Source organism: Parasteatoda tepidariorum, chromosome 1 (genome assembly GCF_982258835.1).
Source record: "Parasteatoda tepidariorum strain Cologne lab strain chromosome 1, Ptep-v5.0, whole genome shotgun sequence".
In the NCBI taxonomy this organism is placed as follows: domain Eukaryota; kingdom Metazoa; phylum Arthropoda; class Arachnida; order Araneae; family Theridiidae; genus Parasteatoda; species Parasteatoda tepidariorum.
Window position 1 is genome coordinate 24424146 of NC_141755.1, and position 72089 is coordinate 24496234.

The 72089-nt window shown below is 28.7% G+C and overlaps 2 protein-coding genes across 4 annotated transcripts; one reads left to right on the top strand and one right to left on the bottom strand.

Moving 5' to 3' along the window:
- The first annotated feature begins 239 nt into the window (after window positions 1-239).
- On the top strand, window positions 240-39303 carry LOC107437881 (arylsulfatase B). Of its 3 annotated transcripts, none has more exons than XM_087160342.1 (11): window positions 240-438; window positions 10348-10464; window positions 13430-13589; window positions 16573-16685; window positions 17872-17982; window positions 20102-20230; window positions 28645-28771; window positions 28910-29203; window positions 31279-31547; window positions 34681-34920; window positions 37263-39303. In XM_087160342.1, the coding sequence occupies exons 2-11, from the start codon at window positions 10357-10359 to the stop codon at window positions 37386-37388; spliced, it is 1677 nt and encodes a 558-aa protein (XP_087016468.1). In that variant the 5' UTR covers window positions 240-438; window positions 10348-10356; the 3' UTR covers window positions 37389-39303. The 3 variants fall into 3 exon arrangements, with proteins under 3 accessions (XP_087016468.1, XP_087016469.1, XP_087016467.1); XM_087160343.1 differs by lacking the exon at window positions 240-438 and adding an exon at window positions 2402-2661; XM_087160341.1 differs by lacking the exon at window positions 240-438 and adding an exon at window positions 7110-7327.
- Window positions 39304-40907: 1604 nt separating this feature from the next.
- LOC107437883 (uncharacterized) lies at window positions 40908-52697 on the bottom strand. Its single transcript, XM_016050016.4, has 3 exons — window positions 52557-52697; window positions 44443-45419; window positions 40908-41619 (listed from the first exon to the last, which is right to left on the bottom strand). Exons 1-3 carry the CDS (start codon window positions 52560-52562, stop codon window positions 41301-41303), a joined length of 1302 nt encoding a protein of 433 aa, XP_015905502.3. The 5' UTR covers window positions 52563-52697; the 3' UTR covers window positions 40908-41300.
- Window positions 52698-72089: the final 19392 nt, after the last annotated feature.

The following is a 72089-nucleotide window of genomic DNA, read 5'->3' on the forward strand; positions in this document are numbered from 1 at the left end:
TTCTGAAAGCACTAAAATGTTGCTATTTAGCTGCATGGCTACCCTTGAAATTGATAAATTCTTTCGAGAAATGCGAAGGGGTATAAATATGTTATAAAATGAAAAGCTGCACGTGATATTAACATCAGATAAGAGAGTGACACAGTGAATTTTACATTTGCAACTAAAAAACATATCTTTTGATAAAAAAATGTTTATCTAGATCTCTATTTTTAACTGCTAATTTCACGAGATATCTAGGAGAAAAAAAAACGACTTTAAAATAGAAAGATTTTTGTTTTAATTATTGTAGAATATATTTTATTAACGAGTAAAAATAATTGAAAATTAGATGTAATTATCAGCATTAAATTTTTTTTTAAATAAATTAATTTTCAAAAAAGTTGTAGTATAAATTTCTAAATAACTATTGTAAATTGGAGGAACAAGGATACAGCAGTAAGTAATTATTTTGTTTTAAAAAATTTCAATATCTCGAAGAATATTCGTGTTTAAATGACACGTAGTTTTTTTTCTAATATGTTTTAATTAGAAGAAAGGAAAATGAAATTTTGCAGCGAGACGCACCTTTGCATGTTAAAACGTGTTTCACTTCAATCAATAAATATTTTCGTCTAAATATTTTGTTTGATTAATCTTGCTATAGTTGGTTTCCTATTTATAAGATTAGGCAAAATAATGCCAAATCTAAATGTGAATGTTTTTAAAAAAGTTATATGCATTTATGTATATAAATAAATAAAAAGATACTAATAAGCATACCACTAAAAGTCTTAATGTAAAAAAGTCTTAACGGCAAAAAAATATTAAATCCCTCAGCTGCTATGATTCTTTCGTTTCTATTCAAAATTTAGTCTCAAAATTTCCGTTTTAGACAAAAATTTTCCGTTTATTTACTAACGTTTAATTTTTTGAATGAATTATTTAATTTAAAGATCCGTAACCTATCAGGTATTGCATATTAGAATAACCCTTATTCGAAATTATTTTTGAGATAATAGAAAATTTCGATGAGTTATATGAAAACTAGAAAAGCCCATAAGAACGTTTCGAGAGAAGTAGGTAAGTAATTTTTAAAAATTTTTTTTTTAGTTCATTAGAAAATTTATAAACTCACTTCCTAAACTTAAGCACGGAACGGTAAAATTCGAAAAAACAAACAAACAAGTACTACTTAAATTGATAATAAATGCTGCAGGAAAGAAGCAAATATGTTTGTTCGTGAATATCGCTTGCACCATATTTACGTCATTCGTAAAATTTTGCTTAAAATAAAATTAAAAAAAAAATAAAAATAAAAAAACGTCATCAGTAGGGTACGTCATTTTTCCTCATTTTCACACTGAGTGTGCAGAGCATGATCATGCTTGTTACGAGGTGGTCAACTACCTCAGAGTTTATTAAGGTGGTCAACTACCTCAGAGTATCTCCATTTCCCATTTAGAGTAGTTTCTAATTCTATGAGAGTGGCTGGTGGGTGGAAACGAGTACACACAGCTCGGCCGAGGGCATCGCAAACATTTTCAATTCGATTAAGATCCGGTGAGTAAGCCAGTCACTCCATACTCGCAATTTCCTCACTTTTCGACGATCGCAGCTCTATCAAGACATGCGTTGACGTTCCTTAAAACAAAAGTAGAACCAACTGCTGGGCAGCGTGCAGTTTCAGAATGGAGACTGAGACTTCATTCCGATATCGCACAGTCGGCGCGGAACCCCGTCTGCCGCTATGCATGTTGGTGCGATATCCTATTGAATTTTCCGCCCAGACCATGATGCTTTCATTGCAGAGTTGTGATCTGATGTTCAGTGATGTTCTACAACCTATTCCGTGTGCCTTGTTCCCTCCAGACCCTTACACGCTTGTCATCGGGCTGTAGGCCATATATAGACTCATCTTCTGAGTTACATCCTGTATCCCTTGAGTTACGTGGACTCCGAACCTGCTTTAATGACTAAAAAAATTGAGAGAGGACTTTAAAGAGGATTATTAAAAACACTTATTAGTTTCATAAAAGCAACCAAGCTGACTTTCATTACCACCTTCTTTAATTGCGATTCGTTAGATTCCAATGTATTCTTTTGGTTTTTACCTAGCTTAAAAAATTTCTTTCAATTCCTGAAGGGACAATTGTTTTGGCTTTATTTTTGAGAGAGAAAAATATTTATCAAGGACTACGATTATAAATATAAAACATAAGAGTGAAACAAGAGGATACAATTTCACGTCAAAAAGAAAGACTATGGTACAAGTTTGATGCTTCGTTAAACAATACAAGCCTTTTCAAATTAAGTAAGTAATATTGTTATAATTTATTTTACGCTTTTTTACTTGCTCGACACTATAAACATCTTGATTTTGAAGATGGAAGATTAAGCAATCTGTTTTTTCTTTGATAAGGCCAATGTTCTTTGGAGCGAAAAAAAAAAGTGATTTTCAGCTTGTGGTCAGTGGTGATCAAAATAGGATTTGCAACTCTTGAATGATTCTTCTAATAGCTTTTCTGGGTAAACAAGAAAAAAGATTTAAGGTGTTGCCTTCTACTTTGTGTAATCATTCAAATTATTTTTGGCGGGATTGTTTGCGTCCACTTGGGGCATTTACGCCACGTATCATTTGATGTTTAGATGTTATGTTTTATTGATGTCAACTTTTCATGAGTAAGTATATCATATTTTTGAACCTAAATGTAATAACCTTGAATGATATTTCCTCTCCATTTAAATGGAAGATATGATAAAAAGTGTTCCACATTTAATGTTTCATCATTGTATTTGAGTAAAATTATAAAAATTATTAAATATTCCCTGTTTTTAAATTAAGTAACTAGATAATATTAAAAATTTAAATATACGCATTGGCGTTTGATGTTGATAAAATATTATTGATAGATTAACTTCTAAATGACAGGAATTATTTCGAAGATAAAGAAAAATACTAAAAATGAAATGAATAAATAAAAAGAATAAATAAAGAATAAATAAAAAAATAAATAAAAAAATTATGACAAAAGATAAAAGTTTTAGATAAAAGACAATAGCTTGTGAAAGAAAATAGCAAATTTATTAGTGTTTTTATTTTAATTATTTTACTATTATTTTATCTTCTTTATGTAATATAAATATATTATAGTTTGAATATGTCTTAAATTTTGTTTATCATTAATTTCAGTAGAAATTTTAATATTTGTTTTAAATTTTGTTTTATGTCGTAGATCAAATTCAATTGAAAGTACATTCTCAATGATAATAAAAACATTGTAGATAAAAATTAAAGATTTCATAAAGAGCAGAATTAATGAAACAAATGGTTTATTTCAAAATTTTTTAATAAATTAACAATTCATCAACAAGAACAGTTCATATTTTAAATTTAAAGAAACTTTATGGAAAGTTAAAATTTTCTACATATTCAAAGATGAAGCTCCCAAGAAAATTTCTAAATTACAAAAGCATTGAGAGAGAATTAATCGAATATTATATATATAACTTATTCCAATAAGTGTATTTTTCATATTTGAAAATGTACATGTGATATTCTATTACACCATGTAAGGAAGGAACTGCTTTTTTAAAAAAAAAACTTTATTATCACAGAAATATAATGTTTTTAAATTTGTGTCAAGATATGGATGTTGAGTTTAGAAGGGGGTTAAAATCTGATTTACACTTGATCATCAGAGAATATTGAATTTAATTCAACAGATTATTGAAAAAATTCTATAATTTCTGTTACAATGAGATTATTAAATAATTATAGATTAAAATTTGTTTGCTTAGACAGTGATAACATTGCAATCAGTAACAGTAAAAATCTTATGTTAAAAAAAAAGTACTTGCTGAGCCATTTGCAGAATTAAGGGGAAAATCTAGTTTTTGCTAATTTTCCCCAATTATAATGTTTATGATGAGAATGTTTTAAAATGTTTACTTTACAGCTATCACTGGTTTTTTACCTGATTAAAATAATGTTCAAAAAAGGATTACTTTAAAGATACACATAGAAATATTTTATTAAAAATAAAATAAAATAAGACTAGGGAGTTGCACTTCTTAATCGTTCAATCTTGCTAAAAGTTTTTAAAATTTATGAAAATGTATTGGCGATTGCGAAAAAGTATTGGTGCAAAAGTAATTTTCGCTTATGAATTATTTTTACAATAAGTATTAAATGTGCTTGGCAATTCTTTATTAAGTTCTATGCATTTAAAGTCCACAAGTCGTGTGTTCATGATGGGGGAATTGTTTTTGGACGTGTTTACCGTTCAATGAATGTAGAACTCCTATTAAATATCTTTATTTATATTATTTATATTCTTAATTTTATTTTTATTATGCAAAATGAAATATTGCACAATAGGGTAACTTTATATTGTCGGGTGTGGCAAAAAAACGTGGCCGAACAATTTTTTTTATTACTTAATTAAACATTATTGAAAATAAACAAATTAAAAAACATGCAAATAATAATAAGAGTATGTTTTTACTAATATATAAATTTAATTGATTTAAGAGCAGCCGCGGCGATGCAGAGACGCAAACGCTCATTGAAATTTTCAGCAATTTACCTCAGATTTTTTAACCTTTAATCTATTCCATCAGCACCGAAGCAATTGTTTTCGAGAATCCAAACTTTAGTGTAGGCCTTAGACTACAAAATGTATCATATACTGTAATCCATAATATTGAGATCTGGTGAGTAGGGTGGCCATTCTTCAGATGTCATCATCTCCGGAAAATGGGTCTTTTGTGTCTTTTTGGATTTTTGAGATGCTCCTGTTGAAACGTACAGTTTACATCAATGAAGCATTTTTCTGGTTATGGAGGTAAAACAGCTTCTAGAATGTTCCAATGGCAATCTTTTTTTTATCTATTTTTACACCCTCAATTACAAAAAACCAGAGGTATTTTACTGCTTGCACAAATTCCGCCCCAGACTATGACTGACTTTGGATTTTGGCGATGTTCAACAATTGTTGACGTGTTTGGAGCGTCTTTAGACCAGATCCGATTGTTCTGTGAGTTATGAGCTGGTTGGGCGGTAAAGAGCATCTCATTAGGGAAAAGAAATCTATTCCAGGCTGACTTGCGGCCAATGGCTGAAAATTTCCATAATCGTTTATGCCTCTGCATCGCTGCAAAAACACGGCCATTTGAAACCAATTATTAGGTTGTTAAGAAAGTTCTGCAACACCCTTGCAGAAAGATCTCGTTTATAGCAATAACGAATCAAACCCGGAAATGAAGTTTTACCCAAAGTCATTTAGAGCTTATTTATGAATTCTTAAACTAAGAATACCAAAAAAAAAAAAAAAAAAAAAAAAAAAAAAAAGAAAAACAAACAGCAACACAACATGAAAATGCATAAAAGTTGAAATTTTCGCAAGTTCTGCAGAATTGTTTTAACAGCATAATAAATTTATTTATTCGTAGAAGTCTATTTTTTTTGTTATATTTTTTAATTTATTTATTTTTAATAATATTAAATTTTTTTTAATTAAAAATTGTTTATCAGGGTTTTATTACCACACCTTGTGAAGGTTTACCACTCTCAGTTTTAAGACATTGATTTTAAATAATTAATCAAAAGCGAAAGCGTAATTTACGGGCTGACTTGTATTTTTTTAGTCATAATAGCTTTACGGTCATAAATTTATTTTTACAGTCAGACTTTTTAACAATCATTGATTGTAATCTAGAGAGGAAATTTCTTAGAGTGTAATATGCACTCCTCTAATGTAGCAAAAAGAGATGTTGAAAGGAATTAAAAATAATCTATAACCAATGTGAAAAGTTATATGAACTTAACATTGAGAAAAAAAGAAGCATTTAATTAGCTGTAGCTCGAGCTTGGATGCGGTTAGAAAGAATTTCTTTTGTTAAGTTTGTAAGTTCGTCATTGATGTGCATTCAAACGATGGGTAGTCAAATACGAGTGAATACTTAGTTATTTTTATACATTTTTTTGCCATAAAATTGTGTATAAATACACTGGTGGACAAACTTAAGAGATGGAAGACATTTTCCCAAATTTCTCAAAGAATACTTAATATAAATAAATGAAATTTGGTATGTATATAGCTTATTCCATGATAATAAAGTATGCAAAACAAAAATGATTATGGAAAATGATTCAAGATTATAAAAACTAGTGTAAGTATTTTTGTACTAGAGCCTAATATATTTCAGTACTATTTCATAATAGGACATCATTTCTAGACTTTATAGATTTGTTAAAATTTTTATTTTTTTGAGCTTGTATTACGGTGCTTTTGAGTTTTGCAAATTTGGCCAATAATATTATATTAACATCGATCACGTATACATTAGATATAATAATCAACATCATAATGATTTTTGTGGTTCAACCGTAATTTTTTTAAAAAACTATTGCATTTTAGAAAAATTTAACCAGAAAATAATTGTATTCATATTCGTAAAAAAGTACGGAGAAAATTATAATTTTTGTTAAATTCTCTCTTGTGGAACTACCCATGTAAATAAATCACACTTAAGCAAAATAATGATTTTTATGTTAATGACAGGCAAAAATACCTGAATTTTTTTTGTATAGTAATTGAATTATCATATGTGACTTTCTTGTCCAATGAGAAAGCGCTAAACGGTAATATGACAATTATCTTTCTTTATGATATATCGATGGATTTATTCACACCCTTGTGTTATTTTTTTTAACATTGAAACTTACTATACCTTATCTATATATTATGGAATGATTGCTTTATTACATACATTTTTTATAAAGATAAATATATTTATAAAAAAATAAAAATGCGTGCATCATCGTTTGAAATTATTAGTCTTAGATCTTAACGATACTTTATCTGTAAAAGAAACTCTTGTATCCATTTACTAATTTATTTCGTTTGAATAAATTTGAATGTTTAAAAGATTTGCGAAAAAGTATGTACATGCTTCTTTCTCTTTGTGACAATTTAGTTCCTATTTCGAAATTGTTCTAAATGGTTATGATTAAATCTTTAAAAAATGATGATATGTGACAGTGCAAAATTTGCTTATTCTGAAATATTTCGAAACAGTTCTTTTCTATATTCCGTTTTAAACAAGAGATGACTTAAAATCTGTCCTTTTTTAAAAACATCTTTTCAAGAGATGAAGTTCGCATGAAAACGGTAAAATTTAAAAAGCTTAATTAACAATTTTGAATGTTTTTGCTTATTAAGTAAATTCCTTTTTAATTTTCAAAACAAATTAATTTTATTTACTAAATAAAATTTTATTTATTCCACAAAAAATCATCTCTTGTTTAAAACAAATATTTTGAAAATTGCTCCTTTTTTAAAAGGTAAGGAAAGTTGAATTTTACTTTTATCAATTATCTGTATTACAATCTGTAACAAATATATATATATATTTGTGTCTGCATGTATAAATTACTGCATTTCTGAAAGTTTTAATGAAAGTCTTAAAATATTTTAACAATTTTGAAATCTAAAATTTTTCAAAGAAGTCGTAAAAAATAAAAGTGTTTTTTTCATGCACAAAAATAAAATGCAGGTCCATACTAACTTTTTCAAATGATACATTTTTCAGAGGAATTGCAAAAAAGAAAATACTCTTTTAAATGAGAATGCAATGCAGGTGCATGATCAAAGTTTACAAATAACATTAGATAATTTACAGATTTAGATATTTAACATCGTTTGTTCTTCAGTATTATTAAACTTTTTCTTACTTTAAAAACTTCATATGGTGAGGCGTTTTCGGAAAGTTACGATACTTCACCGATCGCAGCAAAAGATAAGTTTTTGAGAGTCCGTTGGCAGCATGGACTGCAATCGTGGACGTTTCGTTTTACCTTGAGGACATTCGTTATTTTTATGGTGAGCCTTGTTTGAGCAGGACGTCTTTATAATGTCTGCTCCTATTCAGACTTCTGCCAGTTGAAAAATGCTTCCCATAATGCGTTTTCGTTATGCAAAAGTTTATGTTTTGTATGGTTGCTAAGAGTCATGAAAAAGGTATACAAAAAGCATACAATTCAGAACAAACGCGGGTGCTGCTGGCAAGCGGAGTTTTCTTGTTCCATGACAAACGCTCCTCTTTACACAGCGCTTCAAACCAAATCACTACTCAGAAGTTTTAAATGTAAAATTTTAGATTAACCGCCATATAGCACATCTTGTGGGGCGAAAATTTCGCGACTACAATGACGTATGGTTCCGACAACAGGTGGCAAAGTCTTATGAATTTGGAATACAAAAGCTTGTACCCAGACTTAAAAAATGCTTTGACAATGGCATCAACTATATTAAACAGGAAGTACCAGTAAGTAATTTGTAATTTACATTTAATAAAATAAAACTCTTTCAAGTGAGTGTACAGTATTGTATCTTTACTTTTCGAAAACGCCTCAAACGCTGTACGGTGCGGTGGACGAGAAAGGCACGAAACATTTACAGGGAATGGTTTCCGATGATACGCACTCCAAATAGGAAAACATTCCACAGTTTGCATCGGTGACTCAGTGAAACGGGATCCCAAGCCGAGTCCAAGCAAGACGCAGGCCATGACAGGAATGTCATGATGCCGCAAAAGTAGAGGGCATTCCACGTAGGTTGGATGATCAATCGGGATGTAGCATGCGAGCAGTTGCGTGAGCTGTCAACGTGACCCTAAAGAATGTTTGGTGTCTTTATCTACCAAATATTATTTTTCACACGATAGGGTGCATGAGGAAGGAATGAACCTTTTCGTATGCAAAAGGCACAAGCGTTGTCAATGGCGGATTATCAGCTACATGTTGGTTTCGCACCATGGTTCCTTCAGCAAAATGCAGCCCAGCCAGATTTTGGCACACATGTTATGATGTGTTTACCAACGTTTTTAATACCTACAACTCACACGTGCGAGCATCTACTAATATACATGCCACGCATCCTCTGTCGCTTCAGCAGCGGTTCTCCGTAAACATTTGGGTAGAGATTCTTCATGACCATTTGATTGGCCCATACCTTCTGCCACATCGTCTAGGTGGCGAATCGTATCACACATTCATACGAGAGGAGTTGCCGGAGCTGTTACCGCCGATTCATTAGGTCGTGATGTATTAGGTCGATGATTAGATTTCAGCACGATGGATTGCCAGCACACTTAAACTTGATTGAGCAGAACCCTTTCGATGCAACGTTCCCAGGGCGATGTATTGGTCAAAGTGGTCCCACATCTTAGCCATCAAGATCTTTTGATCTCTCGTGTTAGGATTTATTCCTGTGGGGTCACATGAAAAGCCTTATCTTTGACTGTCCCATTGAGAGCGATATGGATTTAGTGAACCGGTTCACCATTGTTGCCAGCGATATTAGAAAAATTCTTGGCATTTTTTGCTAATTTACGTCACTCCCTACACCGCAGGTGTGCAGAGTGCATTGCAGCTGGTGGAAGATACATACATACATACATGCATGCATGCATACATACATACATACATACATACATACATACATACATACATACATACATACATACATACATACATACATACATACATACATACATACATACATACATACATACATACATACATACATACATACATACATACATACATACATACATAAGTACATACGTACATACATACATAAAAATCTGACGAACGGCTGCTGAGGAGGATGGGATTAAAAGCATCATAATAAGTAAGATTACTGAATTAAACTTGAAGATCTTTTTAATAGTTGTTTTTCAATTAGTCAGAATTTCCTTTACTAATCAAATAGGTTTTCATTATTTTAATTTCGGTAGGAAATTCGTCAGATTTTGGTCATCATTTTTTCCCTTTATTTAAACATCAACGTATTTTCAGTACGTTCTTTTTACTTCATTTGTGACTTGGATTCAAGGAGGAATTAAAACATAAAAATCAGTTTGGTAGCGGAATTGAATTCGGTATTTTTTACAGCCTCTTTCTACTTCTCAAAGTTTTCACCAGCAATCAAACAAATTTTAACCTTTATAATCTTGCTAATGATTCATCAGATCCTTATAACGGTTTTTTCCCCTCAACATTTTCTAAACATAGTGTCTTTCGCATATACCTTTCATTTCATTTTGCACAAGGATTCCAAAAGTATATTTTAAAAGAGAGTATTTTGGGGCACTTTATGTAAGTATTTAGCATGTAATTGTTTGGAATAAGGAATAAAATTTATTGCCGCAAAAAAACTTTACACGCAATGCAATACATGCATAATAACTGTATTTCCAGATCCGAATGTTAATATAAGTATAGTATATGAAAGTAAATATTTAAAAATTGTTGTTTTTGTTGTAACAATTAAGTATAAATTTCATATTGTAATTTCTTAGAGTTCCAAAATGATGAAAATTTTGGGAAGATTGGCTTTGATACTAATTGTGTCATGTCATGCCAAGGCTAAAGATTCCAAACAGCCACATATTGTGTTCATGATTGTAGATGACCTGGTAAGTGAAGTATTAAAAATTCAAATTAAATGATTTCCTTAAACATGTGATCCATTTTTCCAAATCTCTTTCTTTGTCACATACTTGTTTTTGCTATCAAACACTACTTATATAGGACTAAAACTGATGGGAAACACATGAATATGTATAAAAACTTTTTAAGACACAATATGTAGAAAAATACTATACTTTTTGATGAGGATATATGAGTCTCTCTTTATTAGGTAGTTATCTGATGAAGGTAAGATTATTCTTGTCGAAATGCGCAGTTTTATTTTTCTTTAAAATGTGTTTTACGAATTTTTACACATTTTAGTTTGCAGTATAATATCGAAGTCCCATTTTTTTGAATCTTTTGTGTGTTTTAAGTCGTAATTAAAATACGAGTTTTATGTTTGCGTAGAAGTAGAGGAGCATGCTGGCAAAAGGATAGGCTGGCATAACTCGCATATTTTCTAACACAGTAACAAGGGAGGGTTAGTGTAACCAATACTGTCAGATCATTTGAGGTGCTTCACTAACTACTGAAGTGTTAGTGTGGTCTCGGCAACTGAAAAAGAGAATATGTACACCGAAGAGCCATTACATTATGACCACCCTCCATCTATAACAATGGGCTCGCCCAGGTTTTCATGGTTTCTCGCCCAGAAACAATGTTTTCATGGGGCACATTAGGATCCATAATCCTCATGAAACAATCCCTGACGTCTGTAAGCTACTTGAACATAGTTGCAGACTAGGTGGTTCACCCATTCATGACAATAGTTTTTCCTGCTGGGGAAGGTGTTTACCAACAGGATAATGCACCACGTGATAAGGGTCGAATCGTCGAGAAACATTCCAGTGACTTTCAAGTCATGTCTTGGCCCCCAAATTCACCTGACCTTAATACAATAGAGCATTTTTGGTCCTACTTGAAAAACCAAATTCGTGCTGCCACGCTCCCTCACAATGTGAGGGAATTGCAGGACCAGTTGGTGAGTGCTTGGTACCAGATACCTCAGACTACCTATCAGCACCTTGTGGAATCAATGCCACGGCGGGTGCTAGCAGTTTTGAGGGCTAAATGTGGTCCTACATGCTATTAGCAGCGTAGTCATAATGTAATGGCTCTTCGGTGTATATATTATCATCTAAAATCTAAAGATTTCTTTAGCTGTGATGGCTCAGGGATAGAATACTTGCCTTCCAATGAGATGGTTCGAATCCCAGCAATGGCTGGTCGATACGAATTCCGCTTTCTGCTTGCACCGACCACAGCGCTGACGTAAATTATTCACAGTAGTAGTCGGATCATGGGTTAAAGTCCCCTTGCCGTCAGGATAACTTTGGGAGATTTTCATGAGTTTCTTCTCCATGTAACGCAAATGCGGGTTAGTTCCATCAAAAAAGTCCTCCACGAAGCCAAATAAATTATAGGACTACGGAGTTGAACATTAGTAGTGGTAAACCCAAAAAAATTGGGTTGGCTGCTCAACGACGGTTATAAAATTAAAATTAGAGATTTAGTTGCTCTTAACATTTTAAGGCGATTTCAATAGTTTAAATGTTCCTGATATGAATTTAGGAATTATTATTAGACAATGAGGTGGTCATCTTGGTGAAACAGCTCCTCTCCTGCAAGTTGGTATGGGGCAGGGGATAATTTTTATCAAACTTTTAAAAGTCGATTTTAGATGTTAATTCCAATTTTTTTGTAAGGATTTTATTAACTTTTTCTTAAAAGTACTATTTGACCATTAAGGTACCATTTGAGGCTTTTTATTTGATGTCATGATAGAAAATCTATCATTGAACATCTGTCCTCATAGAAATTTATTATTTGTCCTATTTCAGGAGGACATGGGGAAAAGAGTTGTTAGTTGGTCCCGTTTTAGGTGGAGTGTCTTTTAGATCGCTATAGTTTACTCATAAACTCGCACTACTTTTTTTTTAATTAAAAAAAAACGTCACTAAGTTGACGATTAAAGAAAAATAACCCTTTATATTCAATAAAGCTATTTCTAATAATCATAATTTTCCGGACAAGTGTACTCCATGTAATGGCCTTTAATCTTAAAATACGTCAGATATTTTTTCGTAGAAACAATTTTTACATGCAAAAAACATCAAACAGTTTTGTAAATCTATATACATTTAAAAATTCAATACAAAATTTTTACGTTTAAAGCTATTATAACTTCTAAACTATTAGTCATATCGTTTCGAATTGGGAGTCATTCGATTCGGAAGGAAGGAAATACATTGGCAAGAATACCATATTTTACCAATTTGTTACTTCATTATCCTCTCTCACTCGAAGCTCAAAAGTGTGCAACTTTTTATCACTTACTACGATGAGGGTATTTAGTGGTTGGAACTTAACTTTTTTTGGATCTCAGGTTTAAACCTTATTATTACTGTATTTGTGACCCTTGTAACGCATCAAGCTATATTAATAAACAGTTCTTTGTTTTATTAAAAAAAACATTTATTTCACATGACAACAAATACAGTAACGACATTAAATTACCCGTTGCGGGTTAATAATAATCTTTCAATAAAATGTAGAAAATCCCGTAATGGGTAAGGATAAACTTACAAATTCCAAAAACCAAAAAATACTCCAAAATATCAACAACTCTCTGTTGTTCTAATTTTATCGTCTGCTTTTATTTTTTAAATTTATCTCTTTATGCGTTTATTTTATTTTATTTATGCTCTTGCTGGCCCGTTATTTTTTAATATTTTTTGACTTTATACCCTGTATGACCCTGATATTGCGTTAAACATTTCTTTCTTCAGCAGCATAACCTGTATTTTAATGTCTTTAAATTTATCAGACCACCAGTGTAAATATTTTTCTTATGATTCTCGAAGAAAAGATTTTTGTGTTATTTTTTTTTGTTAATTTGGCGTTACAATTATGATGGTACATTTTTTTTACTCATAAAATCGTCTCAGCATATTTGATGTATATTTTTAGGGGTTTAGTGATGTTAGTTTTCATGGATCCAAACAAATACCGACACCCAACATTGATGCTATAGCGAGAGATGGGATTATATTGAACAAGTATTACGTCCAATCAACATGTTCTCCATCTCGTGGATCTTTAATGACAGGAAAATATCCCCTACGAATTGGTAAGGAGGCTTTTTATGAGTTTTAAGAATTAGAGGAATGATCTCCACTCCATTTTCTTGCATTTCCCATTTGTCTTCCATTCCATTTGTATTTCCATTTGTATTCTACCAACAATGCATGAAATGCATGTCAGCATTCTATAGAATTACTAGCCATTTTATGCAATAACCACTGCTCTTTGAACAAGATATCTAAAAATAGTGATAGTGAAGATGTTATGATTTACGATTACTATTTCTTTAAAAAAAATTTGGAAAAATTATAATCAAAACCTCTGGGGGTATTGGATTGGAGATCGATCGCTCTCTGATTCAGGCCAAAATTACGATCTGTGGATGAATGAATGGATGTATGAATGGGTCCGCCCTATAAACGGGTGCGACGCATGGTGTGGCAGAAGTCGAATTCTTGGCCTTAGATGGCGCCACTGAAAAACAAGAAACGCATACTCTGCCTTAAATTTGCTCGGTTTCACCAAGCAGACTTGCCCGTGTGGCAAGTGACATTAGAACCAACCAACCAACGAAAAATTATGAAAGGTTCATAAAATATGAAAAAAATTATGAAAGAAAAATTACAATAAAACAATGAAAACTGATATTATAAAATTTTTATTCAAATAAAAGAGAGTTGTTTAAAAGACTTAAATTTTTATTTCTCACAGATACTGAAATATTTTAACAATAAAAGGCAATCATCCAGCTATTTATATTATTTTTTTTGGCAGTTATATTTACCCAGTAAGTACAGAAAATTAAGTCTTTTAGCAAGTGGTACGATTTAAGGAACCAGTTGTCTAATTTGTAACACCTGCTTCCTAAACAGTACCATCCTCAATTGTTTATGATTAAGTGAATAACTGTACCATTGGTACACCCAAGCACTCGTTTAATAGCATAATAAGAAAATTGATATTAAATTTTTTAACCATTACAATTATAGTAACAGCATTATAAGCTTACAAAATGCTACTGATACATGGCGTTACATGTTAAAATGTTCAAGGGTGACTTTTATATCTGCTGCTTTTTTAGACTTCATTTTTTGGGGTATATAATCAACTTTCCTTATGTTTTAGAAATGGGGAATCGACTCGCTTGAAGCCTTTAATTGAGAAGTTAATTAATGATTGATGCATCAGAATAGCTAAATGATGTTAAACATTGTTCTCAATTGTTGCAGCCTTATTATAAGCTTCCGTTACAAAAAATGAGAAATTTATAAATGGGTGAAAGTTAATTCAGAAATTTTTTACAGCCGCATTTCAATTGGCAGGAAATTTGTTTATCCTAAATCGAACTGGTACTATTTATCAATGCACACGATGTACGATTTTGCAAGTTCATAACGTTTTAAACAAAGTGTTATTCTAAGTCTTAGACAAGAGTTAACTACCAAAGAAACAAGTAGAGCCTGAATAAGTCATTTAAGAATTAAACGATGCATTAATTAATCTGTACATTAATTTAGTTCTGCTACATCTTTATTTTGGATGCTCAAAAATAGCATTAAAAATTTGTAAAGCTGATAAACTTAAATGAAAACGTAACGCAAGAACACGGCGACTTGATTCTTACGAATGGATCTCCATATGAAAAAAAAACTAATTTACCCTCTAAAGCAACGTTTCTTCATAAAATTTGAGGTGGTATGATTTACGCAATTTTTCTCTACATAAAAAAAAAATACTTTTTTCATTATTAAAGAAAACCAAATAAAATATAAACATTGCTCGTTATATCAAGAAATTTCTATCAATAAATTGAAATAAATCACAATCATACTATTTAAAACTATGAAATTATCATATTTCATAATTAGCCGATTTGTCATTAGATAATCTATATAATGCCTAGGTAATGTGATTAACGTGTAATAATTTCATACGTTGTCGGCTAATTTAAAATGGCTAGGTATTTTATACAATTCTATTTTATGGGAGTTGCTAGCTCAATGATAAAATTAATAAAACAAAGCACAAATAATTAAATGGATTTTTTTAGTCTGTTTGAGTTTAAAAATTTCAACTGTATATGTCTAGAAATCCACGTTTTTCTAAATGAAAATGTTTTTAGTTAAATAAGATCAGGTCCGAAAGCATTAAAAACTGTTGCGATTGTATTATTATAAGAAAAAAAATCTCTTCCGTATACTGTATGAACCTATAGCACCATTCGGCTTGACCTATTGACACACCGTGTTATTTATAAATATGAGCTCAAGATTGTGATGATTAAAAACAAATAAACACTCTCGCTTATACTTACAGTGAACAAAGTTTAAGATTTTTCAATAGCAAAATCTACTTTTCTCATAGGGAATGTAGTTTCAACCTGAATTGAAACGATGCTAGACAGGGATAAAGAGAGATAGATATCCAGCATGCAATTTACTTTCTTCCTGTTCTTGTCAAAAAGCGTTCTGCAGAGCTGAATTGCAAATTCGTCGGAAACATCTTAAGTACTTTTCTCTTCGACGGTGCTTAGCAGACTTATTTTTAAGTAAAAATGTAATTTTAACTCCCTTTTATTTTTTTTTACTGCGAGGATCACGTTAAAAAACAGATGCAGTTAAAATTTTTTTACTACAACTGTAACCGTGACAGCTTCACCGTTAAAAATCATCATAAACTCAAGCGCATACCTTTAAATATCACGATATAAAATTTCACTTGAATTAATTACGCGGGCAAGCCACCAGGGTTTCAAGTGTAAGGAAATGTATTTTCAGAGCGAGTATGAAAACCACGAGAAAAAAGAAAAATTCTCAAACCAGGATGTCCTAAATCACTGTAGGATTCAACTGGTGTGTAAAAACTTTGATGTTGAATATATATACATATATATTATTATTCAATTCAGCTTTGAGCGACTTGTGAAGAATTTTTATTCGATTCAGATAAAATCCATATCTACACATTAAAATTAGTACTTAGTAAATAATTTCAAAATGTTACAAACTAATATAGATCGTTTTAAATAGGATTTCAGGATGATGTTATTACTGTAGCTTCTCCTTGGGGTTTGCCATTAAAAGAAAAAATTCTACCTCAGTATTTGAAGTCTTTGAATTATGCGACACATGCAGTGGGCAAAGTAAGTACATTTATTTAATTTACGCAGGGTAATCGAAAAATGATGTCGGAATTACAAATTGAATTAATTAATGCGCACAAATTTGTTATTAAAATATTCAGAGAAGTTTCAAGTTAACCAGTTCATACGCTTCGTGCACCATTAATCGTTAGATAGATATTAGGACGATAATCCCCCTTCCTCGATGTTCTGTAGAGCATCTTCGTATAAAATATAGTCTCGTTTGTGGCTACGATCTATTTATTTATTTAGTGACTGTTATTAATGATTATTACACTGTCTATAATGATCTTAAGAAAATTCTTGCGATGTGCGTTTCGATGCATACATTATTAATTTCTCGATAGATATCAACACGATAATCTATCTTCCTCAATCTTTCGAGGAGCATCTCTGGAATACAATTTTTTTTGAGGCTATGATTCGATTTATGTGGCTGATATCAATAATTGTTCACATCTTAGGAGCACTCTGCTATCGTGACTTCAAATTGGTGTATCACTAGTTATCAATAGATAGAAAGACGATAAGCCATATCCTTCAATGTCTTGTGAAGTGTATCTAAATATTAGTTTCTTTTGAAGTATGAGTTGATTATTTTTTTATGTGGCTGATTTTCTTAGCTGAGCTATTTTTTAGAAGGCTGAACTAATTGGCTAATTTTTAAAGTATTTAACTGTCCACAATGATTTTAAGAATATTCTTTCATTATACGTTTTGATTTGCGCAGAATTAGTCGCTCGATATTCAAATCTATTTACCTTCCATGTCTTGGGAAGCATCTTTGGAGAATTGCTGCTCTTTGATTTGATTATTTTAAGTGGCTGTTATCAATAATTGTTTCTTTGTCTACAATGGTCTTAAAACCACTCTTTGCGTTGATATGCATCCCCAGAAAAATATCAGAAAGATTATATCGGTGGTTCGAGGAGACTAAGCAATCGGACATATGGTCCATTTGAGTTGAGGAACATCTTGGTTAATGTTTATTGCATAGGAAAAATTGCTGGACAGAAAAAAAAAACATTTTTTCACTAAATTTCAACGCAAGAATTATTTCCATAAATATAAAATTTTGTTTTTAATGAGAATACAAAATACTTGATATTTTTTCGATAACTCTGTATAGCAAAATTTTGCTTTACAATTTTCTTCTTAAAATAATATGAATTTTTTCTTCTTTTAGTGGCACTTGGGATTTTTCAAGGAAGAGTATCTTCCTTTGAAGCGAGGTTTTGATTCCTTTTTTGGTTACTATTCTGGTGTAGAAGATTACTTCACACATTTGGCTAAAGAAGTAAGAAATTTTGTACATAGATTATCAAAATTCAGCTTGTAGAGGATTTTTACAATGTGTTTCCTGTAACTCCTTATGTTTATACTTTAATATATAGAATAATATATTAGTATTTATGTATGTAAAATAGTGTCAAGGTCAAAATAATTCTTATATTAATATTAAATGCAACATTATTAAAGCATAATTATTTTTAACAAATTGAAAAAGATAAAAAACAGTTCCATTTTTGTATTACCTGAGACAAGAAATGTAGGGTGAATTTTTATACGGCCTTATGTGCCTTATGAAAATATTTCATGTGCCTTATGAAAATATTTTGCATCACTTTTCACTTTTTCGTTTAGCGAAAAGGGAATCATTCTATACATTTCAAACAATGTTTTCTCAAAAATTTATTTTGTGTAAATATTTTACAAATTTTTATTTTGGGTCTCAATGTTCAAGGTTTGCTGGTAAGTTTCTAATTTTGTGTCTCTAACTATGTTTGCTGGTAAGTGGTAGTGATATAAAATTAGTTTATAAAATTTAGGAAACAATATATGTTTTCATTATCATCAAATAACCGATCGAGTCATAATGTTATGAAAATCAGGCGAAGTTTTTAACAAACATTTAATGTGACTAAAAAACCGGGGAATATCTCAAGTTAAAGTTAGTTTAAAGAAAAATTGAAAAACGACAAGAAGCGTGAACGATTATCGTGAAGGAAACTAAAGACCACCACATACATTAGTCACTGACGATAATGTCTAGGCAATCCAACAGGAGAGTCAAATGCGGTCTCCGTCGCCTGTCAGGAAAATTGCACTTGAGGGTGGACTACGAAAATTCTCGATGCATGAAATCACGAAAAAGATTTTATACCCAGTTGTATCCATTTCCAATTCAGTGTTCCCAACCTCTCAATATTTTCACCGCACATCAAAGAACGAATTGCCTTAAAACATTAATGGTAGCCACATTGATGTGGGATCCATTTGGTTTTCCGAAGAAGCCCATTTTTTACATGGTCGGCTTTGTGAATAAAAAATTGTCATTTTGGGAAACAGAAAATCCCCACATGTCTGTCCAATCATCATTACATTCACCAAAAGTCACGGTATGGGCCGGGACCATTGGATTTTTTCTATACCGTACAGTAACCGTAGAACTATATTGATGAGGCCAAGCACAATGCTTTGGTTGATTCAAATGGTCCATCGTGGGTTATGCTAGATGGTGCTAGACCCCATCGAGCTGCTGCTAAATTTGATTTCTTGTAGGAACATTTTAATGATCGTGTCATTGTTCGAAATTTAACGAACGATACAGAAAAAAGCATGGTGCCGACCGGACTGTTTAGGAGTCTGGGAATTGGTCTTGCATCGGAAAGGTGCTGGGTTCAAATCCCGGGCAAGGCATGGCTGTTATTTCATTCTCTGTACTATCTGTCCATACTGTGGGACCAACGTTGGCCCACCTAATATTGCGCTCCTGAACGAGTGGTCGACAAATCTGCCCTGTAAAATGTCTGAATTAACGAAATATTAACACTGGTGAACATTGGAAATAAAAAAAGCATGGACTGGCCTTTCTATTCACCGTATTTAAATTCTTGTGATTTCTTTGTTTAGGCGCAATTGAAGGAGGAGTGTACCAATGGAAGATCCAAACCATTGTGGACATTTGTAATTAAGTTTTTGATGCGTATTTTTTGTGACTACGACATATTATTGCTGCAAAGGGTGGATGGATTGAAAGTATTGTTACTTAGCTTTTTAGCCGCCAGCGTAATCTAGTGCCGAAATTTCAAACCATTTTTATCACTATGTATTTTCAAAAATTTATTGTTTTTCTAATAATAATGCAATAAGTGGCTCATTTTTATCTCAAACCGTGTTTTTTTTTATTTAAAATAAGCCATTCATTTAATGGACACCCTGTTTGTATATGTGTGCATATACTTATTGATTGACATTTCTTTATAGCTTTAGTGTTGCTTAACATAATTTTTTTAATGCAAATTAACATCTTTAAACAATTATAAATTATGAATAGCAACTAATCTAACATTTCTATAATTAGTATAAATGAAAGAAAGTTAATAAGTAAGTTCATTCCTTTTTTATCATTTTAGTCCAACAATTTTACTGGTCTGGATCTTCATGACGGTGATGAAAATGCCTGGGGTTATGAAGGCGAATATGGAACGGAATTATTTACAAGAAAAGCCAAAGAAGTTATCACGGAGCATAATACAACAAAGGTTTGAGTTCCTTTAATAATTTTTTACGTGATCGCTGATATTGTATAACTTTAATTTTTACTTAAATTTTTTTTAGCATTATTGCTTGCTACATAGTACGGTTATCTCTATTAACATCTTTCCATGAATCGTATATAGTATGAATTGCACTCACTGTAAAAAGGTTTCTCAAAATGTTCCAAATAGTTCCGAAATGAGAAATAGACGAATTTGAAAACCCCATTCATACAAAATTCAATATGAGCCAAATGTATTAAAACTTTAAAAGCTGTAATTGTGATTTTCAATTTTGATAAAAATAACATAATATATGACTTAATGTATACTATTTACCTTAACATTAAACTATTTTAACGAAAAAAACCTTGGCACCTTCCATTTAAATTCTGTTATACTACGTTTGTTAAAAGGGACATCCAAAAATTTATTTCATTTTATCCCAAATCCCATATAACTCATTAATTAACTTCAGAATTTTTTTTAGTTTAATTTTATTTTTAAAATACTATACCCTAATCAACACTACTACAATCCATGCTTTCTATGCGTTTCATTTTCTAATTTAAATTGATTCATTTTGTAAAGTAATAAATTTTTTTAAACATATTTTTGACAATTTAGGTTTTTATTATTTTACTAAATTCATTAATTTCTGAACAGTTATTCAAAATCTCGGTTTTTTAATAAATGTAAATTGTGTCCTTCCAAAACTATTTAAATGGTTTAATTCACAATATCAATAAAATTTATATTAATTAAAATTTCTTTTTTAATTACAAATATTAGGTGATAGAAATTGTTGTTTTTTTCGGAGGAATGCCCATTCAATAAAACTTACCATTAGGACAAATGTGATCCGCATTCAATTCATGGTATGCAAAATAGTAAAAAAACTAAAACCATGTGGCTTACACCACTGTGCTACATTTACCATGTTATATGGCTGTAGTTACCAAAATAGCTTAAAAGTAACACTGGATGACGAAACTTTTCGTTTGGGAATGAAACTGAAGTTATTGGGTTATTAGTTTAGTAAGTCCACTTTTTAAAAATTGTCCCTGTTAGTTTTTTTACAAGAAAAATTTGTGAACGCTCCTCCCTCGGCATTCACTGTTTTATTAATATTATTATTTTCTTTTTAAAAAAAATTACCTTTTTTTTTAAAAGAGTGAATAAGCTTACCTTTTGACTGAGATACCTTGGTTCAATCCATGTGGCACGTTAGACTATGTAATACATATTCAGAAACAATATTAAAAAATGTATGTTATTCAATTCAGCAATTGCATTATTTTCTTTAGTATTTTAAATGAAAAATGTGTTTTTTTTTAAGGATAAATAGATTTATAAATTAAGTGAAGTGTTGTAAAACATGAAATTTAATGATTCTTACTACACACAATTATTTATTGAATCATTATAGATGAATTATTATAGATGAATTTTTTTAACATCTATCATTACTGACTTTTCAAAATGAAATATGGTTATTTTTTTCAATAACTCATAAGAAATTAAATTTATTAAAGGATAGATCAAGCTATAGCTGGGTTAAATATAGTGTGATACTTCCAAACTGGTTTAAGGAAAAATAAAAACTGTTTTATTTTCACTATCAACATTTGAATATAAGAAATTTTTATAATTGCATCACTCAAAATTATTCACTATAGAATATTAAAGCATTTAAAACAAGCAGAAACAATCTTAATATGTTATGTGTATAAAAAATTTTCTTCATACTCATGATTTCTTGAAAAAAAATTTATGTTAGATAAAATTTAATAATTCTCTTAATATTTAAAGACACAGAATTTTTTTTTTTTTAATCTTTAGGAGTGAATTAGATATCTTATTTCAAAAAGATCTTTTTTTTCCACTTACTTTAAATTTTTCCGTTAAACAAAAGGTGACTAATAATATTTATTGTAAATAAGACTACCTATTATTTCCTGAATCTTTTCCCTCATTTCAGGTTAGTGTAACTTAAATTTTGTAGAAAAGAATATTTGAAAGATTTTCTTCTTCCGAAAATTATAAATAACTTTAAGCAATTAAAATTGCACATAATTTTATAATTCATTAAAATAACTAGATCAAGGCTTTTAATAAGTCCTTTGAATTATTTCAATCGTCCAACTTGTTCCATTTTATTTGGACCAAGATATCCCATTATAAAAGAGTTATTGATTTGCTTTACTATAAAAAATAAAAACAATTTTGACTATACTATATCTTACTAAAAAATATTTCATTCTCATTTTCGCTTTAAATTAAATTTTCAGGAATGACTTTTCGGGAATCACGAGGGAGAAACATTATGACAATGCAGAAGTCATTTTGTATATCGCAAATCAAAAATGCTGTAACTATATTATCACAATTTATTCATAATGATTCGAAAGATCAAAAGGCATTGTAGTGACGTTGCAATGAGAGGGCGCGTTTTTAAAAAGTCATTGGTAAATGTTTCAGTAAATGATACCTTGAACTTATACCTTGAAACTTATACCTTGTAAGCATAAATTTTTTAATATTTAAAACATATCTGCGTCTGTAAGCACAAGTAATTGTTCAAAATTTGCATATTTTTGCAAGTGACTTTAGAGAGTAAAATCCGACGGTGTTTTATAAGCACTAATTTTTCTTAAAATTTATTAGCATATTTTTATTTTTATTTTTATTCTGAATAGTAATGTTTATTTATGTTACAGTAAGTTACTTAGTATACTTCACAAAAATAAGTGTAGCAACAATTGAAATAATTAAAAAAAATTCTATTCATTACAACTTAAAATGAGTTCTAGTTGGTGCGAAAGGCTTTAAAAATACAATTTTAAAATTGGGCATGCTACGATTATTCCGTATTCGGATAATGGAATAAATTGAAATTCCGTAAAGGACGTTCAGTATCCAGAAACAAATAAATAATTGAATAAACAAATAAATAAGTAAAAATAAATAAAATTAAATAAATAAATAAATCTACAAAAAATGAGCAATAACTTTGCATATTAGGTCACTTTCTTACTTTTATACTTTTCACGTACTAGTTCTCAATCTTAATGGTTCGAAGGGGTGGCTCAAATGCGTTAATTAGTTAGTGCAGACGATATTTTAAGTTAACGAAACTAGCCACAAAAACGTACTCTCTCTGAGCAAACATAACTTTTTATTGATGGATTTACATTCCTTACCCTTAAAGTATGGAGAGTAGCTGCAATCTGGGAAATAATGACCAGATAGTTTGGTTTGGTTGATAGTTTTAAGCAAATTGAAAATTATTAACACACTGTAATAAAATTTGTTTTTCCTAAGGAAATTGCGCGCAAAAAATATTTTTTATCAATTATTTATTATTTTAATTAATAACCAGCTAAAGACTTGTTCTTAGTACAGGGTGAAAAAAGAGAATTAATAAATCGGTACTGAACAACATTATAAAATCGTGAACAAAACTAAAAAGACAAATGCCGACGCAAATAATAAAGCTAAAACAACACCAATTTTTTTATATTATTTATTATTATTTTCTGTCCCTCCGGGTGGATCGAATTTTAAGTATCTGTCTATTTTGAAATTTAATTTCTCAGGAAATATTCGACCGATTTTGCTGAAGTATATTTCGCCACATAAAATTACGTTCTTTAAAATGATGCAAAAGATTGTATATTTTACAATTCGAAACTTTCTTCACCATTCTTTAATAAAATAATAAAAATAATCAATATTTACTAAAAATTGTTTTTTTTTTTTGCATGGAATTATATCTTTTGATAAAAAATTTTAAAATTGTGTGTATTTTTCAATACACTTAAAAAGCTCTCGAGATATAACGAAGTACGCGAAAAGTAAAATTAGCATTAAGTGGTCTAAATTTTGGAGCACTCTCCTGACCAAACTATAGGGACCATATTTCCCAGATTGCGGCAACTCCTTATATTTCGGGGATCAGAAATCTAAATTCGTCAATAAACGGTATGTTTATTCAGAAAAATCATGTTTTTGTGTCTGCTTTCGTAACTTAAATAGCGTCTGCACTTAATAATTAGATATAACCTCTTCGAGTCATTAAGATTGAGTGCTAGAACGTGAATATTCGATAATTTTAGATTTAAAATTGCAAACGGTTTTCATCTCATATTTTCTAAAGAAATATAGAAAAGAAATGTTATGATTCATATCTGGCAGCACCTGATCGTCTTCCTCTTATTTCTTTTAATTTAATTCATCTATTTTTCTTGTTGCTACTGTGGCGTAACTACCACTACAAATATTAAATACCAAATCACTAGTATATAAGACTTGTTAATTCGATTCTATCTTGAGGTACCTTTTGCTGATAGATGAAGGTTGACACAGTCGATTTATAATTCCCTTCATTGGTGACATGCGGACGTGACATGAACTCGCTAACATGATGGTTAATCCTCACTAAACAGTTGATTTGCTTAATATAAACTGCTCAAAGAAAAAAAAAAGATCTGGTGAAGTAAATAAAGTCTCCCGGTTAATAAACAATATTGAAGAAGAAAAAAAAAAGAGCGAAATGCTATAAAAAAAAGATAAATAATGAGAAAAATGCTATAAAAAATAAAGAAAAAATATAATGAGCGGAAATGATGTAAATATATAAACAGCATGAATCAACTAGTGATATTCGCTCATCGAATTCTATCACAGATAAAATTCTGGAAGGGGAGTCATGTGGCGTATCTACCACTACAAATATTAAATACCAAATCACTAGTATATAAGACATGTTAAATCGATTCTATCTTGAGGCACCTTTTGATAGATGAAGGTTGACATAGTCGATTTATAATTCTCTTCATTGGTGACCTACGGACGTGATGGTTAATCCTCACTAAACAGTTGATTTGCTTAATATAAACTGCTCAAAGAAAAAAAAAAAGATTCGGTGAAGTAAATAAAGTCTCCCGGTTAATAAACAATATTGAAGAAGAAAAAAAATGAGCTAAATGCTATAAAAAAAAGAAAAATAATGAGCAAAATGCTATAAAAAAATGAAGAAAAAATATAATGTGCGAAAATGATATAAACAGCATGAATCAACTAGTGGTAATCGCTCATCGAATTCTATCACAGATAAAATTCTGGAAGGGGAGTAATGTGGCGTAACTACCACTATAAATATTAAATACCAAACTACTAGTATATAAGACATGTTAATTCGATTCTATCTTGAGGTACCTTTTGATATAAGAAGGTTGACATAGTCGATTTATAATTCTCTTCATTGGTGACCTACGGACTTGATATGAACTCGCTAACATGATGGTTAATCCTCACTAAACAGTTGATTTGCTTAATATAAACTGCTCAAGGAAAAAAAAAGATCTTGTGAAGTAAATAAAGTCTCCCGGTCAATAGACAATATTGAAAAAGAAAAAAAAATGAGCAAAATGCTATAAACAAAAAAAAAAAAAAATAATGAGCAAAATGCTATAAAAAATGAATAAAAGATTTAATGAGCAAAAATGATCTAAATATATAAGCAGTATGAATCAACTAGTGGTAATCTCTCATCGAATTCTATCACAGATAAAATTCTGGCAGGGGAGTAATGTGGTGTAACTACCACTATAAATATTAAATACCAAATCACTAGTATATAAGACATGTTAACTCCATTCTACCTAGAGGTACCAATTGATGGATGAAGGTTGACATAGTCGATAATTAAATCCCTTCTCTACTTTTGACGTTAAGTACGAGACAATAAAATAATCATTTCGAGAGAGATAAATTTCTGACGGTAGATCAGCCAAACTAGCTTATTTTTTACTTTAACAGTTTATTTTCTACTTAAATAGTTTATTTTTTATTTTTAACACTTGATAATTTTCGTACGAAATAAGGAAGATTTTTATTTCATGGAGTTCCTGGTACTTTTCCCCTTACTTTTCAAGACACCTTCTTAATTTCAAGTTCCAAAAAAAAAAGAAGACAGAAATCGTATGATTCACATGGAAGAATGAGAAATTTCTTTGAGATAATCAGTTGCGGATGAGTAATTCTGACGACAAGTAATGCTTCATCTCATTTTTAAACTGAACAGTGTGGCAAGCGTTAGTAGCAACCAGCCGTGAATGTGTTAAGGGCGGTCAAGTGCATTTATGTGATTAATGTTTATTATGTCATATCAATTAGATGTAGTACTAACTATCCCGTAAACTAGCTAACTGAATATATTTAAATGGCCGTTATTTTGATATTAATGAATTTATATATTAATGAATCTATATGTTACCGGCAAAGTTTGAAATCCGGCATTCTATAGAATGCATAGGCATTGCGTGTAATGCCTAAAATTAACCGGCAAAGTATGAAATGATTTATAGTTCACACATTTCCTAGGCATTCTATAGAATGCCAAATGAGAAACCGGCAAAGTATAAAATACATTTCTGATTCGTCAAAACGTCATTCCAAAATGTCAAATTCAGAATGTCGGTCAAGCCTGCCATGTTGCAACAAGTAGGTCAATTTCTTATTTTTCATATGAAAATTTTGTTTCCCTTAACAAGAAAGGAATAAATTATGTTTTGTACAACTTTCATTTCTCTTTACGCATTTTGAATAAATTTTTTTAATGGCACTCTCATTATTTTTTCAGAATGACATTTTAATTTTCAAAATGCATATAACAACCTCATCAGGACGCTTTTTTAAACTTTGCCTAAATGGCATTTGTCATTCTATAGAATGCCTAGGTATTATATATAATACGTAGGGAAAGTATGTAAGACTTCTCATATTTCATACTTTGCCTAAAAACATCCGGCATTATATACAATGCCTAGGCATTCTATAGAATGCCGGCGTTTCATACTTTGCCGGTAACATATACATTAAAAAAAGGAGTTTAGGCGAAAATTTAGAAGAGAGTTTGGAAAAGAAATTAGAAAGGAGTTTAGGAAAGTTTATTAGAATGGTGTTTAAAAATATATGTGTTAACATATAAGGAAGTTAGGAAAATAATTGAAAAGAAAGTTTCGAAGAGAATACAGAAAAGAGTTTGGAAGAGATGTTAGAACGGAGTTTAAAAATGTATGCATTAAAAATAAACTGAATGTTAGAATATCTGTATTAAAAATAACAAATAGAGCTAAAAAAATAAAAATATTTGTATTAGAAATTAAATATTAGAAATTTAAAATATTTCATTATAAGAAAGTTTAAAAATGAATGTGTCAAAAATTTAATTCTCAGTCATAGAGTCTGGAAAAAACATTAAAAGGGAGACAAAATATGAAATCTTTATATATATTGATCTCACACGGTAACAAAATTTCCTTATTATTTCACGTCGATAACAGACACTTAAAATATGGAACGAGTTAGCACTCATAAGCACGAAAGCTTCATCGCACTTGTTTGTTATTATTTCTGAAAGAAAATCTTTTTACCACAGGGACAACAAGGAGCTGAAATAAACTAACCTATAATTAGGACAGCTGGGGTGAATAAAAAATTTATAGTTTACAGTTTATATCAACAAAAAAATTGTTCTACGTTTTTGTTTCAATTATACTTATCAATTTTCACAGGTTCACTGACAATTAAGAGCTATATTTTAGTTTTAATGATGCTTAATAATTACCATGAGTATGAGATGCGTTTTGTTAATAAAGACAAGCCAGAAATTTTTCTTTTTATTTTCTTATTCTTTTCTTTAGCCTTTAATCATTTTGAGAGTTTATGTTAAAATAGAGGTGTTATGAGTTTATGTACAAAAAAAAACAAAAAAAAAAAAAAACGCTCATGACTAAAAACTTTTTTACCTATTTTTAATTTCGTAAACATAAAATCGTAATGTGTAGAATGGAACGTTTATGAATCAAGGGTGTTATAGGATGTATGTCTTCCATAATTTTTTCTAACTTAATTTTAAAATAGAGTATCAGCATACAAAGCTATATTAAAACACACAAGTCTCCATTGCGCGAGTGAAGTGAACTGGAATTGCGAAGTAATCCGAAAGGAATTTAAAGAGCGTTTTCGGGGGTACGAGAGCTAAGCGAGCAGGGAGTGAGCCTGCTAGTAGAAATTGAAACAGATTTTAAGCGTAGAATTATGGGTAAGAAGAAAGGAGTTCTCATAAATGAACATCTAATAAGAGGATATAGAAGTAGTACAAAGGTTAAAAATAATGGGAAACACTAGCGTAGTAGATATTTAATAAGAATTTCTTATTTATCTTACTAACTGTTTTAGAAAAAACAATAATTGTATATTTGGTTTAATGAATACTTATATTTGCTTACATTATGCGAAGTTTGCTATGTTAAAAAAATAGGAATAATTATAATATTTTGATAAAGTATACAGTAAAGGGATTATGCTTTGGAATAAAAAATATACCTGATTTCTATTATTTTTATTTACAGCCTTTGTTCCTCTACTTTGGACAGCAAGCTCCTCATAGCGGGAATTTCGATAATGCATTACAAGTTCCAGATAAATACGTCAAACCTCTTGTAGGCATTAAAGATGAAAGGAGGAGAAAATTTGCAGGTAATAAATTACATATAACTTCTGGACATTGTTTATAATTAACTTTAACAAGTATCTGCGTCAAACAATAAAATAAAATGACAATAAAAACAATTCTTTAACTGCATATCAAAGGTGCTTAATTGAGTATAATTTCAGGTATGGTACAGGCTATGGATCAGTCAGTTGGTGAAATATTCGAAGCTTTAGAGAAAACATCTATGTTGGATAATACCATATTCATATTTACCACCGATAATGGTGGTGCTGTGGATGGTACAGATGGATGCTTGGGCTCAAACTATCCCCTCAGAGGAAGTAAATACAATCTCTGGGAAGGTGGAGTCAGAGGTGTAGCATTCGTATGGAGTCCTGTCTTGCGTCATAGGAGTAGGATTTCTAATGAATTGATGCATATAAGCGACTGGCTACCCACTTTGTTGTCAGCAGCAGGTATGCAAAAAGTATTGAGGTGTTTGATAAGCTAACTCTTCAATCTTAATGGATGGTGTTGTCTTCGTTTTTACAACGATAATTTTATGAAGAAAAAAAAATTTAGTAAATATTTATTGTTTTGTATTATTTTATTTAATAATAGTCGATAGATGCTTTAAAATAATGGTAATAAATACACCTCTTACAAATTTTTTCGACTATTATTAAATAAAATAATACAAAATAATAAATGATAACTAAAATTTATTTTTTTGCATGGAATTATCTTTGGAAAAGTTAATTTTAGTAAATGTGTGTAAAACTTTTTCCATTCACTTAAAAAGCTCTCGAGAAATGGCGGAATACGCAAAAAATGAAATTAACATTAAGGGTCCAAACTTTGGATTGCTTTCCTAAGCAAACTATGGGGACCATATTTCCGAGATTGCGGCTAACACCTTTATTTTTGGGGTTAGCTTCTGAGTCGGTTGAAAAAAAGGTATAATTATTCAGAGAAAGTACATTTTTGTGTCTAATTTCGTAACTTGAAAATATTGTTTGCCTTTAATAATTTGACTATTTGAGGTAACCCCTTCGAACCATTAAGTTTGAGTCCTAGAACATGAAGGTTCGACCATTAGATCAAAAGTTATCCAGGATGGTCCTTTTTTTTCTTCTTTTTTTCCCTTTTACATGGAAGTGCCTTTTCTTCATAATTCCTGAAAATGGAAGTGGAGAAAAAAGGGCATCATTAAACGATCTAAGTTGGTTGACCTGTGCTCAAAATTATTTCGCTTTATCTCCTTGCTGCTTGAAGAAAAATAAACAAAATTGCAATTTTTTTTTACGATAATGAAAAACTTTAGTTCGAGCTGGAGCTAGTTAGAGAGATTTAGTTAGAGCGGAACAAGAGAGGACATTTGCGTAGCCTCAGAGGCATGCAATCTACATGCAACAGAATAAGAAAAGAGTTCCAAAACAATTTTTCTAAACGCAGCCCCTTTTATTTGCAAATTGCAGGAAAACATTTCCTCAATTTTATTTCATTCGATTTACTTTAAAACTTAACAGGGTGTCAATTATTTTCGTAGTTTTCAATGATAGTATTGAGTATTTATTTAAAATTATAAATTTTTTAAAAATCAAAATGGCGATATACAGAATGAAAAAGATCGTAGGAATTAACACTTTTTCTCAATTATTCAGAAACTATAATCACAATCAAAGCCATTCTGCATATAAATGTGCTCTATTAGTAGCAAAGGCTCTGTAAAAATTTTAACCGATTCTATGAAAAATATTGTGGCATAGAAAGAATAGAATTGACGCTGGCAAGTAGATCAGATTTAATAACAAACATCCAGAATACAAAGAATAAGGTAACTGCTGTTTCCACTTAAAACGCATAAACTTATAGACAGTGATATGAAGAAACGGAAATGACGTAAGGGAATGTTTATTGCTTTATTGGAATAACATGCATTTGCAGGCTTGTGTACTCAATTTATGCTTATAAAACTTTTAAGGGTATGTTTTTAGAATAACTTATATCTTAAGCAACTTATATATACGAGATTTACATATTTCTGAAGTCTTGTTAGAAATCGGAAGGGCTTGGAGGCTTGAACTTAGGACCTCCGACTTGCCAAGTGAGTGCTTTTAGCCGCTAGACCATATCAACACATTTCGTGTCAATATATGGAGTTTTAGGGATGCATTGTTTTCAAAAAAACTCAGTTTAAATTTTTCAAAATCTTATTTAACTATGCAATTTACAATCCAATTGCAACAGCGGAGATTTTCAGTTTTTATAAAATGTAAGACAGCAAGTTGGTCTGGAAGACCATAACCCCAGAAGCCGGACACATTTCAAGGGGGTGCAACAACTGAATATGTCTCCGGGTGCTGTAAACCCTCTGCACCCCTGGTTTTATTGTTTTAAAAAATTTAATTTTACCTTATTTGTTGATTGGATTGGAGCCTGGAACTATTCAGATAGTAAAAAATATAGTTTAATACTATACAAAAAGTTCTACATATAAACTAATGATGTATTTTAAGGATATGTGTCATATGAATACATTGTTTGACAGGTGGTCCAGAAGCCGCAAAGGTTTTGAAAAACGTAGATGGCGTGGATCAGTGGCCATCTCTTGTTCACAAGGTGCCATCACCGAGAAAAGAAGTTCTACTTAACTTGGATAGTGAATCAAGGGTTGTGGGAATTCGAAGGAAAAACTATAAACTTGTAAAAGGAAGCTATTATGATGGAGTTTTTGATGGCTGGTATGACAAAGATGGAAAGTCGATAAAAGGTTCGCCTCCTCGTACTCCAGTTGGAATTCATACAACTTATAAAAGAGTAAGTAAAAGATCTATCTTAACTTCAAAGTTTAGAAATAGTGCAAAACTGAAAACTTTAGTTGGCAGTTTTTAAAAGGAGGGAGCGATAATGTCTTACACATCTTACGACCTTAAAAAACGTTCCTTAGCTGCCTTGACTATAAAAGAATGAGGCAATTATTTTTGTATTTAATTTAATTTTTAATTTTGTATAATTTTGTATTTTTTAATTTAATTCAATTGATGTTTCGATAATGGGATGAACATTCTTTTTACTCCATTTTTTTCTGATTCTTTCCTGAAAAAAAGTTTTCTTATTTTTTTATTCGAACAAAGCGCTACTACATATTAAGAATAGATATTAAGCATTAATACCTGCCTTAGAATGGTAACTTCATAAAGAGCGGTATTGCGCCGTTGAAATTATTCATTACAATACCACAACTATTTTTAAATAATACTATATATTTTCTCAGGTTATCTTCATTCCTTTAAATGCTTTCGTTGATTTTATTATTATAATAGAAGTAAAGATGCCTAAGCGATTATTAAGAACATTTCTAACTTATTAAAATATTAATGGTTCAGTTTTTTAATAATCTTGGGATATATTTAAAGCTAAATAAAACTATTTCCCAGATTTTTCAACCTGATAAATAATATTTTATATTTTAAAAAGCAAATATCTCATTTCATAAATTGGTTTTGTCTATATATAACCAGAATTTAAGAGAAAGCTTAGCAAGAGGATTCACTCATTACATAGAGAGCATAACCAAATGACCAGAAACAACATTGCTTTTCTGATAATCCATTCTAGTTTATTGAGATAGCCTTACACGTGACTGTTCATTAATTGACCTTGTTTAGTCTTACGTTATTTGCTGCTATTTTGAATTTTAGTGATGCTTATGATATGTTGTTGTCGGATATTAAGACAGAAGGGGTACGATTGTTCTTGTTTCCAGTGGCGACATCTATGGCCTAGAATTCGAAGCCCATAAGTCACACCAGTTTATAGGGCGGACCCATTCATTCATCGTAATTTTGACTTGAAATTGAGAATGATCAATGTCAAAGTCAGTACCCCCAGAGGTTTTGATTTGTTATGTGAACATGGTGGACTTATAGACTCGACAGATTTAACGTGCACCAATCACCATTTATTACACGGTGAGTCTTCGGCCGGCTGGATTCGAACTCCCGTTTTCAGAAACGCGAATCCAGCTCCCTGCCGACCAGGCCATACCGACCACGATGCTTATGATATATACAATAGGTATTCAATATTTATACAAAGAAATTTTCTATTTTAAAATATTATCACTATCTTTCCAATTTAAAAATATTACTCGTACCACTATCGTATTTTTTTTCCAGTGGCATTTAGGAAATCAAATTATTTTAAACAAAAATGAAATATTTTGAAAACTACCTGCGTAGCAATTGCTACCTAATTCAGACTATTCGCTGTTTCATTTGTAAAAAATAATAATTAGTTTTAAAAATATTCCATAACACAGGAAAATACTTTAAAATATATTTGAGAAAGAATTTAAAGATATAGTAATCAATTTAAAGTACTTTCTTAATCTGTTTTCTTATTTAAATTATAGCACAGTTTCGCAATGAAAAAACAAGTATGACCAAAACTACCAGAACTTAATTACCAGAAAATGGTAAAATTCTCTAGCTCAATGGAAATACTGAAAAGCTCCGTAATTTTTACCGCAGCGCCTTGGTTACATGATTTTATAATATGATGATTTTATAATCAGTGAAAAAATTTGGTAAATAAAGTAAAATTTGGTACTAGACCGTGGTATGAAAACCATTTATTTGGTTAAATGTACTTTTCAGTTGCGTATTTTTTATTAAAGTGGATTACGAATTATAATTTTGAAAGCCTGAATTTCCTTTGAACCGTTAATATAGTACAGGAAGACAAAATTATAAATTTACTCTCAAAAATTTAATGTGAATTAAAGTGTTATTTAATAGTTGTTCAAGTTGAAAGTTTAAATTTGTGTCATAGTTCTGAACTGGTTTGAGAACTGTCCTATTAGCAACATTATTGAATAAAATATTTTCAACGCAACACATAAATAGTGTTTGATTAAAAAAAACTCAATGTTATGCAAAAAATTTTAGTGAAAAAAATCAGAAATCAGAAAGTACCGCAAAATCAGAAAGTATCGGTAAATCTGAGTAAATGTAAAGAAATCAAGCATTTAAGTATATGTTTCATATTAATTGAAATGATTTATTTTAAAGTATAAAAATAAACAAAAGTGTAAAAGATGCGTTGAATTTGAAATGAGAATAAAAAAAACACCATTGAAAATATTTTAAGAATACGCTAAGCTTAATTTAATAGTTGATTTTGAAAAAGCAAGAGATAAATACTTAACCGTAGAAAAACTTGCATTTTTATCAAAACACAAACTATCCATATTTACTGCCTACATAAAAATGTAGTATAATGAACTGAATTTTTTTTTTAAAAAGTGTTTTTTTTTTTTAAATATTAAAAATGCGTTTTTTAGAATCTTTAATTATAAACTTTATATTTGTTCAAAATATTTTACTATTAAGAAGATGTATCGGAAAATTTCATTAGAACAAATTTGTACAAATGTAACTTTTTCCGGAACAAAAAGGAATTTGATGCCATTAAACATTATGTAACATAAATTTAAATAAAGATATGGTGAATTAAAAAATTGAAGCTATATCATTTAAATTTTAATGAATTTAAAAGTACTAAAAGATAAACTTTAGTCACGCTACTGTGCATTTTTGAGTGAACATAATATTTTTTTAGTTAAATGTTTGATTGTGATAATTTATTCATATATATTAGTTAAATAAATATGCATTAAACGTTTCATATGAATAATTAAAAAATTTTTTTTTTAAATTGAAATTAAACGACTTTGAAAATATGAAATAAAATTTCATGAGTTACGTAACATGCTTTCGTATTGTAGAAGTATTAAAAAATGTATTTACCATTACTGAACTTTATTGTGTAACTTTTTAGGTCGTTAGGTCCTTTTTTAAATGTTTTACAGTGATGGAAAGTAAATTTTCCTCTTTTCAAGTTTTTTTTTATTTTGAAAAATATTTCTATGGCATTTTCTTTTTGGCAGACATATTTAAAGTTTCTGAAACGGTCTAAAGCTGCGAGAATTCTGTGGCGAAAATATGCCAAGGATCCTCGATTGGCTATTTCATGTAATGTGCCCGGATGTTTGACCTTCCCAAGGGCCATATGTGAAGGTGTGCCACCCTCTGAAGACAAAAGATGCAATGCTAACAAAGAACCCTGCCTCTTTGATATAGAAGCTGACCCGTGTGAATACTACAACCTCGCAGAACAATATCCAGAGGTAAGATGTTTATATCATTGTACAATTCAATAGTTTAACCTGCGCTAATCTTTTTAAGATCCTAGAGATCTTAAGATCTTAGATTTAAGATTTAGTCTTTTAAGATCCTGACACATTTTTAGATTGTAGTGTTGATGACTAAGCATAAATGAACACGTGATCTCACATAAGTGGCATTATAGGCATTTAAATTATGATGCTATTGATATTCCGTAATGACCGTCCTTATGGACGGTCATTACGGAATATCTATAGCATCATAATTTCGTTATATATTTCGTCGGTGAAATTTTATATTTGGACGCAGCTCGAAGTGAGTGTTTACGAAAATGGTCCCAACTCCTAATACATGGGTATGAAAATGGACATAACTCGAGATACGTGCTTACGAAAATGGACACAACTCGAAATGCGTGTTTACAAAAATGGATATAATTTTCATGCCATTTTTCCATCTTCTTTTTTTTCCAATCTTTTTTTAATGAATGAACTAATCAATCTTAGTAAATTCGCAATGTGATATCGTTAATTTGCATAAATCACTAGGTGCATTTTGTAAATTAGTTTTTTTTCGAAAAGATTTTAAAAGTCAACAGTTGTTTTTACAAGTCACGGTGCTATAGATTTAATACAGTGATAGTAAATTTATGTTGAAGGAATTTGGATTTTCAAAACTCTTTTGCTCAGAGTTTTGAAGACGAAGAAATCGACAGAAAAGTTACACCTGAAATATATTAAGCCTGCCCCAGCCCTAAAGTCCGGGACTTTGCCCAGTAATGATTATACTCTGTGTTTAAATAAGCATGGAAAAGTAAGCACGTTATTCTTCACCTGGTTGTTAAATTTGGTTTGAAAACTGAAAAGGTACTGTATTTTTTGTGTTCATCGTCGTATACACGTATTTCGATTTGTGTCCATTTTCCTAAACACGCATTTCGAGCTGTGTCCATTTTCCTAAACACGCATTTCGAGCTGCGTCCAGATTTACAAACTCACCGATATTTTTTGAGTTATTTTAGAAACTGAAGTTTTAAAGTATATACATTAGAAGCTAAATAATATTTAAGAGAGGAACGAACAAAGCAAATGCGATCGAAATGTGAATAATTACTACCTAGGAAGCAAAGATGGTCAACATTAAATCGTTAGATTGCTGGAAGAAACAGAGAGAAGCTGTTAGAAAATATCGTATAGACTAGAAAGTATTTATAAACAGAACGTCGTTAGGATTTTTTAAAATGATTGATAAACAGGTTCATGACTTATTAAGCTCAGAATTAAACTTGAGAACTCTGATTAAAATATTTCTTAATTGCTTTAGTCACTTTATTTGACGAATATTCTTTCTTTAACTTGAAAGAAATAAGAATTTTTTCAATTATTATTTCTCATTTATTATTTTAAATTTTTTTTTGCATTTTGCTTATGATGCAATGCTACACTGAGAAAGAAGTATCGCCCAAACTACCAGAACATGATAAAATTTACCGTGTTTTTGGCCCCATGGGAATACTAAAATTTTAACCGAAGCACTTTGGTAATTAATGAGTCTGGTAAAATTAACAATAAGATATGGTTTAATAAAATGTAAGAAGCCGTGGGGGCTCTTGGGATAGAGCGTTCGCCTTTCAATGAGGTGAACCGGGTTCGAATCCCAACGATAACTGGTTGGAATTTAACACTAAGGTTCTACTAAGGTCATAGAAATTTTGAATGTTATTTTGTAGTAATTTTGAACGAATTTGTTTCAATTACAATGGTTTGAAAACAAATTATTTTTATGAAATATTTGGTTTAATTACTGAATATTTTAATTAAAAGCATTATATTTTCTTCAAATGATTTTTTCTTCAAAATTGAAAAAAAGTGTATAATTAATAAAAAAAATGAAATAATAAAAGTTAAGTTTTCATTTACATTTTCTGCAATTATAATAAAACAAATAAGTTAGCCGACAAGTTGAACTGTGATATAATGCTGATAATTCCTTAATGTACTTAATTACTCTATATTATGGTTAATCCTGAGCGAAATCACATTTCAATTTAATATCAAGGTTTTATTAAGGTTGCAGTAATTTTAAATGATATTATGGCTCAAGGTACCGATATAATGGTTAAATTGCTAACCAACTTTTCTGTAAGAGTAGAGAGAAACTTCTTTTATAAAAAAAGTATTCTATATTTATGAAAAAAAAACTAATATTTTCTGATATGTTACATTTTTATCAATTCATCAATGGTATAGGTGTTTAGCAAAATTTTCCTTCTTAACGTATTTTAATCTTTAAGTATGAAACATTCTTTTTCTTAATTTAGCCTGTTGTTTGTTTTAATTTTCAGATGGTGAAGGAACTTGAAGCAGCCATAAACAAATATAAGGCAGTTGAAATAAAACCAGTACAAGAACCAATGGACCCAGCCTCAAATCCTCAACTCCATGGAAATGCATGGGTACCATGGAAATAATTTTAAATTGATTAAATCTACTGCCAGAAAAAGACTAAAAGAAACTGATGTTATGAAACAGTCACTGTCGTGTACTTATATTAAATATTTAAAATCGATTATGTTTAAACTACTCTTTTGTTACTGGTACAAAAATGCAAGATTCTGATCATATTTGAGTTATACATTGGGCCAAATGTTAAATGTTACAGGACTAAAATAATACTCAGAAATTCCGAGTAAAGTTTTACGATTATGTTGCAGCGCAGTTTCTGTAAAAATGGTAACATAAGGATTTGAAACTCTGTTCGCTAAAATTTCCTTATTGATTTAATATTAACACTTTGCACTATTAAAGTTTTGGTGATAAATTTTCAAAATTCATATTCTCTGAATATATTTGGAATATTTAAGTACTGAATGAATAATGAATAAAATGACATTTTATTTCACAGTTTGCGTTAGAATATAAATGAAATTTTAGTAATGTCAGCAAGCTATTTTTTTATAATTAGTGCGTTTTTTTACTTTAGCAATATTGTGAACTCAAATTCCATATACTTATAGCTTATTCGTTTTTTGCAATATCTAACGAAACTACGTTAAAAATTTCTTTTAATTTTAGTAAAACTATTGATTCAGAATTTATTTTCATACAGTTTGCCTTAATGAAAGGTTATTACCATATTGTCAAGATTTTCTTAAATTATCCACGAAGTAATTTGGAAATTCCTTCATACTCGTGGATTTAGTTAAAATAAAAAGATAATGACCTGCTCAGAAAATCTTTTAATTTTGCGTATAATGTTACAAATACGTTTTATTTTGCTTTTTAAAGACCAGTTAGTTACTCCAGAAATCGATCTATAAGTAAAAAATTCGATAAATGTTTTTTTAATGAGAATAAGTTAAAATAACTTTTTTATGAAAAGATACACATAAAATAATTCATTTAGGGACAAAAGAGCTAAATACATAATTTTCAACGAAAAAAAAAACATATTTCGAAAACCTTCATGAATCAGACAAGTTATAAGATATTTTTTCAATTATGTTCATAAAACAAATAAATGGAATCGAAGTTGTTATTGTGGTGAACAAGCGGAGAGCTGTGTTATTTTTATTGAAAATTTTAATTTTAATTTTAATTTTGGGGTTACCACAAATTGAAAATGTTAAAGACACTCATCCGAAATTAATTTTGTTACTAAATTTATAGAAAAATGTTTTTAAAATGCAATAAATTTCTTCATAAAATTTTAGCCCATGTCTGTTTTAAAAGACAACATTAAAAAAAATCGATCAAGTCACCTTAAAAGCATTTAAAGGAAGAAGTTATCTTAAAAGAATTTAAATGGAGAAAATATTGCATGATTTTCTTTTTTTGTTATTATTATTATTTTAAGATAATGAATAAAGAATCAAAGCAGTTCTGGGATCAATTTCTGGAAAAATATTCGACACAAACTCGTTCAATTTTTGAGTTCTCAGTATGAAAGGGAAGGGATGTTCTATAGCTGTGATAGAAAAATATAATTTGACTCTAAAAATAAAATTAAGATTCTTTTTTAGAAAAGAAAGAAATTTGCATTCGAAGAACATTTTGAATTTCATTTAGTTGAAAATAAAAAGAATTATTTTCCTTCTATTTACATTGATTTGTACTTTTAATTAGTAAATTGAAAAAAAAAAGCATATAACTCTTAAGAGAGGATGGTTTAAAGTTTTTAAAAGTGAAACTATTTTGCGTTCGCAGTTTGATTAATTTTCAATATCAATATAGGTTTGTAAGCTTTAAGCAAGTATTTTTTCTCACATTATTACAATCATTTATTACAGTTCAAGTTATTAACTAAAAAAGAATACAAAAAAGTAAAAAAAAAAAACTTTCAAGCTCAACAAGAGTGAAAATAGAGTAAAAATGCTTTGATAGAACTCTAGACTCTTGCCAGACTCATAACTTTAGAACCAGAGTCAGGCCACGATGGCAGTCATTATTTACAGTTGTAATAAATTACATATAATTACTACTATGTTTTCAAGTACTTGCATTTGCAATTACAAGTAATTACGATCAGAAGTAATCACGTTCCCTGATTGCATGAGGTCATAATTACTTATAATCTCTACTAGAACTACTGTAATCATAATTTCTGATTACGGTTGGTCATGTTTACTTATAATCTTAACTAGTTATGATTACAAGTTATCAAGATCTAAAGATTACATATAATCATCAATACTGGTGATCAAAATACGTGATTATGGCAATCAGGATTAAATGTAATCGTAGATTATGAATAACTAAAATTATGATTACTTGTAATTATGATTATTTGGAAATCACGAATAGAGTTGCGCCTTTTGGGTGCATCCAAACCAATGGTAAAAAAGTGATCATGATTATATTTTTTCCTTAAGCTTGGCTGCACCCAATTTACAGCAAAGTTCATTTGCATCTTATTTTGTCTTTACTTCAAAAAGCTTATATGTATAAAAATAAAGCATGTGTATAAAAGCATATATTTTTATACATGAAAAAGTAAGTAGCTATAAAGTAGCTTTCCATTCGCATTTTTTTACATTGGGAATTACAGAATGTTTTCACCATAAATTCTTATAAAAAATAGAAAATGTAAAAAAAGATTTTTACCCAGCTTGATTGTATATAGAAGACGTTTAATTTAAAGAAAGTCATAAGCAATTCTGTCTTTTTAATTGTAATTAATTTTATTTGGTGATGATTTATTTAGTGATGATTATGAATGATTTATAAATGATTATATTTGTTAAATTATTGAGTGTTTAACTTAAACTTAATTTAAATGTACATAATATGTTTAAATTTATTTAACTTAAAAATATATTTGTATTTAGTACTTTTATGATTAGCATCTGTTTCTATACAGGTATTTAAAATTTGTACTGATAAAATAAAATAAATGTATTTAAATTAAGTGCAGTATTCGTTTATTTCAAAAGTTTTTTTTTTCATTTTAAAGTAGAATTATAAGCATAGGAAATAGCATGAGATTCAGCTTGATCCCATACTTTAATCTGAGGCTCAACATGATTATTGCATTGAATGTTTAAATATGAAAAAAGGTCAAGTTGGGTCAGCATTCCCTTGTTTGTTTTCTGCCATTCATTGCACGTTTAAGAATTTGAGATAATTCTATTTGCAATTAAAACTTACAATAAAATTATTTGAATGAAAAAAATTTCACTGTAATGATAATTTTATTGCGTTTTTCATTTTGATAGTATTATATGTTTAGAGATGAAAACCTCGGAGTTATCAAGGTGATTTTAAAAAATCTTTAAAATATATCGTTTTAATTTCTTTTTTTAAAAAATTGTATGAAATTAAGTTCAAAAATTAATTTCTGTTTTGCTGTCATTTTACATAGAGTCTCAGCTGATATTTCTTATTATCTTTATCAAAATTGCCTTTGTGTTCTGAATGTGTAAAAAAAAATTTGTTTTTGCGAATTTAATTGATGCCAAAAATTTGTCAGTAACTAAGTTGTACAAATAATATAAATAAAATAAATTTATTCACATAATTTAACACAAAATATTTTTTTCTATATAAGGAACACTTATACAATGAAACATTTTTAAGTTACACCCAAAGTTTATCTTTACACGAAATCATCAGATTTAAGTGAACAAAACCATTTGGCAATTGCATTCGTTTATAGGACAGCATTACTTCCGCTTTTTGTTTGAAAGGATAGCTGGCCTTGAAACAGAAACTCATTTTCGACAAAAATGGAAAAATCATGAGGTTCCTCGCCAAGATTTTTTTGTACTTTTACGGAAATCTAAGCGATAAACTTGCTTAAGCTATTTACACAAGGCACAAGAAAATCGAGTCTATTGTTCAGTCCGCGTCTGTCATAATCTCTTTTAAAGAGCTCTTTTGTAAATTTACTTTCCATAAGCATGTTGATGTGGGACGTATTTTTGTTCATAATCTTGGTATCCTTGACCACTGTTATGGTGCCCTGTTTTGTACAATGAATTTTTATTGTCGTGATAGCCATGACCACCATGTTGCCCGTGTTTTTTGAAGTACATGTAAGATTGGGCTCCATGATCTCCGGCGTCTTTGTATCCTTCTTGTGCGTGTTGAGCTTTGTAGGATGAGTGGGCGCCTTTGGTGGCTCCTATGTCATGTGATGCTCTCACTCTGTCGTAAGCATAAGCTTTTTCGTAATGGTAACCACGGTCTCGTTCGTAATGTGCCCTGCGAAGGAAAAAGTTAAAAAGAAGAGTACAATGGTGTGAAAAGATTGAAGTGAAATATGTAAAGCTTCTTAGAAGCATAGAACTTCATTAATGTTACTGTGGAGATTAGTTTTGTAGAAAACAATTTTGTATCAAAAATTAATTTGAATATCGAACTTTAAATTAAAATAAGCGAAATTATTTAACTTTATAAAACACTTGAAAAGTGTCGATTTTGTTATTATTTTTGTTGCTATTGTACATCAAAAATTAATTTTTTAATTTTAAATAAATTACAGGTTTGCTGGTGGAACAGAAAAGTCATACATTTAAATTTCAATTTCTCGAAAGAGAAATCGACTGATTTTGCTCATATTTTACATTTTGCCATGTGAAATTACATTCTTTAAAGTGATGTTAAAAATTGTATGCATTACAATTCAATTTTTTTTACTATTATTAAATAAAATAATAAATACTTCTAAAAGTCATTTTTACACAGAATTACCTTTATATAAACAAATTTTATAATTGCGTGAAAAGAACAATTCTATTCGTTTAAAACTTTTTCGAGATATGGCGAAATGCGCAAAAGAGGAAATTAATATTAACAACTTTCAAAATATTTCAAATTATTTAGCCGCCGTTCACCTGACCAAAATATTGGAACCATATTTCAAAGATTGTGGCTGCCCCTATATTTTGGGGGTCCGAAATCAGAATCTATTGTAACAAAATTATGCTTATTCAGTGAAAGTGCGTTTTTCTGTTTAATTTCGTAACTTAAAATACCGTTTACACTAATTAATTATTATATTTGAGGTCACCCCGTCGAATCATTAAGATTGAGACCTAGAATGCGAAGATCCGATCATTATATCGAAAGTGATTCAGGATGGTGCACACTGAACATTACTTTTGCTTAAAACTGTAGGCGGTTACTAGTAATGCGTGTAAGTACTTTTGCGGATTAAAACATTATTTAAATCAATTTAAAGCATAAGGTATAGCTAATGAGCACTCTAGAAGTAAGAAGCATATAAATCAAAAAATTAAATTACTAACTAATATTGATTAAGTGAATTAGATTTCTCTTATCAAGTATACTTTTGTTTTTATAACAAAATTATTTCATATTTGAATCAAAATTTTATGCTTTTTCGTATTTTCGATAAAATGGAAATTTTTATTTGCCTCAAAAACTAATGAAGGTGGTAAAAGTTGACATATTTTGAACCATAAAAAGTAGACACCCATTCTTTAGACTTACTACACTAGAAATCTTGAGAATGCGAAACATGTCTACTTTTGCCATCTCCATAAGTTTCTGAAGCAAATGGATCTTTTATAAAGTATATTTTTCCGCTTCAGTTTTTGAGGATTGTTCATTTAATTTTTGAGTAATTATCACTTACAAATTGTTGATCATAAATTATCGAATATAAAATATTTATATAAATAATCATTACGAAAAAAAGAGATATATACGAAAATATTATTTGAAACACTAATTTGGAAGAAGGAAAAGTGTAAAAAAAAAAGACTCCAAATTATTAATATGCATTTTTATGACATTTCTATACCTTTTTTTAATTTAACTTACTGTGAATAAAGATGAAAAAAAAGCGTTGTGTAAATTAGAAGTGATTTAAACATATTTTTTGTACACAATCTACATAATTTAAAACAGACCTGTGGTTTAAATAACTTTGCTTGCAATTTAAATAATGTTTAACATAAATTGTTGATTTATCTAATTTTAATTTTACGAAAACTGAAATAACAGCTTTTTCCTTATTTATAGTTTAAATGATGCAACGAGTATCTGGATTTGACGAATTGTTTAATAAATCAGTTGAGATCAGAATATTTTAAGTTCATACTGTAACAGCTTAAAACAGAAGTTGTAAAGCAATTTAAAATTTGGAAATCGTTTAGATTAAAATTTCTACGTACGTCTTATGTTACGAAGAAAATAACACAAACACGGAGCATTTTGGTATATATAAGTTTTCAGTAAAACATACATGTTAAAAATGCAAAAAAAAAAAAAAAAAAAAAAAAACCGTTTGAGTCGGTAAAGAGTTTTTAAAAATTGCTTATAAGAAATCAAATATGTTTTTTAGCCAGAAGAACCTAAATATTTGGTCATATGAGGATTTGATTCTGTTTTCACTTAAAGTTGTATATCATCCCATAGTATGCATAGCTTAAACTAAAACATAAGAAAATCCCTATTGAATATGCTTTGTTCTCCAAATAGTAATGAGATAGATGACGATTTAAAACTATTAAATTTCAGAAGTTTTCTTAATTTTAGTTTTCTTCCAAATTCGTGAAAGAAGCAAACTGATTTGATATAAGAGTTGGTTTAAGGAACTGTGTTTACGTAATTCAATGAATTTTGATGAATAACTTGTTAATTAAAAATTCATGTCTAATGGTTAAGATGTGCTATAGGGTTAAATTTCCTTTAAGTAAATAAATTAATTGAGAAGAATCGGATCTTCTATCAGAGAGATTGTCAAAATGACAGACATTACTATATTTCCCCCATCAAATACTGATTTAATTTTCAAGAACTCTAGTTTTGTTTTATTCCTGTTGTTATATACAATTCAATTATGAAATTGTATCTTTTAAATATTTATTTATTTTTAAATCGAACTGCATGAACCTAGAAGATTAAATTTTAAACCATACCAAATAGGGATTTTACAAATGAAAAAAAATAAGAATGAAAGAAACCGAATCAGTATTTTTAGTTTAAAGTAATAACAAAGTTTTCTTATTTAATATAAGCTACGATAAAATATTCAAAAGTTATTGCAAGAGAACTCACTTGTCATGGTGATGATCATGTTCGTCATGATGTCCACCAGCCGAAGAATGTGCTTTGTGACCAGAAATATCATGCTTTCCACTTTCTTTATGTCCAGCATGCTTATGTACCTGGTTGTCATCGTAGTAACCATGACCAGTAGAGTGGTGACTTTTATCATCCAACTTGTGATGACTATCGTAATGACTGCCATAATCCTTAACAGCTACTGGGTAATGAGCTGCGTGTGGTGCAGGTTTAGCAACCACGTGTTCATGGGGAACGGCATACTGTGGTTCTTCTTCTAACACGTAAGTGTGCTTATGAACAGGAGCAGCCTTATAATGTTGTTTAGGTTCTTCCTCTAAGACATAAGTATGTTTAGGCACATTTTTATAATGCAATTTAGGCTCTTCCTCTAAAACGTATGTGTGCTTCGGAATAGATTTGTAATGAGTTTTAGGTTCTTCTTCTAAAACGTAAGTGTGTTTTGGTATAGGTGCAGCTTTGTAATGTGGTTTTGGCTCTTCATAAATGACATACTGATTGTTATCTTTAGGGTCGACAACAGCATAATGGGAGTGGCTTAAAGGACTTGCTATTACGTGTTGAGGTGCATTTCCGACTTGAACTGGATTTATTTCTTTTGGAGCATATGCAGCTACATTTTCGCGATAGACGTTGTCTTTTGGGCGACGATCACGCTTAGGAGCCAAGGCGTAGTAGAGAGGATTTTTGCCTTCTTCAGCGACTGGAAGATACCCACCAACTCGCTTAGCATGCTTCCTGCTTAGTGTACCTGGAATTTCTCCTGCTTCATATTCGTGGCCACCATGCTCGCCAAACTTGCGTCCTTCGTGATCTTGAATTATATCGTAGATTTTTCTTCTCGATGATTCTGCTTCGAGATCTTCTTCTCTGTCTATTTGTACAAGTGACGATCCTCTTCTAACAGCTATTGTGCTAGAAATCGTGACTGACAAAATAAAGAGGAGAATCTGAAAATAAAATAATGGTTGATGACATTTTAGAATGCAGTTCTTGCCTAATATATTTTGATTAGGAAGCAATTATTGAATTAATCAATTCATAACTAAAAATTAAATGATTATAATTTATTGTTATTAGTTTTATTATACAATACTTATAATAATTAACAATAATTATTTTTTAAAATACTTATTTGATTAGCAGCAAATTACTATTATTAGGATGTATTTAAGCATTGTTGTTAACTTTGGCAAAATCAGTTTTAAGAAACTGACCGAAATATGCGCTTTAAATCTTTTATAACAAACCTAATTATGGATTTACGACTTACTTAACTGATAAAAAAAATGGAGTGTAACTTAAAAACATTTTACACAGAATTAGAATATGTTTAAAATAATTAAATTTAAAAAATAGAGAAAATCTCTAGGAAAAGTTAACGAAGTTGTTGCCTCTTAATGCTATAAAAAAGGCTATAATATATCCTTCGAGCAGAGAAGAAAAAAATTCTGGTATAATTACATTACGATATGACAACGACTTTCTGGTAAAAAAAAAAGAAAACAAAAAAACAATAGCATAATTCGGGTTAATAAAACCGAAATATACCACATTTAAACCTTTCGTTTGGTAATTTTTCCATTTATACGAAAACAGTTTACCGGAAATTCCGGTTTTTAAAATTAAAGTTCGTATTAGCTCACATTTATTAAAAAGTAAAATTGAACAGCAAACTTTAAATTATTGTTGTGCCATGCTTTAAGGTACCATGATAAAATTTCAAAATTTTACCACATTTACCAAATTTTAACGCATATTGTAAAACACTGTTTTACTGGTAATTTTACCGAAATTATTACCAAAACAATTCGGTAGAAATTTCCAAGCTTTTTTGTTGTTCCCATTGAGCAAGAAACACAAGAAATTCAACAAAATTTGATAGTTTTGACCATACTTTTTGATTAGTGCAGATATTAAAAGTATATTTGTAAAAGTATAAATGGCTTAGAAACTTTACGTATAGTTTTTTTCATATCAAAATCTTTATGCATTACATTTTCTTAGTAAATAATACTTAAAAAAATTATAACTTAACAATTTTAAGAATTATTAGAGTTTCTGCAATTTTTCTTTTGTTTTCGAACAGTAGAAACTGTATACACTTTAATATGCCTTTCGTAACATGGAAGACAAATAAAAAGTGATACTGAAAGAAATTCCAAATATTTATTATTCCAGATATTAATTAAGTTTTTTTTGAACATATGCAATTGCAAAAACTTTTTAAAAAGTCACATGGTTGGTAATCGGCTGTAGTATAAAAAAAGAAGATTTTCAAATGCTTATTTTTTAAAATGTTTCTTTACATTTTGAACTGTCTTAGAAATATTTCTCAACGATTTGAAATGTCAAAACGAAGAAATAGTTTACATTGTGGTAGATGAACAAAATCAAAACTACGTGAATGGAGTTCGTTGTACAGTTTTATCTAATTATCTATAGGGAACCATGTGAAGATAAGCACAAGTACACATCACTGATGGTTAAAATTCGTAACAAGACTTCCATGTTACTAATTGAAAAAAAATCATCCGAGAATATTACTTTATGTGCTCTGTTTGTAATAAAAATTGTGTTATTTACCATTAAATTTGAAAATCAAATGTATTTTATTTAAACGAAAAATATCAAAGCACTGTATCTAACACTCAAATCTTGGTTACCCCAACGCTTCATTTATGAAATGATAATTATTTCCTTTAATAATTTGAGGATTTCTACCTTTGAGAATTATTGGTATCTCGTATTTTAGTTCAATTCTTAATAATGAAACTTCCTAAAGTGTCCAGCCTGATAACAAATCGTTTAATAAACATGACGCAAGCGAAGGGACACACCGGTAGGTTCTAAAATTCTTTTCCGGTTTTAAATATTTTTTTTTGGGGGGGGGGGGTATTATTTGTGATAGTTTTGTGGTGTTTGTGCCTCATTTACGTTGTTCAGCTTTATTAATTTAAAATGGTTACGAGTTTTAGAGGATAGAAGATGATCTAGTTTAATTTTCAGAGATCACAAAACGTTTTGCTAAGTTAGAGATAAGGATAACTTATTTTGGAGAAGAACTGAGCAAAATTGCAGCAAAAAATGACCCTTGCATATTTCCTGGGGCAATTTTCAGCGAATAAATATCTTAATATATATATTTCTTTTCTTCCCGCAGTGGACTGATTGTAAAGACACGATTCCCAGTAGAACACCGATGATAAACATCACTGGCTGCGGTCAGTAAGTGGGTGGGTGACCACTTCAATCAGCCTATGTTCGGATCGAGGGTGCGCAGTATCGGTCCTCGTTATCCTGTTATACCGTAAATTGCTCGACTTCGAGCGCAGTTCGTCATGTCTTCTGATTATCATCGGATATATTTTGCAGACCGTCGCCAATAGCCCACTGTAAAGCTTTATTGCGATATAAATAAAGTACCTACCTACCTATATATTTCTTTCCACATCACTTTTTAACTCTCACAAGGAATTTAATCTCTCGGTCTGCAACTCAACTCCACTATTTTAACAGAGGCAATGGAGTAAAAATGGTTTTGCTTGACTCTTATTCTAATTGGTTAAAGATAGTTATTTCCTTTGGTTAAAGGAAAAAAAGATGTCTGTAATCTTATGAAAATCATTTGAGCTAATAGTCGTGAATATACAGAGAAAAATATTACCTCATTGAAAATTATGACACTTATTTAAACTATAACTAGTCACAAATTTAATTTGTCACGATAGAATTGTTTTTGGACTTTTGATTGATTTATTGCTTTTTTAATTTGATTGAATTATTAAACTAAATTTTCTTAGCTGAGATGAATTTGAATTAAATAGATTACAATGCAATAGATAACAATTAAAATGATAATTTAATGGATGTGAAAGTTAATGTATTATAATTCATTTGTAATTATTTCCAAACTCATGAATTTCGTTTAAAAAGCTTTTATGCATGTATGATTGCTTGTGTTAAATATTAATATGCAGCTCTCATCTTATAACTCCATAACTCAACCAAAATGTTTTATTTTTTATTTATAAAAATGCCATTAAGGCGTAAAAATATTTTTTTGGGAAAAAAATTCAAATTATAAAGTGAACCTTTTATGCTCAGGCAATTGGATTATCAATTAGATTAAAAAGATAACTTTAACATATTTTTTTAAATAGAGCCAATTTAAAATTTGCTTAAATTAAAGATAAGGGGACAATAGCTTTAACATAATGTTAAGACAATAAAAATCACACAACTGTGATATTAACGATAAATGAAATATTCAGCATTGTTTTGTTTCATTTACGCAATAAGCTAATTATTCGGATGAAAATGATTGTTATCTTTTGTCTACCTTATGAAAAAAAATTTATTCATAAGAATTTTCTTTATCGTGTAATTTTTTTTTGGAGCACGAAAAAAAAAGTAGAAGAGTATTATTTTTCTCAACATCGTCACGAAGCAGTTTAAAGATGATGAGAAACAAACATGTTTTATGTTTAGGGGAAAAATATAACTGATTCAAACAAACAATTCTTTTTATTCCTATCTTTTTTTATCACATTAGGTCACGATACGGTTTTTATTTGTAAAGAAGAGTTACAGCAATAAAAATCGAAATTTGAAATACGATGTATTATTTGTATGCGATTGAACCAAAGTAATTTCCTATTTATAATATCCTTTCTTTTCTAATTTTCAGAAAAAAAGTTTTGATTTTGATGCTTTTTGAGACAAGGGCTTCATTATTAATGAAAAACTAACAGTAGAACCCGGATGTTTTGGCAAATAACTATAATTGTCCAAATTAAATTTCTTCTCTTAAAATATTTTTTGCTTCTCTTTTTTTTTGCAATGAAAGAGTATTATACTTTGTACAATGAGTATTATGCGTTTTATACTTATTCCTTTATTTAATTTGAAAATGAATTTTATTATAAAATTGCTGATAAATGTGTATTTTTCATACACGTTGTACTTTTTTGTTGTTTAGTTTGAAATATATTTTTATTATAAAAGGATGTTTATAAATAAGTCTTGAATTTTAGTATAGTTTCAGATAAAATCATCATAGTTATAGAAAGTTATCATCATTACAGAAACTCCATTCGAATTACATAGAAGCCTACGATCTAAAAATCATTAATGACAATCATGATAAATAATTTGCTCTGGAAAAAAAATTATCCTTTAGTATATTTTTGCACTAGATATGCTAAAGTTTTATTAAGTTTCTCTCCTTTTTTAAATCAAATATTTTTATGACATGCATTGAAATGAAATCAAGATTATAAAAATGATTAAAGAAATATATACTTCTTCCAAATTCTTAAATTACTGATGATAGTAACTATGATAATTATTCATAAACTATGCACTTTTTTAGTTAAAAAATATTTTATTTAACCAAACTATTTTAACGTATTGAAAAATTTATTGGTATCCTTCTATCACGTAAATTTTACGCGTTGCTGAACGTAGGTTGAAAAGATTAACTACTGTTATTTAATACATATTATGCTTAAAAGTTCTGTTTAAAATATTACTATATTTCAGACATTTTTAAGAACATTATTTTATTTTTTTATTTCCTATGCCCACCTATATTAACATTTAGTCAATTCAGGTATTTTACAATGCAGATTTGTAGGCCACTCTTTCACGGGCATCACATTAGATGGGCCAACGTCGCTCCCACAGTAAGGATAGATAGTATAGAGAATTTAAGAACATCCATGCCTTGTCTGGTATTTAAACCCAGAACCTTTCAAATGCAAGGCTAGTTCCCTGATCCTTACACGGTCCGGTCAGTTCAATAATAATAATAATTATTGAAATATACGATAATAAAATGAAAATTATTTAAATATCTTGTTGTTCAGATGTCAGATAAAAAAAGTATATTTTAGTTGTGCTCTACAGCAGTGTTTCCCAAACTTATGACTTCTGTGTACCCTTTCTAAATTTTTCGCGATGCTGTGTACCAAAAATAAGAAAAAAATAATGTTTTTTTTTTTACTGTAAAAGAATTGGATAAAAGTTAAAAATCACAACTGGCTGTTGACACCACTAATTATTAACTGTTAACTCTGCAAAAAATAGTCAATAGAAAAATACGTAATCGTAATTTTCATGACTAGCCTTGTTTTTAAAATTTTTTTTTTGAAATTTTCGTTTGTTGCAAAATATTTCGCATAGGAGCGCGTGCCCCCACTAAACTGTTCCCGTACCACACTTTGGAAAACACTGCTCTACAGTAAGTGAGTGACTTCTTAAATTTGTAATAAATCAAAAAAAAAAGTATAAATATTTTAAAATAAATAATGTTGCGCAAAATCAATTTTTTCAAAAAATTTTTAAGCGTTTAATTACTATATGGAAAGATTTTGATGAATATTAATCACTTGGAAAAAGGCAATGATAGTAAAATAAGAACTCAGTATGTGCTAATGAGTTCTATAAAAAATTGTATAACGATTTGATGAAGATTGCTCTTAAATAAATGTTTTAAAAAATTGCTTAAAAATTCTGAAAATGGTGTCACTAGGATTACAAATGTAAGAAAGTAAAGAGTAAATATGTTATTGTTGCTAATAATCATGAATTAAAATGTAACAGTTTTAAAAAGTATAATAAACTTATACTTATATTTCTTTTTTAAATTTTAAACAAGATAAAAGATTTTAATAGGTAATTTCAATTAAGAAAATTATAATATTAGTTTTATCCTAATTGTTTTTAGTTTTATATCTGAATTTTTTTAAGCTACTTAAAAAATTTTAAATAAGAATACTGCATTGTTGTTTTATGATTTTTACATTACGTGATTTTTATGTTTTTGAATATGATAAGAAGTACTATAATGAATGTTCTTTGTTTTTAAATAACACATTTGTCAACATTACGAATAAATGAAAAATATTTTTTTAAAAAATAATTCGTGAAATTTAGAAAGCTGAAAGTATTTTTAATTCTTCAAATTTCCTGAATATTTCAGATTTACGCGTTTTTTTTAATTCAAGAAATCGATATGTACAAGTTTTGGTACTTGGAATAATAAAAAAAAATTACTTGATTTTTTCTTAAAATGAATTAGTTAAGATATCTCAAAATGTATGCAAATTGTATATGTCACGTATTAAATATAATAGTGTCTTATTCTAAAAATATATGTCTTGTATTAAATATAATAGCTATAATTAAAATAATTATAGTATTTACTTTGTGGAAACATTATATATTTAAAAGTTATTATATATTTCTTAGTTGAAACAAGTTAAAAGAATTTTTGCCGCTATCTAAAAAATAAATAAATAATTTTTGCCGCTGAATTCTAATGTCTACTGTTTCAAAAGAAAGCAATGAACTTTTTAATAATAATTAATATTGTAATGATAATTTTGTAAAGTTTAACAAACTAAGAAACTACACAGCGTTTAGAGTCAGAGCAGTAATATTAATTGAATTATTTGATTGAAACAAACTAAGCAATTACATCATTATTTCAGAGTAATATTATTTATTAAAGTTTATGATTAAAACAAACTGATCCAACAATATATTCAGAGCAAAAATAAATAAATAATTTTTGCCGTGGAATCCTAATGTCAACTGTTTCAAAAGAAAACAATGAACTTTTTAATAATAATTAATATTGTAACAATAATTTTGTAAAATTTAACAAACTTAGAAACTACACAGCGTTTAGAGTCAGAGCATTAATATTAATTGAATTATTTGATTGAAACAAACTAAACAATTTCATCATTAATTCAGAGTAATATTATTTATTAAAGTTTATGACTAAACCAAACTGATCCAATAATATATTCAGAGAATCCTTATTATTGAATTAACTGATTGAAATAAATATAACAGTTTTATAATTTATACAGCCAGAATATTACTATTAATTGATTGACTGAAACAAACTAAACAATTACATCATTCAAGCAGTATTAATAAATAAATTATTTGATTGTCAAATTAAAGAATTTCATTATTCATGCATTCAAAGTATAATTATTAACTGAATTCATTGATTGAAAAAAAAAAAAAAAACGATTTCTAAAATCATAAGTTTCTTGAAATAGACATACCTTCATTGTGGAATCCTAATGACCACTACAAAAAGTTATTTTAAACACCACCCGCTATTCCTTAACCTCTCCGTATTCCGGTACAGCACCAAATGACGCTGGACAGACAATGGCCAGTTCACTTTATACATTCAAGCAGTCCCCCAACCCAGATTTGACTCCCTCAGTAATCGTCTTCTTTTTCTCCTTCCTGTCCAGAGGTAGATCGACATCCTCATCTTTTTATTTTATTTCCGTGCTTCCCACCCCTCCCTCCCTCCCTCTTCTTGTCGAACTTTCATTCTTTTTACTGTCGTTTGCTGTTTCGATATTGCTTTCAACTATCGTTTTGTTTTCTGAAGAGATCGAATGTTGTTTAGTTGCCTAATCGGATTTCGTTACAAAAGAAACAGCGCAATTTTTCTAGATTTAGTAATTTCTCCCTTAATTTTTTATATTTTTTATGGACGAATGGCAACACCCATTTTGAATGGTGGTGTGATGAATGTAAGACGGGAACCTAATAACGCCATTAACATCGATTTTTTTTTCTTCTTCAAACATTGTTGAATTTTGATCGTTTCAACAGATTTGGGCGACTTCTTGAAGTAATTGGGAAAAAAAGTGGGTTTTTTTCGATTTTCAACATTATTTTGGCGTATTTTACGACACGTTTTACATTCTTTAATTCTGCTTTAGAACTTTCAGTTTTATGATGTCATAAATTATTCGGAATTGAATATTTTATGTGTAAAGAATGAAAGAATTTTTGCTTTAAAAGTATTTCTTAATGGCACAGAGAGATGTTGACATTTTTATGGTTTTGATACAAATTAAAATTAATTAAATTGATTCAGATTCGCATTAAATTAATTTCTCTATACCAAGTTGTTTTTTACTATTTTATCATATGTCATGGTTTGTGTGCTCGGTAAAAATTACAATATACGGGATGTGGATTACAATCAAACTTGAGCTAGAAAACAAAAAAAAATAAACATTGATTTTAAATTTTTTTTGTTGTATTAAAGCGAAAAACATTTTTTTTTTTAAAAATCTTATTTCCTAAATATTGTTTTTGAAGTTGTTTTTTAAAAAGAGAAAGTATTTTAGATGCTAGTATACGTAGTTGAACATGGAAGTTGTATACGCAATATAGATATGTAAGAGCTAAATTTCTCGACTGAATCAGAGAGAACAACTCAACTTTTTTTCACTTTCTAGTAACTTTTTGAGATAAAATCCGACTTTACTCCTTTTATGTTAACCAAAGGAGTATTTTACATTCGAAATTCACTAATTTATTAAGTAAATTTTTTTTGTTTAAATATTTTTGTTATTCTACTTAGTTATCGAATTTCAAACTTTTTCAATGTTCAAGTTTAAAAAATACATAGAAAATTTAATTTTAAGATTTGGTAACTAATTTCTATAGTAATTACTTTATTAACTTAAGTAAAATAAAAAATGATCAAAAATATATTTTAAGTTATTTAATAAATACAGAAATTCCAGACAGATAATTTCCGGTATGCAAACATGGAAGCAATAAAATCACTTTTCTTGAAGAAGACCCTTAAGAGAAACGTGTAGACTATATGCAAGAAATGTTTTTTAATTATATTACTTTTTTAAACTTTTTAAAAGCAAAATAATTTATTTTTGTTACTTGTTAATAGCACCAAAAATGAGACGCAAGTAGAAAAAATGCTTTTTTAATTTAAAAATTCTTCGAATGCATAAAAAAATTGTTTTAAAAATATGTTCAGTATTGTACCCAAAGTATTACTTTTTGAAATTTTCACGCTACTAATTTTTTAAGTGAATCATGAGAGTTTTATTTTATAATTCATTTCTAATTAAAATAACTGTACACTAAACTTAAAATCTTAAACTAAAAATTCAAATAAGGTATCCTCTGCATTCTTTCATAATGAACTTTATATTTATATTATATATTATTATATAACTTTATATTTATTATTTATATTCTTTTTAACTGTATAATGCCTTTTTAAAAATTAATTACTATTAAATTAATTGAAAAGGAACATTTCAAACGAAGTTCCATTGCAAGATGTTTGTCACATTATTTTTATATATTCTTTTTTTAATTTATTTGTCATGCCCAGTTCATTTTCATTTTTATTCAATTAAATAGAAATGAATAGTTCAAACCAAAATCTGTCACCTAATGTTCGTTGTATTTTTTTAAAAATATTTTTTTTCCTTGTTATGCTCAGCACGTAGCAAAAATTAATGAACATGAAATTTTTCAATAGCCGTAATGAAACAAAAATTAATTGCTTAAATAAAATTCCGTAGCAAAATGCTGGTTTCATTGTTTTTAAAGTTTTTTTAAAGTTTATTTATCACGTCCAGTTCATTTTTATGTTTGTTTGATTAAATGAAAGTGATCAGCTCCAACAAAGGTTCGTTGTAAGATGTTGACTACGTTATTTTAAAAGTTTTTTTTAACTTTATTTGTCATGTTCTTGCATTTCGTGAAAATAAATACACATAAAATTTTTTTTAAATGCTGCAATGAAAGAAAAAGGAATAGTTCAAACAAAACTCCGAAGCAATATGTTTTTCATTGTATTTAAAGTTTTTGCTTAGTTTATTTATCTTGTTCAACTCGTATTAGTGTTTGTTTAATTAAATAAAAATGATTAGTTTTGAAACTCCGTTATAAAATGTTGGTTTCATTACTCAGAAAGTTTTTTTAGTTTATTTGTCATATTTTAGCATTTTGTTTCAGTGAAAATAAATTAGCATTCAATTTTTTAACTTCTTTTATTAAATAAAAATGAGTAATTCAAACAAAGTTAAATCTCAAACTGTTGGTTTCATTGTTTTTAAATATTTTTCTCATATCATAATCAATTCTCATATCATAATCAATTATAAATCTCACATCATAATCAATTTATATTTCATTTCAACAGTATGCAGTTAAGGAAAATTTAAATATATAGCATTTTATTCTTTTTAAATTACCAAAAGTTGATATTCGTTAGCAGCAAAATTGATTTACTTTTAAGAAAATTTCATTCAGTATAATAAACTGTTATTTAGGTAGATAATAAGTCAAGAGTAAATGAAATAAGGGATTCAATTATGTAAATAGATGTAAATGAGATTCAAAACAATATAAAACTTAAAATTTTAAATCTTAATTTTTCGCAATAGTAATAATGATTTATTTAATGTGAGTTTACTTTAAAGTGCAAAATTCACATCTTGAATTTTTCAAAGAGTTGCTGTAAACTAACAAAACAAATAGAGAGCATGGGGCAGTATAGAGGTTCTCTAAATTTTTTCTAAAAGTTATGTTTTGATCTGCTCCTTTGACTATTTTAAGATAGGTGCTTTTCAAAATTTCGGAATTCCCACTAAATAAAAGCACACTACGCCAAATTATCTTTCTGATTTAATTCAATTCGCATTTTTTTAAAATTCGACTTATTCTTTAGTTATTTTTTTACCACAAACACTTTTGAAAAATGTTTTCCTAAATGATTTGAGCATGTGACAACAGATGGAGGTAATTTCAATTTAAGAAAGCAAATTCATTGATATATTTATCTGATCCATCTTCTCTATGGAAAAAAAATCCGATAAAATTATAGTATATGTATGGCAGTAATATTTTTGGTAAAAAAAACATAATTCTGGCTAATGAAACCAAAATATACGGTATTTAACAATGCACGAATAAACATTGCACATTTATTATTAATACCGCATTGTGCAAATCAAACATGCATGGATAAAAATTGTGGTAAAATTATTATTTTGCAGCGTAAAAACATTTCTGTTAAAAAAAACATAATTCTGGTAATATACAATAGCTAAACCTTTAATTTGGTAAATATTTCGATCGTATGGCCACGATAGACTGAAAATTCTGGTTTTTTAAAAGCATAGTTCTTAGCCCCTCACATTAAGTAAAATTAAAAAATTGCAGAAAAATCGAAACGACTAAAGGGTTTTTACGTCATGTTTTAAGATATCATTACCAAATAAAGACATAATTACCAAATTTTACCACTTTTTCTACTCAAACAGCATGGTAATAAACCATATTTTATTGCCAATTTTACCAAAAATCATTACCAAAGAGCTTCGGTCTAAATTACAGTGCCTTTTGTTCCCATAGGCGAGAAACACAGTAAATCATGCCATATTCTGATAGTTTTGACCACACTTTTATTCGCAATGCATAAATTTTTAATGAGTAAATAAATAAGTATAAACAAGAAATATTCAGGTTGAAGGCTCAGTTAAAGTAGTGTATATGAACATATTTATTATTTATCAACAACTACAGCGAAATGCCCTTAAGTATTATTCTGAAATATATATCTCATATGGTGTGAACTATTTAGTTTTCTTTATCACTTATCTTACCTACATATTTAATTGATAGATTGAAGATCTAATAAAGTTCCAAATCGTGTTGAAGTAAAATCTGTTTGGAAACGCCTCGTTCGCTGTTTTTTAATGTTATGAAAAGTAAAATGTTAATTTTTTAAGATGAGGCATGGTTTTAAAACATGATGATGATGACATAAATAATGAATTATTTTGACTTAATTTTTTATTTTATTTAAAATAACATTTTATCATTGTTCAAAAAAGGAATGGTTACTGAAAAAAATTATTTTATATTTAATAAATAGACAAAATATTATTTTGACTATTCATACAATTAGTTGCTTATTTATTTGAAAAAATTAAATTAAAACATATTTAAATGAATTTGTTCCACTCATAGTACTACAAATTATTTAAAAAAATGTAACTTTGAAAAAGTAAAACTTTGATCTTGATACAATTTCTACATAGATGAGCAAATCTTTGTAGAGGCCTTTAAAACAGAAGTATACGAAAATTGCTTTTATTTACTTTATAATCCCCATAAATAAATTTGCTTCCAAAATAGCTACTTTAATTCATTTAAAAAAAGTATGATGGATGACATTAAATTTTTTTTCGGTATTCCCAAACTGGTTAGAAACTAATTCAATGTGAATGTATTTCAAATAAAGTCAAAATGAGAGAAACACAGTAAAAAAATAACGAAACGTTAAAGTACATTTTAAAAATTCCTTATTTAAGTGCTAAGTTGAAGAAATCAACGATAATTGCAATAAAAAAAACTATATTGTATCAAATAAATGCATAATAAATAATGTATATAAATCAATAAAAAATATTTCTTTGTAGTCAGTTGTATTATGTATGATACACATGCTATTTTGACAAAATAACTAATTTTCTTTTATTATTTTTTTGTTATTTATAGTAAAACAAATGATACAAAATCTTTTTTTTACAATAAAGACATAAAAAAATTTTAAAAATAGGTGACGAGATGAAATTGATCGATATCATTATAATATTTATTTTCTTTTTAAAAGTCATTAAACCAACATATTTTCTCATTAAAATATAACTTAAAATTCAATTATTTCAATTATTCAATATGAAGCTTGAAATCTAATATCACTCATTTCTTTTTATACCTATCTTTGAAACATAACGTATATGAATAAGTTCTCAATACAAGTCTACAAATCTGAACTGATTCACTATAAATTCTAAGTCACTCAAAATTCTAAGATAAATTTAAATATTTACGAATTGCCAATTAAAAGGAACCATTTGTATCAGGGCTAATAAAAGTTATCCAGTACTAAATTTAATAATGATTCTACACATAATTTAACTTATATAATAAGTGCTTTATGTAAACTTTAAAATATATTATAAAATTTATCGTTCAATATAAATATGTAAATAATAAGGAAAGGTAAGTAATAGAAATCAGGAGTCAGTTCAGGGGGATAATTTTTAGGCGAGCTAAAAATAATTATTTAAATTCTTAGTAAAAAAAATTCACCCATTTAAACCTAGTTTTGAAAGGTTTAATTATGTTCAGAAAACGGAAAGAGTTATGATTAGAAATTAAAGAGAGACAAAAAAATGAAAGTATGAAAGGAAATAAATACGTTTTGTACTAAGAATTAATTCGAGGAATGGGAGAAATTAGTACAAAAGATTTAAAAAAGGTATTTTTAATGCTCTATTGCAATTCTAAAATATCAATACGCAAATACTAATTTTTAGAATTGCGTACTCTTTACATCACTTAACTTTTATTGTTTTTTCGTACTCGAGCAGCACCGGTTTTTAACAGTTAGTGTTGTATAATAGCAACTAGCTGAATAGTTAAAAAATTAAAAAAATAAAGTTCTATTTTAATTGCACAACTAGTCATAACAAAGCATTGGTCAAACTTCAATTTCGTAACTAATTAAACTATAATTTATAATTGTCCATTATGTTTCAGCTAATTTAAGAACGTAAATCATTAGATTAGTTTAATTAGTTTTGCTTCCTTGTCAAACAATATCAATAGCGTATTTATTTTATTTAACTTTTACTTATGTAGCAACCATTCTATTTGCAAGTGAAGTTACTGATTCCGTAACTTGTAAACCGTAACGATCTTTAAAAAGATAAATCACATAAACTGTTGATTCGCTTCGGTAGGTTTCATCTATTATTATTATTGATAAAGATGAACTTCTTGTTATTTTTTATGTAGGAAATGGAGTACTTTTTTTGGACTTCCTCTTTGATTATCTTTCATCATATTGGAAAAAATTGAAGCATCTTATATGCATTGTATCTTGTCTCCTTCAGATGAAAATATGAATAGTATCTTGTATTCTTATTAGGATGTAAAAAAATACTTTTAATTGTGTGAAAAAAGCCTTTTCGTAACCAATTTAAAAAAAACAATAACATAATTTTTGAAAAATGCATAAAAAAATCAATAGAATTTTTTTAACATCATTTGGATTTTCTGAGAAAGTTTGCCTTAGAAAGAGACAGTTTTTGAAAGTTTTTGTCCTTAAATAAATTTTTCGCTTGCTCTCGAAAAATTCATATTTAATTTTCTTTAGGTGTAAATCATATTACAACATGGAATAGTACTGCAACAACAATTTATATATATATATATATATATATATATATATATATATATATATATATATATATATATATATATATATATATATATATATATATATATATATATATATATATATATATATATATATATATATATATATATATATATATATATATATATATATATATATATATATATATATATATATATATATATATATATATATATATGATTTATATGAAATTTTATAATTGTGTTTGCCAATTTATTATTTAGTAGTCAGTAAAAACGCTCTGCGTAGATGAAATGCAAAAAAGAATTAAATATTCCTTTATAATGATTATTAATAGAACTAACTTATTAATAATTATTATTTATTAACGTAAATGTTTTAATAATGTTGTCTGATTAATATTTTAAATAGTTGTCTGAAAACATTTTACAACGATGATTAATTATCCAAAAATCATATAACTCTTTTATTATATCTTTAAGGACTCATAATGCAGTTCTTTTGCTTATAATCGCATCAAATAGTATAAGATATATATAATACGTTTCTATCGGTTAAGGCCTATTAAATATATTTCGATTTACAAGTTTCAACTACTTAATAAAGCAATAGTTAACAAAATTATATTTGATTTCTAAATTCGGATTCAATAAAAAGAATTTCCAATCTTAATTACAAATAATTAAAAATACTTTGAAAAGCATTTAAGTTCTCTACTTGACTGTAATTTTATTAAAATATTTTTTTCAGTTAACTTATGCAAATAAAAGTTTCATGTCCATTTTATGTTCGAACTTAGTTTAGTGACTGGGATATAAACTTCTGAAATTTCTTTCGAAACTGGGTTTTTAGTTTGAATTGTTCTATTTTTTAAACTTTTTGATAACGAAAAACACTTTTTAATTTTATATTCTTAATACTTTATCGGTATTAACACCTAATAGAATATTAATATTCTTTTTTGTAAAATATCATTATAATTTCTTATATAATTTAAATTGTTCTATTTTTTAAACTTCTTGTTAACAAAAAATCACTTTTTATTTTTATATTCTTAATATTTTATTGGTATTAGCACTTAATAGAAAATTAATATTCTTTTTTGAAAAATATCAATATAATTTCCTACCAAAACTACTTTAATAATTGAAGGAAAATATCAAATCATACAGTAACAATCTACTTAAACGACAATTTTGTTGTGATGTTAAATGATTAAATAAACTGAAAAATCATTTGTAATTCCTTACAATGATCTACTATCTTTAGATGATCATATTGATTTGGATATATTTCATGCAATGAAAAAAGAAAAATAACGGATCTTCTTTTCCTTCTAATTTGAGATGCGAAACGTACAGGTTGCAAATGAGAAAAAGTAACTTAATAATTATTGATCTAATGATTGGATTTTCGCTTCTTAAGATGCACTCCTAATGGTTGGAGGGACCAGCAGGAAATGTGATAAAATATTTTCGTGACCACTGCTATAAATTCCGAAATAAGAACAAGAATGCACTTTCTCTAAATAATTATGAATACAAATACGATTTGGATTTTTGACCCTCAAAATATGTCAAAATTCTACTCAACCTCTAAATAATGGTTCCAATAGTTATGGCAGAAGAACGATTGAAAGTTGAGTCAAGTTAAGTTCACTTTTTGTGTATTTCAACATATCTTTGGAGCTATTTATGGTAATCAAGACATTTTTGCACATAATTACAAACTAATTCATCGAAATGTTTATGCCCATTAGCTATTTTTCTCAAGATAATATACTAATTATTTGGTGGTCAGGATAACATCGTGTAGAGCACTTTTAGTTTACATTTATCCATCAGTTTTTCTACCAGTAATTTTATTATTTGAAAAATGTTTATTTGTGGGATTAAATACAAGCCTGTGAATTGATACTTAATTTCTATACAGATTTATTGAACTTCTCTTTCAGAAAGTGTTATCTGCAAAATGAATTTTGTATTAAATACGCAATAAAATTAAAATAAGTTTGTTTAATGCTAAATTGAATGATAGAACTCCCATTCATAAATGAAACTGAAGTTATTGCAACTTTGATAGTTTAATAACTTCAACTGACCTAAAGCAAAATGACATTAGATTCGATATTACTAAAACACTGAAATCATATCAGTGCTGTTTAATGTAATGAAAAAATAAAATTGTTTATAAATGACTTGGAAGTTTAACATTTGTGATTCAATCTCCTCGTATTCAATTTTCTATAGCTTATATATTCATGACAAATGAATAAATATTTCATATAATATTATTTATGTCATAAATATATGCTATGGTCTCCGTATAATAAATATTATTATGATTTTAAGCACAGAATTCCTGCAGTTTTATCGTTAATATCTTTTTAAGTGAACGTGAGTTTATGTAAACGTGTTTAGCACAACCCATTGTATTATTAATGCGTTGGATCGGAAAGATTATATATAAAAAATTTTTAATCAAAAAGTTTGAAAAGAGAGTAATGATTAACTTACATTTCAAAATTAAAGTAGTAGACATAATATTATTAAGCATAGTGCATTTTAAGTTTTCAAAATTATTCTGATTATATCACTATCAGTAAATTCACTAGACAGGTTGCCAGTTAAATATCAAAAGTTATAATTTTATAATTCGAGATTTCTTCGATATTATTTTTCTTCGGAAATGTTAAAAAAAACCTGTAGATATCAGGGTTATTTCATGTAAAAGTAGTATTCATTTATTATATTTAATTCCTTGCTTTAATAATTATAGGACTACTAGGAATTTTGAACCACTTTATAAAAATCTTGTAAATTATGCACGATAACAAATGAATACTTAAATTTCTCGAAAATTTCTTTGTTTTTGAAAAAACATTTTCTTAGTGTAAGTGCCAAGCAAAAATTTCGTCAAAATGAAGAAATAACTCTCGCTACTTTTTCGAAGAAGCGAATTTCGTCAAAATTAAGGAAATATTTCGTCATTCTACTTCTTCACAAAAAAAAGAACCTTCATAATGCTTAATGTATCTATCTTTTCGAATAATAATTTCATCCTGGAACAGGTGGAACAATGTTGCCCAAACAACACTAGAAGAACAAGTAGTACAGAGAGATAAATCACACCCATGCCCCAACCGAGATTCGAACCCGAGATCTTCTTGGTACTAAACAAAATTTTTAACTGCCATACAGCCCAGACAGCTTGTTTCGTTACTTTATTTACGACCGTCTAGTCTTGATTCTAGTTTCGTCATTCTAGTTAACAATTTCCTACAATGCACTACGATGAGGTTACGATGAGTTGAGGAAACCTTTTCGTCATAAATTTGACAGTTCGTATTTCCTCCCACATCACGTAATTTCGTGACGAAGTGATTCTAAAAATTAACGAAATATAACTCAAGGATTTTGCTGAATCGTCAAAAATAAGTATTTTATTTCTGGAAGTGCGGTACTTTAAATTAATAACTAAGTTATTGTATGTAAAACTATTTTCATTCATTTCTGTAATAAACATTGATTTAAAAAAAAGAAAAAGAATTGTTGACACTAAATAACAATACAGTGAGTCAATCCTCCTACCATTCCATCATGCAGTGTAATGGGTTTTGAAATCTGGTAAAAATATATTCTACAGTTTGTTTATGTGAATGAATAGCAAGCTACCCTGCCCCTGTATAGACATTATTTGAGATCAGCGGTTCCAAAATAGTGTTTTGCTGAACCCTAGGGCTCGGTGGAAGAGCTAAAAGGGTTCCACAAGTCAGTAATTTTAATAACAAGTGATGAGTTTCGAAGAAAACTCCGATTATATTTAGATCCAACCTACAGTTCATAACTTATTTAATCTTTCGGTTGCCCTTATGACTTTGATTCAAGTGAAACGGAAGAGAAATAGAAATGGCATTTTTAAAATAAAATAAAATATTTTTAATAACAATACATTGGATTAATTAAAAAAAACATTTATAAAAATATTGCATCACTATTTCCTATTACGCTTTTCAAATCGAAATAAAATAACAAATATCTATAATGAAGAAGTTTCCCTAATAACTATTTTCAACGTTTATAGCAGTTCTTTTTACAAGTTTTCATTTCGAAGCAAACCATAATTTGACTCATTTTATTAATGTTCAGCCTATGTAAATAGTTACACCAAAAAAACCAAAAAAATTTCACAACTAGATTAGATATAGCGCAAAGACTGCAAATTCATTCAACTGTAGGACATGAAATATAATTTAAGATTATTAATAATGGAACGATTAAAAATTTTCATATCTCTTAAATATTTATAAATAATCTTTAGTGGCTTATAACCTTCGCAATTGCCATGATAAATTTCATTTATTAAGTCGGGGTTCCACTGAAAGAATGATGATTATTTAGGGTTCCGTAGTCGTAAAGTAATCTAGAACCACTGTTCTATATTACTTTCACCATGTAAAGCTTACAGTAAAAGTTGAAAGCCTAGTGTTGAAGAAACTGCGTTTTACAGTTCAGTTTTAAATTCCTTCTCCTTCCAATTTATCAGCTATTATTAAAAGGCAAAAACTTAATTTTCTGCGCACTTTGAAACGTATTTCACCTTTCCCCCCCACGAATTCACAATATGAGTTAATTAAAACATACCTAAGAGTAATAATTATGCAAGAAAGTCAACAAAAACCTGTTTTCTCAGCTTAATCTATAGGAATACTGGAATTTTATATTTTATACAGTGACAAGCGAAGTCTTTATTAAAAAATTTAAAAGTAATATTAACCTGGGCTTCAAAAAATTTGTAAATTTTTTTCAAAAAACATACTTAAAGCCTAATAAATACAACATCACTAGAAAGTGGTGCAGCTGAACAGTTAGTAAGAAAAAAAACAAAAAAAAAAAAACGAAATACTCTGAATAACTTTTGGTCTAATGAGCGCAATCGCTGAGAAAGCAATTGTTAGGTACTAGGATGCAATCGTTGTGGGCTTATTAATTAATACATACGATAATTTCACCTACGAAATCAGATATAAAAACATACTCCTCTTTAATAAACATACATTTTTTTCGACGATTAAGGCTTCCTGATCCTCAAAATAATGAGTGTAGGCGCTATTTGGTAAATATATAGTATACAATCTGGTAAATATATAGAGCATAATATCACCATAGTTAGGTCATGAGAGCGGTTCAAAAATATCGATCCATAAATTGCGCATTTGTTATCTTTCAAAAATCAAAAACTTTTTTAAGCTAATCAGAAAAATTTTTTGCACAAAGTTATAGAGTTAATTTATTTAAAGATAATTGCATGTAAAAAATAATTTTTAATAAATATTTATAATTTTTTAACGTTTTATTCAATTATGGTAGAAAATATTTTGAATTTTAGGGTATACAATTTTTTTACATTATTTTAAATAATGTAATTTTAAGTGGTAGAATACAAAATTTGAACGAAAGTTGTAGAATAGTTCTCGAAAAACCAAATTTTAAATGCATCACCTTTTTAAAAATGTGATAATTAAGAAACTATTCGACCAATTTATTTTGAGCGCTGTTCAGCGATATTGTTTGGCAACATGGTTGCAGCTATGGGAAGAGTTCAATGCTTTGAATTGTCTTGCGATAGTTATTCTTACTTAAGAAAGATATTTAACTTCAAATAACTACAATGTATGTACAAATTCAAAATCCATATTTATAAAGTACTAACTAGTTATTAAGAATTAAATACTTCAAGTTATTTATTTTGATTTATATGTTACCGGCAAAGTTTGAAATCCGGCATTCCATAGAATGCCTAGGCATTGCATAGAGTGCCTAAAACTGGCCGGCAACGTATGAAACGATTTATATTTCACACATTTCCTAGGCATTTTATAGAATCATAAATGAGAAACCGGCAAAGTATGAGATACATCTTCGATTCATTTCGCAATGTAATAAAATGTAATTCAGAATGTCATTCAAGTCTGCCATGTTGCAACAAGCAGTTTAATTTCTTATTTCTTATATGAAAATTTTGTTTCCCTTAATAAGAAAGGTTCTATAATGTTTGGTAATAAATTATGTTTTCTACAACTTTCATTTTTCTTTACGCATTTTGAATAAATTTTTTTTAATGGCACTCGAATAAGAATATTTTTTCAGAATAAAATTTTTATTTTGAGAAATGCAAATCATTTACATAATAACCTCATCAGGACGTTTTTTTTCATACTTTACCTAAATAGCATTTGTCTTTCTATAGAATGCCTAGGTATAAAATACAATGCCTAGGGAAAGTATGTAATATTTCTCATATTTTATACCTTGCTTAAAAACATCCGGTATTATATACAATACCTAGGCATTCTATAGAATGCCGGTGCTTTATACTTTGCCGGTAACATATACATAACCTGGTTGAACATTCGAAAATGTTCGTTAGCGATAAAATTTTACTGACTATTTTTTGATTATTCTTTTTTTAAGTTATATTATCAAACATCTATAGAAAAATGCGTAATTTGCGTAAATAATTCCATAATCAGACCATTAGTCTATATAAATATATTTAAAAAATTTTTTAGAATGTTAGAAAAGTTGGAAGTGACACACTTAGTTTCTTTTTCTTCAGATAGTGCCATTTTTCCCAAAGCGTTTGACCACCCTTGAGAGGAGCAATAAATATGTCAATTTGATTTGTTGCAATAAATCTGCTTTATTGTGCAAAACACACACCAAAAAAAAAAAAAACATCCGGCTACATAAAAATTAAAAATTGCATTACTTTCTAGTTATGTTCCCTTAATTTCTGCCTGTGACAAAATAATTGTAAGGAAAAGATTTTAATCTTCTATTCCAAATAGCTGTGCACGATTGCTTCACTTCTGCTGACATCTCCAGCCTTTCTAACCTTAATTCACTTTAATGCAAGAGATACATAAAAAAAGTAACTACGAAAAAAGATAGTTTGCAATATCTTTGATTTAGTTATTGTTATGTCACACAAATAACGACTGAACCTTACCGGAGAAAATCGTCAGGACGTGATTTATTTACGTCCGAGTTCAAACGCGCAACCTTGAAGATTGGTTACACAACCTTCGCGGCCGCGCTATGGTGTGTTCGCGGGATAATGTCAATATTCTAAGAACATTTCCTGTTGTCTGAATCGAAAAAAAGAGAAAGTATCTAGGAGTGAAAGGTAGAGACAATAGGCGACAAACTTTCAAAACCTCTCCCTAAGAGAAAGCAAACAAAAGGTACGGATCTATGTTATCTTTTGATCAGTATATAGATACCGAAGGTAAAGCTTTTACTGATAAGTTTGACACGTTCGCTTTTTGAAAAGAAAATATTTAATCAGACCTGGTTAACCTAATTAACTGGAAAATGCGGTAAATCACAAATACCGAATTTTTTTACTACGGCCTTATTCTTCGCTATTTCTCTGGCTGAATGGATAGTTCACATATTGTGTTACAGAATGCATGCAATTCCGTTTAGTGGATTGAATAGAGCTAAAATGAAAATCGGATTCGTCTATCTTTCATGTTCTTTTGTATGTTAAATGAGTCCTTTGTTATCGACTCGGCGCTTATGCATTCTTTTAAGTAAAACTCACAAGCGTGAGTGGCAGAATGTTGATAAATTACTTTATCTTAATAGGAATAAGGTCGACATCAAGGTGAATTGTTCAACAGGAATTTAAATAAAAATGATTTAATAGGCTTAATTTATAGATCAGTTGTGTCTAGAACTGCGGTTCCTAATTTTTTGTTCATGGAACCCTAAATGATCAAACTTTTTTAGCGGAAGCCAGACTATTTGAGTATATAAAGCTTATCGTGACCATATTAACCTATTAAATACTATTTTGTTTTGAAAACATTTAATAAGTGAAATAAGTTTTTTTTATATAAATAATCTTAAATTAGATTTTATGGTTGACACTATACTTGTAGTCCTGGAGTTTTATCTAGTATACTATGAACTAGTTCTTGATTTAAATACATAAGCTGAAAACGATTAAAGTAATGAATGCTCTAAACTTTGAATATGGTAAATAGGGAAATATATCTTTATATTTGCGAATTCAGTTACCTTATTTTGATTTGAAAAAGTCAATGGGAAATAATAAAGAAATTTTTTTGTAATTGCCTATCTTTTCCATAAGTAATTCTATGCAGTGTAGTTAGAAAAATTATATTTTTGTTTAAAAAAAAGATAACTATCTCTGTTATTGGCATTTAATTTATTTCACAAAAGCAACCGAAATGTTAAAGAAATAATGGATTATTGATTGGATTTAAATATAATTTATAATTTCAAAATAATTACTTAGATAAAAAAAAATCTTATCTCTCGGAACCCCTATAACTCTACCATAGAGCCCTTAGGTTCCACGGAACACCATTTGAGAACCCCTTATTGTAAGGCTGTGGAGTTGAGGAGTCGCAGTCATTGGAGTCGGCGGAAAAATGTGCTAGACTCCGGTTAGTTAAAAGTTAGTTCCTGTAGATTAAAAGAGAGGAAAGAAAGATTTTAGTCTTATGGAAATTATTTAGACTAATATTTATCATTACGTAAACAAAATTATTACTCGAATGAATCTTATGATAATTATTCAAATCGTTTCTTACTAAATTATTGTATGAATTATTGTTTAAATTAATAATTAATCACACTTGAAAGTCACTTTGTTTTACCAAACTATTTAAAAACAGCTTAGTAAGTTGTTGAAATTTTTAAAATATCGAGATTAATAACTAAATTATAAATTAATTATCTTTTACTTATAAATTCTATAATCAAATTTATTTCTCAAAGTTTCAAAGTTAATTACAACAATATATGAATAATGTTTTTAATGATTTGTAACAGTTTTCTAGTTTATAAATATTCCCTATTTTGTCCTAATGTGTTTATATGCATGCGATGGTGCGTGTGAAGTACTGATATTTAGTTTCTTACTAATAATGGTTTTGCCCAATTTCAGTATTTTATACAAATAAATTTATTAAAAATTATTTTTTAAAATAATACAAAATATTAAGTGACCATCACTCTAAATGTATATAAATCGAATTATATAATCTAAGAATAGAAATTACTTAAAAATAATATTAACACTTTCCTGGAATTTGCAGAAAATTTTAAATGAAATATTTAATCGAGTTGAAGTCTGAAGAAAGTTAGGAGTCGGAGTCTAATATTTCAACAATTGACTTTATAGCACTGGTAGAGTAGAGGAAAAGAAATCACTTCATATTGCACATATTTAGTCATTATATTTAATCGAGTCGAAGCCTGAAGTAAGTTAAGAGTCGGAGTCTAGCATTTTAACAGCTGACTCTAAGGAACTGGTTCCGAGTAGAGCAAAAGAAATCACTTCATATTGCGCATGAACAATACAAAAATTATAATTTTATGAACGACGAATATGTTTGATTGATGTAAAATATTAAACATTGTAGAATAATATTATCACTAATAAAAGTAAGGGATTCTATTCTTGTGTAACACTCTTATCACTCCAGAAGATAATTTAAGTCTACAATCGTAAATATCATTCTAATATTTAAAATAAAACGTTTCAGGTTGGATAAGCGAAAAATATTTTTTTTTGTCATAGGATTAGCATCACCCATCATTTCATTTAAGCTACAGGCAATTCTGTTCCCTTTTTAACTTTATTCTGAATAATAAACTCCATTTAATTTTAAATGAGTTTCCCTGAGAATTAATTGATCGTTTATGACAAATATTTATCTTTGGACCTTAATATCAGGTCAGAATAGCTATAATAAACGACGACAGTTTTTATGGCAGTATAGGGGAGTTATGACACATAACTTAGGTACATGACAGGAATTAAAAAAACAAGAAAACACTTAAAGATGTGCGTTAAAATGCAACTTCATCGAAAAATTTGATAGTTGTAGTAAATCTTGACTTAACACAGATTTTAATCAATCAAGCTATTACAATAAAAGAGAGAACAATTTGAGCTCAGTAAAAAATGTTTTGTACCTCAATACCAAAAGTGGCGGCAACTACTTCACACTAAAGTAAAATAAAACCTCATTCATAACTCTTGGTTCTTGATATTTCACTTCTCCAAGAGCCAAGGTACTTCCTGGTGTAGTAAAACAGCAAGAATGTTCTTTTGCACTTCTTGGTGTAAAATAGCTACCGTCATTTTTTTACATTCAGTAGGTAACGCGGATATATATAATTACAGTAAAATGTTATCCACACAAGAGTTCGTTAAGTTATTTTTACAATGTGATAAAAATGAATCATTAATTTAGGATGAATGCATGGCACTAATTTTTAAAATAATATGAATTGGTTAATCGAACATGTGCATAAACTGTGCGAAATTTTAACGTGCATGTCAAAGCCAAAAATGGTGGCAACTACTTTACGCGTGGTGTATTGTATATGTGTAATGAATCGTGGCATAACTCTTAGATGTCATCGCACCAATGCTCTTTTAAACTACTTGGTGTAAAGTAGTCATCGCCATTTTTGTTGTTTAGTAACACTAAAATTTATAATTACAATAAGGTAAGATATAAAAAAAGTCAGTAAGGTTAATTTTTTCATGCGGTATGAAGTAAGAATCAGTAACTTAAGTTGCTGACATACACTAATTCTTGAAATAAAATTAGCTTGTAAATCAAGCATATGCGCAGCACGGAGAAAACATTGAGACGAATTCAAACTAGGCTCATTAAAACGGAAAAGGATACAAATTATATACTATAAAATCCTTTAATACAGTTCTCAGAGATTTCCTAATTAAATTATAATTATCCTTATTACAAAACTAAAAACATAAATACGTATTTAAACACGAATTTTTGTTTTTGTTGATGAACACCAGCGTTGAAAGCACAAACTAACTCTCGCCAGCAGCACTTTCACGATTGTTAACAATTTCTAATATTCTACTAGACGTTTCTTGAACTTTTGATATCGCCAACGATGGAAGTAAGTTTCGTATGGAGTAAAAGCCTTGAGTTTGGTGTAAGATTATTTGAATTTAAGTGTTTAGATTTAAACTATTTCTTATAAACGTTTAATTTAGAGTTAACTTGGAATAAAATGTTCCTTAACCCATTGTTTTGGATTGCTTAAGACTATATTCGGAGAGATATTACACCACATTCTTTTCAATATAGTACAAAGAGAATATCAAGATGAATTCAAAGTAGCTAACTACGAACACAAAAATCTTTTTATAAAATCTAATTTCTGTTTTCGTGGAATGTTCGCCAGCAACAACAAATTTTTTCCTTCTCGTGCTCAAGCGTAAACAATCTGCTATTATCATCTAACGGTATCCAAACACACCACGAAACTGACGAAAATAATTCATCAATAAAGTAAATAGAGCTTTCTCAAATATTGGAGTTTAGATTGAACTACACCATTTAAAAAGTACATGGGCACTCTATTTGGTATTAACTTGATTTAAAGTATTCATTTACACAATTTTTGGAGTTTTTAAACACCAAATTGGATAAGTATTTCACCATTGGGAATACTTTTAAGGGGCTGCACTGTAAAAAAATATTCATATATCTGGACACCTAAAGTGGCTACCACTCCACTTTACACTTAAGTGGTGTTCCACTAAGTGTCCTAAAACACCTAGAATGCACACCTAGAAGAAACACCTAGACTGCTTTTTTACACTACATAATTTAAAGCAGCCGACAGTGAAACTGACACTTTTAGATTTTTGCATTTTTTTCAAATCTTCATAATAGGTGAAATACTTAGAGAATTCTTTTTAACTTTAGAGGTGCTAAGGTCACGCGAATTATTATTCTTATTAATAAAGTTTGAAGCTTTCAGAGTTTTAAGGGATCTCAATAAATTGCGAAAAAAACAGTGTTTTTTGATACCCTATGCCAGAAAGCATAATAAGCTTGTAAGTTGTTTTGATAACTTAGGTTATTACATGCAATAACTGTATAAAATATTTATAGAGATACTGACATTTTTTAAAAAAAGGCCAATTTTATTGAAATTAGACTAATTTTTCTTACTATAAGTGCAGAAATATTCTATAAAATTAAACAAAATTTTTGGAACAAAATTTAGTTAATAATATAAATAGTTCCTTAAAAATACGCAAGAAATAAGCATTTAAAATAGTTTTTTCATACGGCACATGCATGAAAATATTTAATAAAATGTTTTCATATTTTTTTTGTGCATCGTTTTTGCCAACTTTTTAAAAATATTCGATTTGAATATCTTGAATGTGAAAAAAGTTCCTAGCAAATTTCTAAGCAGCTTTTGTGCTTTTTAAAAAATTTCCATAAATTTTTAAGCTAGTTTTGCGCAATTTTATCCAGTTATTGCTTGCAATAACCAAAGTAATTGGTGCCAGTTACAATCCTATTGCTATTTTTTTTGGCATAGGATGTTCAGAAACAATATTTTTCATTCGTAATTTATAACCGGTTCCTTAAGCCTCTGGAAGCTTTAAATTTAATTGATAATTTTAAGAAATCGCATGATTTAAACACATCTGAAGTACTAAAATTATT

Bases quoted from the DNA above. Each gene is read 5' to 3' on its own strand.
- LOC107437883 (XM_016050016.4), bottom strand. The intron at 41,620-44,442 runs GTGAGTTCTCTT...TTTCCTTCGCAG, and splicing joins CATGATCATCACCATGACAA to GGCACATTACGAACGAGACC.
- LOC107437881 (XM_087160342.1), top strand. From the start codon at position 10,357: ATGATGAAAATTTTGGGAAGATTGGCTTTGATACTAATTGTGTCATGT. The intron at 13,590-16,572 runs GTAAGGAGGCTT...CGTTTTAAATAG, and splicing joins AAAATATCCCCTACGAATTG to GATTTCAGGATGATGTTATT. The intron at 20,231-28,644 runs GTTTGAGTTCCT...TTTTATTTACAG, and splicing joins CGGAGCATAATACAACAAAG to CCTTTGTTCCTCTACTTTGG.